The sequence below is a fragment of the Arvicanthis niloticus genome, chromosome 8 (assembly GCF_011762505.2).
Source record: "Arvicanthis niloticus isolate mArvNil1 chromosome 8, mArvNil1.pat.X, whole genome shotgun sequence".
Lineage (NCBI taxonomy): Eukaryota > Metazoa > Chordata > Mammalia > Rodentia > Muridae > Arvicanthis > Arvicanthis niloticus.
This window is the reverse complement of record NC_047665.1, coordinates 46,425,781-46,497,869: the sequence shown is the minus strand read 5'-3', so window position 1 is coordinate 46,497,869 and position 72,089 is coordinate 46,425,781. Positions and strand designations below refer to the sequence as shown.

At 39.5% G+C, this 72,089-nt stretch overlaps 3 protein-coding genes across 4 annotated transcripts; 2 read left to right on the top strand and 1 right to left on the bottom strand.

The window, feature by feature from the left end:
- Positions 1-31,875: 31,875 nt before the first annotated feature.
- Mrpl32 (mitochondrial ribosomal protein L32) lies at positions 31,876-34,971 on the bottom strand. The gene is made up of 3 exons (XM_034510367.2): positions 34,734-34,971; positions 33,199-33,380; positions 31,876-32,313 (listed from the first exon to the last, which is right to left on the bottom strand). Exons 1-3 carry the CDS (start codon positions 34,954-34,956, stop codon positions 32,059-32,061), a joined length of 660 nt encoding a protein of 219 aa, XP_034366258.2. The 5' UTR covers positions 34,957-34,971; the 3' UTR covers positions 31,876-32,058.
- A 41-nt stretch (positions 34,972-35,012) lies between these two features.
- Psma2 (proteasome 20S subunit alpha 2) lies at positions 35,013-43,996 on the top strand. The gene is made up of 8 exons (XM_034510742.2): positions 35,013-35,157; positions 37,108-37,184; positions 37,821-37,953; positions 38,227-38,349; positions 39,629-39,710; positions 42,032-42,105; positions 43,209-43,266; positions 43,356-43,996. Exons 1-8 carry the CDS (start codon positions 35,117-35,119, stop codon positions 43,470-43,472), a joined length of 705 nt encoding a protein of 234 aa, XP_034366633.1. The 5' UTR covers positions 35,013-35,116; the 3' UTR covers positions 43,473-43,996.
- A 4,205-nt stretch (positions 43,997-48,201) lies between these two features.
- Positions 48,202-55,171, top strand: C8H7orf25 (chromosome 8 C7orf25 homolog). Of its 2 annotated transcripts, none has more exons than XM_034511119.2 (2): positions 48,202-48,310; positions 53,278-55,171. In XM_034511119.2, exon 2 carries the CDS (start codon positions 53,532-53,534, stop codon positions 54,792-54,794), a length of 1,263 nt encoding a protein of 420 aa, XP_034367010.1. In that variant the 5' UTR covers positions 48,202-48,310; positions 53,278-53,531; the 3' UTR covers positions 54,795-55,171. The 2 variants fall into 2 exon arrangements, with proteins under 2 accessions (XP_034367010.1, XP_034367009.1); XM_034511118.2 differs by having other exon boundaries at positions 48,266-48,390.
- Positions 55,172-72,089: the final 16,918 nt, after the last annotated feature.

The window sequence follows — 72,089 nt, the reverse complement described above, 5'->3', positions numbered from 1 at the left end:
ACAGTTATTTTTTTATTCATTGTTTTATGTCCTATTGGCCAAAAATTAATTTCCAGATAATACTATAGAGGAAAATAAATGGCTTCACGTACATCAATTTTTAGTGTGAACACAAGTTCTCAAGAAGAAGCTTTACATACCTTCTACCGTGTCTCCTGCTGGGCTAATTAGCTAATCAGAACAAACATATTGTGCAATGTTTAGGATGTTACAGGTCCAGATCCAAGTTATCTTGTACTATCTTTAGCCATTTTAATACCCCTTTATTGTCCTCCCCTATTTGTGAGCTTACATCTTTGTGATCATCCTTTAAAAAAAAAAATCAGTGTAATGCCATGTGTGTTCAGATGCACTGAAGGGCCAGAAGAGGGTGTAGGATCCCTTGGAGCTGAATTTACAGGTGCTTGTGAGCCACCCAGCATGGATAGCAGGAATAAAGCTCACATCCTCCTGAAGAGGAGCAGGGTCAGAATACTCTTAGCTAGCATCTGAGGCATGTAGCAGAAGTTTTTCCACTTTACTTCTACTGAACTACTCGTTGTATCTAGCAATGTTTTTAAAGTGTCTTATTTTATAGTTTTCTTTGTTTGTTGATTCTATGAATGTGTAATCAAGTTGTTACCACTTTGGTACATGGAATTTACTGTAGCCCAGATCTTTCTTCCTAGACCATTATCAGCCATATTTGACTCCAGAATAAACTATCTCATCCTCTTTGTGGTGAGGGTTGTGGTTTTATGTCAACACTAGTTATTTAAAAATCTTGAAAGGTATTGGGATTTGGGTTTCTTATTCATACGTATATTTTAATGAGTCTGTTAAAAATACTCAGTAGTATTATGTCCTACTTACTACAAAAAGTTACTGATACTTATGTTTCTATCTGGTGAAATCCAGCCCATAGCTTGTTGCAACTATCAGATACATGGTTCACAACTAAATAAGTCAAGAAAGAGGAATGAAAAATGGAAAGGAATAAAAACTATTTGATCTCTGAGATTAGAAAAACCAAATATTTTGTCTCACCTGAAAGGCCAACTATTATATAAAGGGATTCATTCTTTCTTTCAATGTATAAATAATAGTAGTAAATGAAAAAATGACTCTAGAGAGAAATTCTTAGGGAAAAGAACTTGGTCTTCAACCAATTTTTATTTGGGAAAATCTAACTGAGGGGTTGTTTTTTTTTTTGTTTCAAAGGACAGGTTATAGATTTTCGAATTCTGCTTTTGGAACAGATGTGAAGACCAATAAACATAGCAAAAAGGCACTGGGTAGTGAGATCTCTAAGATTCATATAGCTTAGAGTTGAAGACCATGCTTGCAGTTATTGGGGATGGTTTGGGCCATGGATTCTCCTTGGGCTACCAGCAATGGTGAGCTAGAAATGTCTCTAACCAGTGATCTGTACATTTATGAAATAATCCCCCAACTAAATTATACTTATATTCTTTTTGCCAATGATATTAAAGTACCCAAGATTCTGGGATTCTACAAAAAGGCAGATGTCAGCATCCAGATAAAAACTGAAAGATCCTAATAGGTCTTCAAATGTAAATATTTAACTAAATATGTCATATAAGTCCAAAAGACTAATGAAAAAAATTAACTTTAATCTAGAGTGTTCATATAAAGGGAATATGAAAAAAACCAACAACAGCAGTAGCAACAACAATAACAAAACCAGATTCAGTCAAATTATAGTCATTCAAATTTGGCTCCAGAATAAACTATCTCTTATTCCCTTTGAGATGAGGGCTCTTGATTTGTTTTGTTTTGTTTTGTTTGCTTCAACCTTTACAACCTATACAGAGGCCAGTCATAATTTGGAGATTGGGGTTCTATTGTATGTTCTAGTCTCCTATATCTAGTAAGATAAATGAGTCTGTCAAGTAGAGTATGGTAGCTCAGTGAGTGTTTCTCAGGTTGGAACTGGATGTGCAAAACTAAAAGGAGGAAACGTCAGAGAATTGATGAGCAGCAAGATAAGCCACAGTACCCTAAAAGAAATTTGAGACCAGATACTAGTAGGAATAAAGAAGTGAGCTCAAAGTTGGAAACTGAAGTCTGAGTGTGAGTGATGAAAGAATGTAAGTGGATAGATGAGCAGCGTAACCTGAGTGGCTTCCTAGAGCACCGCTGCATTTGAAGCTCACTTCTATGTTATTAATGGATAACTGTATGTACCTGTTTTGAAGAACTAGATGTAAAAAGGACAGAACCCTACAACACCCCCAATAAGCCTTTCTGGCATTTTTAAAGCCTCATCTAATCAATCAAGTTTGAAATAAGACAGAGAATGGAAAATTAAGATTTTACCTTTGTTCTCCTTCCTGCTCCAAGACTTAGCACTGATCGAAATAGTCAGTCCTATGCTTTATGTACAAAACAGGGATAGACTCTTGCAAGGAGAAAAACATGAAAATGTAGACTTTACTGTTTGCATTACCTTAAATAACATTAATTACAAATCCAATTTTCAAGAAGGAATCCCAGCCTTCGGTCATTTGGTTTGTGGTTCTTCAAGATTCATGTCGATGTTGGTGCTCCAATTGCCTTCCATTTATACACATGTACCATCAAAACAAGGTAGATTGAGCTTCTAGACCATCCAATAATGGGCATTAATAAAATAAACTGAATTAGATAAAAATCTGGAGCTTTGGTTCTTTGCATTCTACAGTTAATGAAAAGTTATAGGCAAATCCTTTGTTTTCTTCCTCCTTTTCACGTGTTCTTCTCTGCATTGACTTCTTCCTCTTCTTTCTCTTTCTTTTGCTGCTGCTATTTTAATGTCCTTTTTAGACCTCAGATGTAATTAAGCAAATGAATACTTTTTTCTCTTTTTACACATGTTATTAATAGTACAGCTTTGATTATTTGTTTCCGTTCCACTCACCTCATACCTGTACTCCTATTTATCTCCACATAATACATATATGACCTAGGCTGATTTATCTTGTTGTGATAAAACACTGTGACCAAAAGCAGCTTGGGGAGAAAAGAGCATCTTGGTTTACATGGCCTCAGCATAGTCTATCATTAAGGGACGCCAAGGCCAGAACCCAAGCAGGAACTTCAGGCAGGAACTGAAGCAGAGACCATGGAAGGATGTCCCTGACTAGTTTGCTGCCTGTGGTTTACTCAGATTGTTTTTTTATATAACCCATCTACCCTGTGTTGGCTTCACCCATATATAGTAGGACTGGACTCTCTCACATACATTACTAATCAAGAAAATACCCCACAGATTTGCCTACAAGCCAGTTTGATGGGGGTATTTTCTCAATTGAGGTTCCTGCCTTCTAGATAACTCCAGCTTGTGTCAAGTTATTTTAAAAACTAAATAGCACCAAACACACACACACACACACACACACACACACACACACACACACACACACGTCTCTGTGTCAATAAAATACTATGTATCTTTTCTTTCTATTCAATTCCTGGTAATCCTAATTTAATTAAAACCCTTTTCATCTATCAGGCTATTAGAAAAATATACTTACAAGTCTCTTTCTTCTGAGCTCATTTCTGTACTCCCAATACTGGAAGAGTATATATGGTTATAATTGTCCAGGGTCTCCTTTGGTCTTGTAAAATATAGTTCAGATTCTTTCATATGAGATGAACTATCTATCTTCCTAGCCTTAGTATATCCCCAGAGGTATCTTTCCATTGCCTTGCTTAATGCCTTCATCCATCTTCCCTAAAATAGATATTTCTCATATTTCTATTTTGAGGTCAGCTGATATGCTTATACTCTTTTCCAAGCATCTGATGAAGGTACCCAGCCCCCCAGAGAGTTTCCTTGCCTGTCATACAGAACTGCCTATACTAGTTTTTCTTGCCATTGTCTATCCTTATTTCTAAATACACAACTTTAGTAATTTTTTTGCATTTGCAATTTATAGGTTTCAGTTATTTGGAGGTAGCAATCACAGCAAACAGTTAACTTTCTAATGATATTCATAAATGCTTGATAGATGTAAAGTCCTCATTAGATCTTTGTTAATTGAATGGTTATGTTGCAACTAGGCAAAATCATTGTGCTGGTATTTATGGCTGGCTTTTATTGGGACCTGGGAACAGTGTCAGGAACAATTGGGTTAGGAGTATCAGCCTTACTGAAAGCAATATGCCAGTCATGGGATTCTGGTAACTTCTTTTGTCAAAAATTTTGACAGAATTTTTTAAGATATGGAAACTATATTAGTTTTTCATGGCCAAAAAAAGTATCTAAGAGAATAATCAATGGAAGCTAGAATTATTTTAGCTATCTTCCATAAATTTCCATCCATAATCCTGTGGCTTTCTTAATTCTGTGTCCAAGGTAAAAGAGAACATCCTGTATGGAAAGCATGGGATAAACAGCAGGCTGAGAGCAATTAAGAGGCCCAGGCATGTCCCATAGGTTTAACTTTCTCCAGCCAGGCCTACTGTACAAAATTTTCACAATCTCTCCCAAGAGTGATGCCATCTAGGGAGCAAGGCACTTTATATTCAATTGTAATAAACAATGTAAAATGAAGCAAAACAACTCAACTCTTGTTCTAGGTTCTTAAGACTTCTTTCTCTCTTGATTGTTCCACACACCTGGTGAAATAATCTTTAATGCTCCTCTCAGCATCTCCTTTATCACTTCTTTGTCCTGTTAATGTCAACTCAGATCTCTCAGCTTGGGTGCTTCTAGGCTTTACTTGTATTCCAACATCTTCAAAGAAGGTTCTTGGATACCTCAAACATGTCCTTTAAAGGTACATTTTAGCTGGGCATACCTTTAATCCCAGAACCCAGAAGGTAGAGTCAGAGAAATCTCTATAAGCTTTGGGCAAGCCTGGCCTACATAGCAAGTTTCAGGCCAGCCAAAACTTCATAACTAGATCTCCCTCCTGCTCTGCATCTCTCAACACTGCACAGTCTGCAAGGTTCCCAGGAGATCTTCTATAGCTAGGGCAACAGGTTGGATAGCCACCCAAATAACCACAGCAGCTGGATCCCCCCACCAGATGCCCAGCAGATGCAAGACTCCTCCCCTATGCAAGAACGCTATCTCCCTTTCAGTCTGCACCTGTTTAGGGGCAGATCAGCCTGTCTCCTCCTTTCTAACAACACCGCACAGTCTGCAGGGCTCCCAGGAGATCTGCTGCAGCCAGGGCAATAGTATGCAAGTCTCTCAGGAGATCGGCTGCCACTAGGGCTATATATCCCTCAGAAGATCTGTGATAACCCAGGGACACAGGAGGCAGGCTCCATATAGAGTCACCCAGGTCAGCTAACACCAGAGATAAACAGATGGGGAGAGGCAAGCATAAAATCATAAGCAACGGGAGCCAAGATACTTTGACACCATCAGAGCCCATCTTTCCCACCACAGCAAGCCATAAATACCCCAATACATGCGAAAAGAATGATGCTGACCTGAAATACCACCCCATGAAGATAATAGAGTATCAATGCAAAGATACTCAATAAAATTCAAACCAAATCCAAGAACACATCAAAACCATCATTCACCCGAATCAAGTGGGCTTCATCTCAGGGATGCAGGGATGGTTCAATATATGAAAGAAAATCCGTGAATGTAATCCACTATGTAAACAAACTCAAAGAAAAAAATCACATGATCATCTCATAGATGCTGAAAAAGCATTTGACAAAACAAAACACCCCTTGGTGTTAAAAGTATTGGAGAGATCAGGAATCCAAGGCTCTTACCTAAACATAATAAAACCAATATACAGCAAACCCTCAGCCAATATCAAATTAAATGGAGAGATACTTGAAGCAATCCCACTAAAATCAGGGACAAGACAAGAATACCCATTTTCTTTGTTTCTATTCAATATAGTAGTCAAAGTTCTACCTGGAGCAATGAAACAACAAAAGGAGATTAAGGGGATACAAATTGGAAAAGAAGAAGTCAAGATCTCACTATTTGTGGATTATATAATAGCATACATAAGCAACCTCAAAAATCCTACCAGAGAGCTACAGCTGATCAGTAGCCTTCCTTTATACAAATGATAAACAGGCTGAGAAAGAAATTAGTAAGAAAGAAATTAGGAAAAAAAAACCCTTTTTTTTTTTTTTTTTTTTTTTTTTTTTTTTTGGTTTTTCGAGACAGGGTTTCTCTGTGTAGCCCTGGCTGTCCTGGAACTCACTCTGTAGACCAGGCTGGCCTCGAACTCAGAAATCTGCCTGCCTCTGCCTCCCAAGTGCTGGGATTAAAGGCGTGCGCCACCACCCCCCAGTGAACACCCTTCTTAATAGCCACAAATAGTATAAAATATCATGGTGTGTCTCTTACCAAGCAGTTGGAAGATCTGTATGACAAGAACTTCAAATCTCTGAAAAAAGAAATTAAAGGAGACCTTGGAAGATGGAAAGATCTCTCATGCTCATGGATTGCTAGGATTAACATAGTGAAAATGGCCATCTTACCAAAAGCAATCTACAGGTTCAATGCAATCAAGACTCCAACAAAGTTCTTCACAGACATGGAAAGAGCAATCTCAATATCATATGGAAAAATTAAAAAAACAGGATAGCAAAGATAATTCTTTAGAAAAAAAGACCTTCTGTGGGAATTAACATCCCTGACCTCAAACTGCACTACAGAGCAATAATGATAAAAACCGTGTGTTATTGGTACAGAGACAGACAGGTAAATCAATGGAATAGAATTGAAGACCCAGAAATTAAGCCCACTTGATCACTTATAGACACTTGATCTTTGACAAAGAAGCCAAAAATATATAACAAAAAAAGAAGGCATCTTTAATAAATGGTGCTGGTCCAACTGTCAGTCTGTATGTAGTGAGGGTAAGAGGAAAGGCATCTCTTACCTTCATAGTGAAGGTAGAAAGAAAGACAATTAGTGTCTATGTATAATAGGTAACAATTACCCTACTAAACATCACAGGCTAAAAAATAAAAAGCCTGATGCCAAAAAAGATTATCTCTTATGCAGTTGTTGGCTAGTATATTTCCATAGACCTCAAGACATTGTAGGCCATTGTAAATGCTTTTGGTTGCCCTCCAGCACTTGAGACCTTCCTGAGGACAACACATATCTGAGCTTCTGACTGAGACTACGTGGATGGTTTAAAAAGCAAAAGGAAGAAAGAGGAGGCAAAGCTGAGTGAGTAGGGAAGGGACTGCTGGATCTGGGAAGAGCTGGAGGGCTGTAAATAAGATCGAAAGAGATTGAATTAAAATCTCACTGAATCAATAAACTTTTTTTATAAAAGAAAGAAAATTTGTATTTCTACTGAGCACCAATTTCGCAGTAGGCACTGGTTAACGTATATTAGTAAATTTGTCTCCATTTGTAAGTTAAGAAGTGTACTTATATTGCTGTGCTCTTTTAACTAATAAGTGAGAAGCTGGGAGATGGATTCAAACTGCCTCTTCTGTTGCTATGGAGCTGCTTCTCATCACCATCAAAGCCTTCTGGTCAGCAAACCACGTGACTTTTGTCTGGAAAGTCTGTTTGCTGCTGCTTCTTAAACAGAAGGAAGACACCTGAATCCCAGCTGATGCCTGACACTTAGAAGCCAGTTTGTCTATTTTCTAGACTCTGCCTTTTTCCTTCTCCTGTTTCTGTACTTGGTTCAACCTATTTGTTCCTACATGTAACCTTTGCCTAGAAAAACAAGGACATTTTGAGACTGATATCATTCTTCATTAGAATGGCTTGAAGAGACGATGTGACAGAGAACACTTGTTTAAGTTTGCTTTATAGAACAGTTTCTGATTCACAGACCCTTGGAATTTCCATTATAAAAGGAGCTGAAAGATGATCTACAGAATTTATTTGTTCCTGTTTTCAATTAGAGACAAAAAGTGAGTATATTAGATATATTTTATTGGTTTCTAGGAAAAAGACCTCCTGTTGTATATCATGCCTTGTAATTACTTATGTCATTGCAATTCATAAAAGGAAAAAAGAGATGTAGTATCTATAATGTCTTCCCTTTTAGCAAAAAGTCTTCAAGAGGTACAAACTCCATTAATGCAAGGCCAATCCCTTTCAATATTGGTTAAAAATTATTATTCCTCCACCCAAACCTGCAAAGGCAGAGGAACTAGTAATACTGAATATTTAAGAGCTTGGAGCAGTGGAGAGCTGTGTAATGGACATAGGGCCTATGAAAACATTTACAGCCTTCTAACCATCTTTTAAAAATCTTACTAAACAGGGGGAAGAAAGGGGTTTGTGGTGAGGTTGTGTTTTCTAGAAATGACAGAAGTTACATTATGAAGTCTCACCAATGTGAGCTAAACAAGGAAACCAGCAATTGACATAGCAGTAGGGAAAGCTCAGGAGGCCTCAGTTCTATACGAAGAACTGTAGAAAGCTGTGAGCGGGAGAAATATTCTTCCCTGGAGAACACACCGATTGGTTATATGCTACTAAATAATCAGCCTTATAATAATACATACATAAAAGTAACATTATGCAGACTGAGCAGGTTATATTCATGTATTTTGGAATAATACATATACATTCACATACATATACACATATATATAAACAACTGAAGAAAAAATCATGAATCTGAATGAAAGCAATGGGGGGCGGTACATGAAAGCAGTGGGGGGCGGTACATGGGAGGCTTTGGAGGAAATAGATGAAAAGTGAAATGACATAATTATAATCTCAAAAAATAAGGAAAAATTTTTTTAAATCCTACTATAAAAAGTATTCTTCCTAGCTACCCCTAGGCTTGCATGCTATTATCTGACTCCATGCTCCATCTTCCTTTACAACCCTTAAGGCTATGTCAGAGAGAATTATTTTGATGCTGTTTTGTAAATATTTACTCTGATTGAATAGTCTCTTCTGGGTGGGAAAAGGAGATGCTTGTAATTCAAGAAGCTAAGGAAACCCAAGAATCTCAGAAAGCTTGAAATACTTACAAGACTTAGAAATGTTGGGAAACTTAAAAGACTCAGAAATCTCAGAAAGTCACAAGGTCACAAAACCACATCCAAGATAATAAGCAGTAAACCATTTCTGGGGGAAAGAAGATTATTGGGTGGAGATGCTGCTGAGTCAGGCAGGGAACTCCATGGATGCAGCTTTGACAGTCATCTTTGCTGAATGGGGTTTTCCATGATGCAGCTGCACTAAGTCACCCATGTACCTATAAGTAGGCCAAGAGTTTCCTTCATTCACCAAGCTAGACTTGGACAGAATCATTTCTTTGGTCCGTTATCTATGCCCAATCTGGGCTGAAAACACTTTAGTTCATATTTCTCCAGGAGTGGTTAGATAATACATGCTTTATTCCATTTACCATTTCTTCCCCTGGGGAGTAGACAAAGGTAATGCATCTACCTGCAAGCTTTGTTGGCAGATTCTATGAAGAGGAGGCGAGGTAAGAGGGAAGGATATGTCTAAGAATTGTGGAGACAGAGTTGGTTAAATGTAGTTGGTGCCATTGAATGAGAAGCCCAAAGAGTGAGAAACCAGAGCGGGTGAAGAAGAAACAAGAGTTTTTTTGATTCCTACCCACAACGATAATTAATCAGTATATTGTCATTCTTATAGACTTGCCTCCACGGAAACACAGATCTGGGGTTGAACGTGGCCCCTGGACTTGAAATCTTCCTTTATTAGATCTTTGATCAGAAGAAATGACTTCACTTCTCTGCGTTTGTTTTTATACTTTGTAAAGTAGTGATGAGAATTAAATAGCTTTATGTTTACAACATGATTATAAAAGTGCTGATCTTAGAATAGGTGCTTAGTGGTCCATCTGCACTGAGAATTTACTCATCTTTGAACTGGAAAGAATATATAGTCTAAGAGACTGAGATGCTCTTCAAAAGAACAGAACAAACAAAACAAAACAAAAAAACCCAAAACAAAACAAAACACTGGGACTCTTCTGGTAGGGCTCCTGTCAGCTCCCATCAGAAAAACAACTCCTTTTGGTGAAGTAGTCATGCATTATAAATTAGTCCAAATGTGAAGCTTTAAAATAATAAATATGTATTACCTCATACTATCGGTAAGCCTGGAATCTGGGAGCATTTACCTGTGAGGTTGTAGCTTATAGTCTCTCCACACGTTTCAGTAGAGATGGTGGCCAGGTGTGTGAAGACTTGGCTGGGACTGTATGAACTGCATCCAGAAACCTTCCTGTGGCAGGTGTTGTGTGAGAGATGCTTCCTGGGAAGATGCGACACACATGTCTACTCATTACAGAAACGGAGCCCACAGCAGACGAAAGTAATGATTTCACCAAAGTCCAACTTGGTCAAACAAAGAGCTTTTATTGTGGTTACTAACAGCAGTATGGTTAAAGGGTGGTTACAGGAGAGAGGGTAATTCAAAGGAACAGTTCTATCACACACACACACACACACACACACACACACACACACACACACACACACACACACACACAAATCCAACCCCACACAAGTGAACAAGTGATGACAGCTAAAAGCTGCGACCCTAGAGCTCCGCACAGCTTGCTGCAGCTCAGCATGCGGGAAAAGTCTCTTTTCTCTGTCACTCTGCTGGTGCACCTCCATGCCACCACAGCCCCAGTCCAAAGAAGTTGTTTATTCCTTCTATAAATCTGGTAAGAGGGCTTGGGGATTTTTGCAAGTTTCTGACTTGCCAGATATGTGACCTTTAATTTACCTCTTAAATCTCATAAGCTTCTTCTGCCTCATTGAGAGAATGTGTCAGTAAAAAGGAAACTATTGTACAAAAGCCTAAGAAGTCAGTTTCTCCCCACCCATCTTTTCCCAGGCCTCCTTGAGCCTCCTCATGGCATGATACCTGGTTCTCTCCAGACTGAACTGTTTGGGAGAATGAGCAAAAAAATCACAAAGCATTGTGTGAAGAGACAGTCACAAAACCCTTTGTAAGGAAAAAGCCACAGTGCACCATGGGATTGATCTCATAGTCCTTTAGTGTTCCATTTGTCACATGTGGCTTATTAGAAGTAACATCTAAGTCTCATCTCCAATTACTTGAAGAGGTTAAGGCAGGAATGTTAACTGAACTAGGGGGAGTCACAAGCTGTGGCAGCCACCTGTCCTTAATAAACCAAGAGAAAGAGTCAAATTGAAACAGCTTATCTATCTCCCATGCCCATTCTTCTAGGTCCCCCCTAGAGACACGTTACCCCCAATGTCAGCAGGAAGTAGCCAGATATCACAACGACCCTATTCCTGCTTCACCTCTCTCTAACTTTTCTTTTTAAGTTAACCAAAACGGGGAACTGTACCCTTCCCCCCACCATGGGCAGGCCTGAGAGACCTTGTTTACCACAACAAGACCAAGTGATAGGATCTAGGTGGAGTTACCCACCTTGGCTGCCCAGAACACAGAAGCAGAACTGCCCCTGGGCTTGCCTTGAGACATCTCTGGCCGTGACCTGGAACGGACTATGGATTATCCCACCCATCTGAAACCAGGAGGGGTTGTGGGTTGGGTCTTCCCCTTTAAATTGAGAGCTGAACATTAAAGCTTTGAGCCTTGATCAGAAGAAAAAAAAAAAAAGAAACAGCTTATCTAAAAAAACAATATACTTTCCTCATTCTGGCCCTAGTGAAATCCTGTCCTTCTCTATTTCCTACACATAGTATAAAAATCCTGACCCAACCCTGTACTGCAGGATCTCCTGGCTCCACTGGCCACAGTGCCACCAGGTCTTGAGATACTTCTCTGGTTATCAAAGTTGGGGATCACAACTTGTATGGGTGAAATTAAAAAGCAAAAACAAAACAAGAAATGGACGAATCAATAAACAAATCCATTGCTTTTTGCTGACATCATTAACAGGTCTCCCCAGCTTATGCCTGGGATAAAACTTGATGTTTGCTGGCAATTGATTTCTCATATTTTCTGCCCTTCTTGATCTGTCTCAGCAGCAGATATGATGGTAATACTTGAAGAGGTCATAGGACATTCTGTAGTTGCTAACAAACAGGAGTGGTTCCTTGTCATTCTTAAGGCAGTAGCTGAACTTAAGACTTTATAAAGACTTGATCGTATGAACAATCCCTGAGGGAAAGCCTAGCTGATGAAAAGCAGTGGGGTTTTCAGGCCTTCTAAATATCAGGGAAACTTGAAAGGGAAATGTCCCACATTAAAGCAAATAATTTCTTTCTATTCCCTAAAATAGCACATTCCAAAATCAGCATACGTTAGTTGTTGTTGGATTTTTTTAAAATGTCTGTTCTTTAATGATTATATATATATATATATATATATATATATATATATATATATATATATATATACCATTGCTGTCTTCAGACACACCAGAAGAGGGCATCAGACCCCATTGCAGATGGTTGTGAACCACCATGTGGTTTCTGGGAATTGAACTCAAGACCTCTAGGAAGATCTTAAGCATAGGACCTCAAAGCCCACTTCCACAGTGATACACTTCTTTTAACAAGGACACACTGCTTCCTAATAATGCCCTTTCCCATGGGCCAAAGAGATTCGAACCACCACAGTGGCCTAAACTTGTACTTTGAGAGAATTAAACTAACCAGTGTATACGTGTATGTCCCTGAGTATTTGTGAGTGTGTGTGTACCCTGTCTAAAATTATCTACTTTGGCCTACTTTCAGAACTCAACTTATATCACATTTCTGTAAAGAACATTTTTTTGGCATGGGTTTCTCATCATTTTTTTCATTAAATGTATTTCATCTCCCTTCATACCACTCATTACAATTTCTAACAATGGATATTTTTATGAGTGAATTTTTAATTTTGTGCTAGGCAACAGCCTCTGTGAAAATGTTCCTACACTAATCATAGAACATGACTCACAATGGAAAATTACACTTCTACAAAAGTTTGCAAATAAAAAAGTGGATGAATGAATGCATGCCTGATTCGGTGGCTAGCATTCCAGATTTATCAATGATTAATAGTAAAGCTTACAAGGACATGTGACATGATGTGGCACTCTTTGAAATAAAAAAGAAACCAGTCTGAAACAGCTCCCGGTGGATAAAAATGGAAAAGTATGATAGTATAATAAAATATCCAAACTAAACAAATATGTAAGAATCAATTCATATATAAAATATTCTAACAGACAAATAAATAAGAACAAAAGGCAAATATTATACCAAATAATTTCAAATGCCTTAAGTAGATACTCACCTAACTCTTCAAAGAGGTGAACTTACTGTTGCTCCTGTGCCTTAAGTAGATATCTACTTAATAAATATCAAGCAGATTGGCCTGCCACTGACCCATGCTTTAAGTAGATACTTAACCTTCAAGGAAGTGGACCTAGCACCTTCCTTTGGGTTATGCATTGCTTGGGGACTTTTTCCAGAATAGACAGAATAGAGACTGTAAGTAAGAGTCTTATGCTATACTGACTGAGCTAGCCATGTGGTCATGAGAATGTCAGTAAGTAAACACGTTAACTGTATATAAGCCTGGCATAACTGCTTCAGAGAGGTGATAGGCTAAGGTAGAAAACAACTCACTTACCCCACATACCCTTGACACGAAAGGTTCCAAAGCTCGTGATTCCAGTCAGACAGTGAGAAAAACAGTACACAGACCCAGATTGAGGAGCATCAGAAAAAGGGAAAATCTTGGAAACTGTCACAGCAAACAGGAGTTTCCACAGAAAAACCTGTGTTTGTGTGTGTGTTTATGTGTGCATTCATGTGTAAATATGAGTGCATGTGCATATTTGTATGTGTGTTTGTATGAGTATATGTGTGTATGTGTGTGCATGTGTTTCCAAATCTGTGTGCATGTATATGTGTGAGTGTATATATGTATGTGCATGAGTATTTGTGAGTGTGTGCATGTATGTGTATGTGCTAACTTATGTGGAAATATCTTTATGTGTGTGTGTGTGCAAGTTTATGTGTAAATGTCTCTGTATATGTGTGTGTACATGTAGGTGATATATGTATGTGTTCTCGTATATGTATGCATGTGAGCGCATGTGTTTGTGTACGGCTCTGTGTATGAACATTTGTATTTGCATATGTAGAGTATCTGTGTGTGTTTGTGCATGTGTGTGTATGTGAGTACATGTTATGATGGGGAATAAACCCAGGGCTTTATGTGTGCTAACTGAGTATTCTATCAACTAAGCTACTTCCCTACCCAAAGGGTTTTCTTGGTTTTATTTTTATTTGTTTTTATCACTATAAACCTAACTCATGGACTTGCAGTGATAGCAAGTTCTCTATCACTGTGCTAGTCTCATTCTTTGGGATATATTTTGTATGACCAAGAACTTCATAAATTACCCAAATCTTGTGGACATGTATCTCTAGCTAGAGACATCTTATGAAGTACTTTATGTGTATTTTTCAAGGCTTTCTGGGAGTCTTTTCAAAGAGTATGAGAAAAATGAATTATGTCTTATCTAAGTCAGAAAATAAACTATGCAGCAATGAATAATAAAAAACAGGAAATACTATTTAAAATGAAAATAACAAAGTATTTTGAGATTAAAATTAAACAATATACAAAGATTCATTACCAAAATATTAAGTGATTCATAGTCAACTTATTTATATTAGTATTTATCAATAATGGCATTAGTACAGAACAAACGCTAACAATTCAGAGTCCATCCTGTAGCCACAGGTTGTGCGTCATGGCCTAGCCACAACAGGGCAGTGCTTTCTGCTGTGCTGCTGCTGCTGCTGCTGCTGCTGCTGCTGCTGCTGCTGCTGCTGGGATGATGCTGTGACGATGCTGGGATGCTGCTGCTGCTGCTGGGATGATGCTGTGATGATACTATAATGCTGCTGCTGTGATGACGATGCTGTGATGATGCTGTGATATGCTGCTGCTGCTGCTGCAGCTGCTGCTGTGACGAGGCTGTGAGGATGCCGTGAGGATGCCTTCAGGACAGTCACTGTGATAGTGTGTATCTCATCACACGATGTGGAAGTGCAGTCCTCTGAAATAGGATAGGAGGAAAACAAAAGGTTTTGATGGACCCTTAGGCATTCAGCTCTCCACTTTTGACCCAAGAACATGAATAGCAAATAGTTCAGCACTCAAAGTAATTCTGCTGGTATCCTCTAATATAATTCAATCCTGACACTATCTGGAGACAACATCAGATGGTACAGGATAAGTTCCACACTTCTATTTTTTAATTCACTTCAGATGACAGTCAGGAACTGTCAGGTTCTTACATATAATTCTATGGACTGAAGTTCCAGGGGTCATGGAGGAGTTACAGCTACATTAAATATTTTACAGGGCTAACTGACTAACTGATATGTCAATAATTGTGGAGAGTTGGGATATTAAAGGGTGGGAAGCAGATTTGTCTTAGACTATCTTTAGCTTCTTTAATAGCCACTGATTTTCTGTCTCTGTGTTTGACCCAGTGACTATTCAGTAAATCCTTTTGGAATGTACAGATACCCACTTTCTATCAATGCAAAAGTTAAGGAAGATAAGACAGTATCTGAAGTCTACAGCAGAGACTTCACTGCTGTGATATAACTGGTTTACCTGACAGATCCACTAATATATTTGAAGAATGTCCTGATATATGACTTTATCTGTTCTATGACCACAAAAACTTCATGTTACCATATCAGAACCCAGTATTTGGGGCAACTGAGTCTGTGTTCCCAGTTCAGTCATAGCTGTTGAACTCAAAGAGACACCCCCCCCCCCCAAATTTTCTGTGTCCCTGCTATCCCATCCTTAGATTTATTAATTTGCTAGAGTGGCTTGCAGACCAAATGAATATAGATTTTTTTTTTATCATAAAGTGTATTAGAATGAATACATATACAGCTGGGCTGGGTGGCAAAGGCCTGTAATTCTAACTGCCTTTGAGGGAGAAGTAAGAAGATTACAAATGAGAAAAAATGAAAGGTATGCTTTTCTACAGAGTGAGTTCAAGGAAAGCCTGAACTATTTTGTAGTGTGCAATTATTTAAAAAACAATCCATGCTACGTCTGGCTATCACTCGCCCCCAAGGTTCCTGTGGCTAGCCTGCTGCTGGGCAGCCCCCGATATTCTCAGGCCAACCGCCCCATGTGGTTAGCTGGCAGAAAGCCAGCTCCTGAATCACAAATCCCCATAACCTTGTAAAATGAAAACTCCAGAGGCTTGTAATTTATCAGCCAGATTTATAACAGTAATTACTCAACCCCCAAAATGCCCACACAAAGAACTCAAAACTCAATTGATATAGATACAAACTGCACACCTAGACTGGACAAATGTGCCCTGCATTATTTAATCATCTATCTAAGAAATCCCCAGTTACTTATGGCTCCTAGGACCACGTGATTCCAGCTCATTCTCCTCTCCTTCAGGCACCATCTTGTCTCTCCCATCTTCTCATCTCCCTCTGTCTCTGTCTCTCTCTTTTTCTCTCTGCTTCTCTCTCTCTGCTTCTCTCTCTCTCTTTCTCTCTCTCCCTCCCTCCCTCTCTCTCTCTTTCTCTTTGTCTGTCTTTCTCTGTCTCTCTCTCCCTCTCCCTATCTCTCTTTCTCTCTCTCTCTCACCCTGTCTCCTCTCTAAAACTTTCAGCTCCATCTTCCCTTCCACTCTCCAATCATCACAGGGTCTAGCCCTATCTGACTAATTAAAATTTCACCTGACCTCACCTGAGTGCAGGGCAGAAAGGACAGACAGCAATTCACAACACAATTTAGTGGGACCCAGTCCCAAAACAAACAGTAAAAACAGGACTGTGGATATAACTCATTGGTAGAGTACTTGCCTAGGATCAACAAGGCTCTGAATTTGGTCCCCAGAACTGCCACCACCCCCACAATACACAGATGACTCTCCGAAGGCCTCTGTAGGATCAGCTACTCTGGAACTTGTTCCTGTCCTATTACTTTCTTTCCAGGTTTTCTTGGTGGCTTTGTAACATAAATAAGATTGATTAAGGGGAGGAGATAGCTCATTGAAGGAGTAATACAGAAGCTTAGAGGCGTTCAGACCTGGCCTGTGGCATGGCTTTAAAAGAGAAAGGTGCAGGCTTTCCGCAACCTTTTGTAGGCCACTTATGTAGTCTTCCCCTCTCCCAAGTTTAACTTGGATTGTTTTTGTTGTTATTGTTGTTTTTATTCAGTTTTGTTGAGATGGTGTTTCTATGTGTAGTTCTGGATATTCTGGAACTTGGTATGTAGAACAGGCTGGCCTTAAACTCACAGAGAATAACAAGATTAAAGGCTTGTGCATCCATGCCCTGGCTTTAACTTGGAATGTTTTGGGCATGCTCCTGTGGTTGGATAAAGCCCAGGTAGGTGAGAGTTTCCAGTTTTCCCCCCTGCTGATTCCTTTCAGATATTAATCTATGGACTCTTTTGCTTCAGCCTTTTCTTTACCCCACTGCTAGTCAGCTAGGAGCTGTTTTCTCCCTGACTTTGGGCTCCACTGAACAACCTCTGAAGAGAGAATAAAAAGAGGCTCACTCTGCCTCCTAACAACTCACGTTATATTGGTGAAAGCAACATTTAGCAAGGCAGATATGCATATACTCTGTCTTCTTCCATGTTTCCTGGGCTACAGATAGTCTCCTGAGTGAAAATGGCATGTTAGAGCAGCAATGTGGCTCAGGATACCGAGGTGGATTCAGGATTGAGGCTGATAACTAGAAAGACCTTCATCTCCACTTTCTACCCCGAAAGTAGGAAAGGAAGGGGGTCACTGTTCAAGATATAGAGCTTCCAGTCATCCTAGACCCAAGGTATAAACCCCACTGATGGTTCTGCTACTATTCCCAAGTCTACCTCCCACAGTGGCTTCATTCTACTTGGACCCTTAAATAATTCATCTGGGTCAGACACATAGTAAAGCAGCATTAATCCAGGTATCCACTTTTTTTTTTTTTAATCTGTCAATGTTTAAAAGTTTGGAGGGTCCTAGTGGGCAGATACAGGTTTTGGTGTTAGAGTAGAATTTAATAGACTAGAATAGACTCTGGCCAAGAGTCTCTGATCTGAGTGGAGATCTAACATTCAAGTTTGGCTGCTTCAGTCATTTTGGGCAATGGACCCTCCCCCCCCTCCCCCCTCCCCCCCTCCAACCCCCCCGGCCACGTGGGTTTAGTATAAACTAGACTTGGACTTTTAACTCTCAAAGTTCACCTCCTGTGACACATTTTCTCCAGCTTCCTGAACCTCTTGAATAGTGCCACAAACTGGGGACCGAGTATTTAAATGCCCAAGATTATGGGGGTGTATCTCATTTAAACCAACCCAAGCTTCTTCCAAGGGGAATGACTGGGGACTGGATGGGTTGTATGTAAATAACCTTAGTCTACTTCTGTTCAGCTAACAGTGTCCCTCATTCAGTGACACTGTTCAGTGCTTCTCCCTTCCTCTGGCCCAAAGGCCTATTTTACTTTTTCCTTGAGACAGGGAAGCCCATCTAATAAGTAAATTCATGGTTAGCTCAGTTTTCCAAAACCTTTTCTCCTAAAACAATTATTTTTCACCATTGATGCTCCATACTTTATATAATGAACTTTTTTGTTTATTCCCCATTCTTCTCTCTCATCCCCATCCCTCTCCCAAGTTCCCCCATCTCCCCACTCTTAGGTCTTTTGTGTGTGGCCTACTGAGGAGCTAAATTTTGGGGGAAAGTTTTTATTTCAACTTACTCCTGTTGCGCGATATTTGATTTATGAACCATGAGACTGTGTTATTTACTGAAAAAAAGCTGTTTCCTACTGTGGTGTGGCTTAGCCTTAGCACACACTTTTAGTCCTCTTGGCTGGAATATAAACATGCCCTTAGTGCACACCTTTAATCCTAAATAATGAAGGAAAAGTTAGTTTGTAGAAGGAAACATCTATGTTTGAAAGTGACTTCTAATTGTGTGGCACACAAAATAATGAATCAGAGAAAGATTTAACAGAACAGGATATGCCCAACTCTCATGAGAAAAGGGAGGGAAGTGAAGCTACTTAAGGGGGTAGTACAGAGGTAGGAGGAGAGGAAGGAGTCAGGTTTACTGGGACAGTTATAGAGGGACAGGTGACAGAGAGAGAGAACAAGCTAGACACAGTTAAAAACAGAATAAGCCAGAAAATGAGGCGGAGCCAGAGAGAAGCCAGACTGAATCAGTCAGCTTGGAGAAGAGTTTGAGCCAAAACAGTTGAATTAAAATAACCAACAGAGTTCAGAAAGAACAAGAAAGGGTGATCTTAGTTAGCAGCAAGACTTAGAGGCTGAAACATTTACAGAGGCTAGAAGCTTCCAGGACTAGCCTTTGTTTAGCACACTGAGGTAGTAAGCCATGGAGGCAACAGTTACTACAGGCAAATAAAAGTTACTTTTATACATTCTCCTCCTTTTCCTTCTCTTAGAAAATGAGAAGAATGCACTGACTTTCTGAATCAAATGAAAGATAAAAGACATAAGGAAATATCAAAGAAAATGCCAAGATGCTGTATTATGCTGCACAAGCTTAGTAAATAACCCATGTAAAATGCTTATCATTGTGCCTGAAATATACAAACACTAAATTGACAGCACAGTGATTTTTACTATCTTCCCCAACTGGTGTTATTTTAAGGATTAGTCATAATATATGTAAAATGCTTGACACATAATAGGTATTCAGGAAAAAAATTTATTTGGCTTAGTGTAAATTATATATATATATATATATATATATATATATATATATATATAATATATACATATTAAATTGTGACATGTAATAGGAAAATGGTATTTTAGATGAGAAAATTTACTACAAATACTAGTTTTTCAAAACTTTAAAAATGTGTCTTCTCTGTTGATCATTTTTATCCCCTGTAAAACACATTCTGTGCTAAGTTAAAGTATACTCTTGCTTGGTCAACAAAAATAACAATTTATGTCTTTGGGAGAAGACATGACATATGGCACTGGCCGTTAAGTCATTACTACATTACATTGGATAGAATTACTTGCTTTGTCTAAATATACTAGCAGTGGCAGGGGAGAAGAAGACAAAATTCTATCTGGGGCTGCAGTGAAGACAAATTCAGAGACCTGGGCTTTTAGACATGCTTCCCAAAAGGATGATAGTGAGTCAGACTTCTCGGAAGAGAAAATTTTCTTTCAGCTTCTTGCTGTTGGCCTAGATCTTTTAGTCTGACCTTCAGGTGTTACATTAGAGGACACAGTTCCTCTCGCAAGGAGAGCAAGTGTAGCTCCTTTCAGTGTGCTAGGGAGGATGGGGCTGTTCTTCTGTCTTTCTTCCACCTATCTCTGTCTCTTGCTCCCAATCATCATCACTACACCTATGTTTTTCTTGTTTACAGAAAAATCCCAACCAATAATAATACTTGTTGAGCTCTCTGGGACACACACGCTCTCTCTCTCTTCTTTGCCATCACTATCTTTGTACCTATGCTTTCCTTTTAGAAGATAATTGCCATCAATAATAAAATGCATTGATATCCCTCTCTGTCCCCCACCCTCATCTCCCATCTCCTTCTCTATTTTTTCTTTCCTCTAGATTCTATCTCATTTTTTCACTCCCTAGTAAAGAAAAATCCAGTGGAAGGTTCTCTCTAGGAATGCTGCCTCCAGCAACTGAGCAAGCATTCATTCTTCAGCCCACTCCAATCTGTCATCTGCCACCAACACTGAAATAAAATGCTTTTGTCAATGTCACAAATTAATTCCATTTGCTACAACCATTAGGTGCTTTTTAAAAATACAATTTTTTTTGATTTTGTGTTGGGGGAGGGGGTAGGGAGAGGATACATGCACATGAGTGGCCCCGGCCTTGGAGCACAGAGCCAATGGATCCTCCCGGAGCTGGAGTTACAAGCAATAGTGAGCTGTGTTGTGGGTTAAGAATTCAACTCAGAAATCCTCTGAAAGATCAGTAAGTGCTCTTAACTGCTGAGCCAAACTCCACTAGATGCTTTTCAAATCCTGTTACTCCTCTTGGTAGAAGCACCTGAACACGTGGCATTACTCCAGAAAAGTACTGTGGCAGTACAGGATGATACCCTCTCACTGAGCTCCTCTCCCAAGTCTGCCTGAAGAATTTTCTCTCCTTCTTAAGCTTCAGTTGTAGGTAATCTTATTCATTCCCATGAATTTAAGCTTCCCCTGTTAGCTCTTCCAAAGCCAGACACTCAGCTTAGTTGGATGGCTTGTTGAAAATGTGAATCTCCCCTCTCCTCCCATAACCTGCCTTCACCTCATCTAGGCTTCTTCATTATGTTCACTAAACTAAAAAGGCAGGACTAAAGCCATGTTTTCAAGACAGGGTAGAAAGATAGAGAAAACCAAGGAGGGAAAGCAAGGAGAAGAAAAAAAAAGAGAGAGAGACAGCCCTTCACCCTGGGATTTAATTGCCTTTCTGAGTTAAGAAACTTTCTAATTGCTGAGTTAAGAAACTTAAACACAACTGGTAAAGCTAAGATTGTCTGCAGAGGTAATATGTGTTTTTCTAAAGATATCTCCAACAAGGATGCTAAAAGCAATTGAATTATTTTTAATCAGGGCCAGATTGTTTATAGCCTTGCATTCTGAAAACACTCCTCACTTACCCTAAATCTAAACAGAGTGTGTCAAACAACCATTGGGCAGTTTTATTTATAAGAAGAAGTTTGAAAAATAAATTTACTTTATTCTTGATAATTTCACTTCTCTGTAACACACACACACACACACACACACACACACACACACACCTCCTATTTCTCTCATCAGACTCCAATATCTTCCCTGTCCTTGTTCCGGTTTGCTTCTCTATTATTGTAATAAACACCATCCAGAGACAGTCCTGGATGAAATAGGACAACAGGCTGAATGAGTCACATAGAGTAAGCCAGAAAGCAGCTTTCCCGCATGGTCTTTGTTTTGGTTCCTGCTTTCAGGTTCCTGCCCTGAGTACTGCATTAGCTACCCTCAACAATGGACCGGTGAGCTGAAATAAACCCTATCTTCTTCAAGTTGCCTTTGGCCATAGCAATCAAGAAGCCAAACAGGACAGAAATTGGTACCAGGATCATGGGATATTGGTGTGGTAGACTGGTCATATTGATTTGAGGAATGTTTAAAACTTTGGGCTAGAAAAAGCCTTTGGATACTTAAGAGTTTAGGCTGTTGTGGGAGCTTGGAAAGTAGGAATGTTGAAAGAGATGCAGACCGTTAAAACCTATTAAAGAGACCAGCCTTACTGTTCTAGCTTTAGCCTGATATACTCCATTTTGTACCTAGAGTTCATCTTAGGTGTAGCTTGCCCCTAGTTTGAATTCAGTTACTAGAAAAACTATAACTTGTTCCAAGAACCACTCCACCCTTAATCACCACCCTAGCAACAGCCACTCCACCCTAATAACAACCAATTAGTATCAAGCAGGACAGACTCTAACTTTCCACGTAAGATCATTCAAGCTGACCCCCATTGTTCATAGCCAATTAAAAGCATTACTGGCCAATAAAATTGCACCAAGCTTATAACTTTTAAATGCCAACCAATCATGTAACTGCCAAATTGGAAAGCCCCTTATCCTACTTATAGCCATGATTAAAAAAAAAAAAAAAAAGACTTGACTTTACTAGCTCAGGGCTTTCCCCACCCATCCACTTCGTTAGAGAGGTTTAGAGGTCTAAGTTCGAGCTTAAATACTCTGCTTTTGCATACAAGTTAGACTCTTGGTGGTCTTTTGTGGTCTTTGGGGAGCTCATGATCTGGGCACAACACCTATCAGAGCTGTTTATGTGATACTTTCAAGGATATGTGGTTTCTGGTAGGCAAGTCTGTAGGCTATTTTCTTGATTAATAATTGAGTATTGGTTAACACCTGACTCAAATTTGGGACAGTGGGACCGTGACTATTTATTTCTCCAGTCCCTAAATGTATAATTGAGATTTACTTAGAAGTTAAGAGAATTGCCACATTAGTTCCCTGAGACATAGAGCAGAGGCTGTTATGGTTGGAAAGACCAAATGAAAGCCATCAAAATTGCCTTTATCATGGAAAATAGTGAATCCAAAATAATATGGCATTTCTGGAGGGATTTTAGAGGTTAGTACCACCATTAAAAACATGAAAGATTCAGGAGCAGCGTTTTCCATCATACCTCCTTTAAGTCTACTTGACCTGTGCAGAAGACGGATGGATCACGGAAAATGGCAGTGGCTGTTGAAAACTAACCAAGTAATTACTCCAATTGTAGCTGTTAAACGTGTTATATGTGATTTATTCACTGGAACAGATTAACATATCAGTTGGTATGTAGCTATGGACCTGGCAAATACCTTTTTCTCTATATCCACCCGTAAAGACTATCAGAAACAACTTGCTTTTCACTGGCAAGGCCTGAAGTATATCTTTTCAGCTTTCCCCCAAGGGCATATCAGTTCTCAAGCCCTGTCATAGTTTAGTTCAAAGGGATATTGATTGCTTGTCTCTTCCACAAGGTATTATACTAAAGATATTGTGTTGATTGGACCAAGTGAGCAGAGGGTAGCAACCACTTTAGACTTGTTGATAAAAACATGTGCATTATGTGGTAAAATAATACAACCTAAAACCAAGAGCTTTCTACCCCAGTGAAATTTCTAGGAATCCAGTGGACATGTGGATATAATCTGTTATGGGAAAAGATAAGTTGTTGCAACTGGCCCTCCAAACACCAACAAAGAAGCCCAACAGTTAATGAGCATTTTCTGGACTTCAGAGACAGCATGTTCTTCTCTTGGATCTGTTACTTGGTCCATATATCAAGTGACTAGAAAAGCTGCTGTTTTCGAAGTGGTGAAGTAGGGAACAGATTTAGCTGGTAGGGGTGGGTGTGACTAGCAGGGGAAGATTCGTGTGACTAGCACAAGATGTGCGTCTGACTAGCAGTGCTTTAAATGTTCTAACCTCAAAATATTAGGCTACCAGAGAAGCAAACTTAAGGAGAGAGACTGGAAATGTTGAGACTATGATGTGTTGAACGTTTAAGTGATATTCTAATAGACAACTTATATTACTTGGATATTTGAACCTAGGGACAAAAGGAAAATTAGACTTGTAGGCACAGACATAAAAGTTATCACTGAGTTTAAAATATGGAAAAGATAGGATGGCACAGGGAGACCTGATGGAAAAAAAAAAACATTGTCACATTAAAAAATTCAAAATAGAATGAATTTTATTTAATATTAATTTTATTGATAAGGCAAAATGAGGAGTCTTGTCCCTGACTTCCCCACGACAGAATCCAGTAGCTCCTGACCTCAACAGCTCTCCCACTGTTTACAGATATTGTCAAATATCATGTGGGAGCAGAAAGGGGGTTGCTCCTGACTAGAACTATGGAATTCAAATAGTCTCAAGGGCAGTATTTCTTGTTAGCCACTAAAATCTTGGTATCAGAGAAACAGTATGTCTATCATCCTGAGCCCATTTATCCTGAAAAACAAAAAACAAAACAAAACAACAAAACAAAACAAAACAAAAACACTCAAGCCAAGAAACTTACAATTTAGCAGTCTGCAAGTACCCAAGAAAGTAGGAAGGAAAAGAGGTTGGGAGAGTATCACCTGACTCCCAGGTGGAATAAGAGAAGGGATGGATGTGAGACTCAGTTCTATTTGCTGCTGATGGTCTTCATTCTACACTACTGACTGTTTTCTTCCCCTGCAGTAACCTTGCTCTCTAGCCACAGGCTGGTGGCTTTAATAGGAGGCAAATGTCTATAGCATGGCTAGGCCTGATAGTTTATAATATATAAGAAGACTGCCCCCGAACATCCAAGAACCCAGAGGAAGCAGGGATCCCAGGCACTCGAACTCAGGCAGTATCTTAGGTAAGCAGACAGCAGGGCCCGCCTTTAACAGGGAGTAACTGGGAACCAAAGGACCCAGGAAGTCATTCCCGGCCTGGAACACTGGTTCCTTCCGGTCTGGGCCAGAGCACTGAGCAGATCTTGGGTGGCAGCTCTGTCCCCAACCTCCAAGAACCCAGAGGAAGCAGGGATCCCAGGCGCTCTAACTTGGACAGTGTCTTAGAAACTAGTTCTCAGATCTGAGGCCTAGATCACACCTCTGCCAGGTCTGCTGTTGTGTGGACCCCGGATTCCACCTGAGACATACTGGAAGGTCCACTCAATCCAGAGCCACAGAGGAACAAATGAACTCAGAGCTTCAGACAACATATCCTGAGATATTCTAGAGGAGACACTGCACCCAGAACAGCAGACACCTAGCTGGACTACTACCTTGGAGGCACCATATCCTGAGGCATCCTAGAGGTACCACTGTAATCAGTGCAGCTGGAAAAGATCACAGAGACATCTGGACCCCTAGGAGATCAGACACAAGCTAGATAACTAGAAAGACAGGCTTCAGTCAGAGACAGCAAGTACAGGCAGCACTAGAGTTAACCAGATGGCAAAAGGCAAGAGCAAGAATGTAAGCAACAGAAACCAAAGTTACATGGCATCATCAGAACCCAGCTCCCCCATCAGAGCAAGCCCTGAACACCCCATCACACCAGAAAAGCAGGAATCAGAATTAAAATCACTTCTCATGATGATGATAGAGGGCTTTAAGAAAGACATAAATAACACTCTCAAAGAACTTAAGGAGAGCACTGGTAGACAGATAGAAACCCTTAAAGAGGAAACACAAAAATCCCTTAAGGAATTGCAAGAAAATGCAACCAAAAGGGAAAAGGAATTAAACAGAACCATGCAGGATCTAAAAGTGGAAGTAGAAACAATAAAGAAATCACAAAGGGACAACACCCTGGAGATAGAAAACCTAAAAAAAAGATCAGGAGTCATAGACACAAACATCACCAACAGAATACAAGAGATGGAAGAGAGAATCTCATGTGCAGAAGATACCATGGAAAACATTGACACAACTGTCAAAGAAAATGCAAAATACAAAAAGCTACTAACCCAAAATATACAAGAAATCCAAGACACAATGAGAAGGCCAAACCTAAGGATAATAGGTATAGATGAGGGGAAAGACTCCCAACTTAAAGGACCAGTAAATAGCCTCAACAAAATTATAGAGGAAAACTTCCCTAACCTAAAGAAAGAGATGTCCATAAATATACAAGAAGCTTACAGAACTCCAAATAGTTTAGACCAGAAAAGAAATACTTCCCGCCATATAATAGTCAAAACATCAAATGTACAAAACAAAGAAAAAATACTAAAAGCAGTAAGGGAAAAAGGCAAAGTAACATATAAAGGCAGACCTATAAGAATTACACCAGACTTCTCACCAGAGATCATAAAAGCCAGAAGATCCTGGACCGATATCATACAGACCCTAAGAGAACACAAATGCCAGCCCAGACTACTATACCCAGCAAAACTGTCAATCATTATTGATGGAGAAACCAAAATATTCCATGACAAATCCAAATTCACACAGTATCTCAACACAAATCCAGCACTTCAAAGAATAATTGGTGGAAAACTCCAACACAAGGAGGGAAACTACAACCTAGAAAAAGCAAGAAAGTAATCTTCCAAAAACCCCAAAAGAAGATATTTACACAAACATATCTCCACGGATGTTAGCCCAAAAGCTTGGATTAGCGAAGACTCAACCCACAGACCACATGAAGCTCATGAAGAAGGAAAACCAAGAGGGGATGCCTCAGTTCTACTTAGAAGAGAAACAAAAATGCTCAAGGGAGCAAATAGGGAAACAAAACATGGAACAGAAACTGAAGGAGGGGCCATCAGGAGACCATTCCACCTGGGTATTCATCCCATGTACAGCCACCTAAGCTAAACACTGTTGTGGATGGCTGGAAGTGCATAATGTGAGGAACATGATATAGCTGTCTCCTTAGAGGTCAGCCAAAGACTAACACACTCAGAGGACAATGTTCACAATTAACCACTGATATGATCAGGGGTTTCCCAATGGAGAACTTAGTGAGAAGACTGAAGGAGCAGAAAGGGTTATTGACCCCAGGTGGAAAGCAACAATACCAAACATCCAGAGCCCCCCAGGGTCTAAACCACCAGCCTGGGAACACATAGGGAGGGACCCAAGACTCCAGAGGTATATGTAGGGGAGGATGGCCTTGTCGGACATAGGTGGGAGAGTTTCTTGGTCCCATAAAAAAAAATGAACATACAGTGGGGGGGGGGGGGGGGATGTGAGGGTGGGGAGGGGATAGTGAGGGGGGGGTAGGTGTGGTCACTGCCTCATAGAAGCATGAGGAGGGGGATGGGATAGGAGGTTTCTGGGTGGTGGGAGGAAGTAGGCTAAGGGGATAAAATCTGAAACGTAAATACTACAACAATTTTAACAATCGGAAAAAAAAAGTCTTCAGAACCAACATCTTTAAAAAAAAAATGTCAGCCCCCTGGGGGTGGGAAATTTTTTTTCTTGATACTAAAACTTGTTCTGAGAATTGTATATTGCAGAATTCACAGCCTTGGTGTATCTACTCATCAAGCATACTGAGCAGACCTGCCCTAACCTCTGATGTCCTGGAATTCCATCTGGATTCAGTGAAGACACAGCATCAGAGGCTTATCAACTTACTCTTCCCCCCACCCCTCTTCTAAAATCTCAACGCCCTTAATCAGCTTGAAGAAGTTAAAGAAGAGTCAGCGCCCCTATTCCCTGAGTTTGGGGACTAATGTGGTTAATAATGGTCTGTCTTTCTAGGGACAAGTAGTGGTTTTGTTGGAACAGAGGGGATTAGCTAGGACTTATTGCATAGCCATAACCTATTGGTAGAAATCTGTATAATTATTATCAAGATGAAGTTATAATTTCTTAAATGGTACAAAATTTACTTTGATCTCAAATTTAAGGTTTTCATTGGTACGAGCCTCTTATTAATATAAAAATGAGATGAATATTGATACGCTCATGGGCATTGTGCCTGTATAACACATTTAGGAATACAATGCCTAGACCCAGCCCTTTTTTAACTTTTTTAACTGATTTGGGACGGTTAACCTATGAGTTAAGGGACTATAGCAAATTCATATTTTTGAGTTTATTGTTAGGGTGTTTTCCATATTTTACTTAGAAATAGCTGAGAGGAGTTAACGGAAAACAGTCCAGGTTACCTTACATGGATAGTTGGTTTTCAAAACATCAGAAGTCCATAGAACTGATGCTACAAATATTTATATATTAATGTTCATATTGATTAGAGACCTGTCTGCTCCTGACAGCTTCCTGTCGTGGATTCTAAGAAGAAATTGAGCATCCTTGGAGTTACTCCAGTTGTGTGGTAACAGCCACTAGGCAAGAATTGCCTCTCTCCATCTACAGACAAATTACTGTCCAGAAAAGGACACACATGCAGAATAGTCGACTGATTATATCTGCCTAGACAGAGTAATCAGTCCTTAATAATCCTGCATCACCAAGGTCTGTCAGATGATTCTGGGCCAGAAGGCTGAAGATTTGATGCTCCAACGTTCGGTAGTATAGGGGCTTTTCAGGTGTTCAGAGGTCTCTATAAATTGGCTAAGTTTTAGAAGCTATGCTTTGTGCTTCCCACAATTATAGTTAACTCAGTCATTCTGGATTTCTGACGGGGTTGAAAACTTATAGCTATTTACCGTAAGAGAAAAGATTTGAGTGGATGGTCGTCAGCTGACATTCATCCTAAAGCCAGGTTCAGAACTAAATGTTTCAGTTAGGATAGATGACAGAGGTGCTAGTTAGTCAACAAAATGATGGACTGGGTATTAGGACTATCTTGTACCTCACTGGTACAAATTGGCATAATTATGCTCTAATTGTATTTTGAGAGAAAAGTTTCATTTTAACAGGAAGGGTGATGTGTAGGAGCTAAGGTAGGAGGAGTACTGAGAGCAAGAAAAGGAGTAAGAAGAGGAGGAGAAGAAGGATAGGAGAAGCTAGGTGATGAAAGAGAGAAAGAGGGGGGAGACAGGGAGGCAGAGGTTCAAGTATCTCCACCAGTCAAAGATAGTTGTTATATCTAGGTTGGTCAGTGGGTTACACCTCTGATTGAACAATTCCAAACTTATAACGCTTATGATTAACATTATTTTCTAAAAAATGTATAAATGCAAAAAGGAAAAGGGGGCATGGGATAGGGGTTTTCTAAGGGCGGGGGATGGGGAAAGGGGATGGCATCTGAAGTGTAAATAAAATATCTAATTAAAAAAAAAAAAAAAAGAAGACTGCAACTGTTACCCTATAGTTTGGCTGCATAGTGATGTTTACCTGAAGTATGGCAGTTCCTAATGTGGCTCAAAGGTAGAAACTGTAAAGCTAGCTCTGAGTTTGTCGACCTGGGTCCAGGAGACTCAAATATGTTGGCCCACTAGTTTTCTTCACATTCTCTTTTGAACTGCACCTTTAACTCTCACTAGTGACTTCATGAACTTGGATGAATGAATACACAGGTCAGTGGGGATACATGAGAAACATAGGCAGGTAACACAAAGCTATGAGCCTTCTAAGGAGTGTCTTAAACGAAGTGAAGAGATACTCCATGAAGGGTGGACTACGGCGTCCCATGGACACCAGGTTGACCTAGATGCCCTTTGCTGTGGAAATCAGTAAAGAAAAGCAGTTAGAAAAGACACTTCTGTCACAGAGATAGATGATGAAGTTATTATTCATAACACAGCCCCTAAAATGATACTGCTAAGTATTGTAGCTGAAGAACTGCTGCAGTCTATTCATATACCAAGAAATGATTATAGGCAGTAGATTAAAACCAGATTTAATCTACTTAGCACAGATTTAAAACCATTGAGAGACAAATCTTTTCCTTATAATGTTATCCAGAGGACCCCTGATGGCTACCCGCATTGTTGGCAGGTGGCAGACACCCAGAAGCATAGGCAGTATGTGAAAGCTGGCCCTGTCTGCTGCAGCACTGGGGAGAGTGACCAGTATCTGTACTGACAAGTGCAGCAGAACAGGGAGCTTGGTAGAAATGGCCCTGGTGACATGGGCACAGGAGAGCCAGCCCTAAGGCCATGAGAGCTGGCCCTGATAGTGTGGGTATGGGAGAGTTGGCCTCAATTGTATAAGGGCATGAGAGCTGGTGGGCTAACCAATTCAGCTATCATCCAGGCCCAGATTCAGGGCTTTGAGTTGGCCCACCCCAACATCTACTCCATCTATGAGCACATGAAGGGGCCAGTTCTGCAGACCCAATCTAAGAGAAATACCAGGAAGGATCCAGTACTGATAGGTTGCTAGGGTGGACAGATCTGAAGAAACAGGGAGATGAGTGGGATTTGGGTGCATGATTAAAATTCACACACACACACACACTCAATAAAAAGTGTAAAACCAAAAAACCAAAAAAGGTTACCAACTGCATATAGGACAGGGAGGTTGGGGGTGGACGTTGAAAATAAATCTGACAGGATGGAATCACATTTTCAACAACTAGTACTTTAAAGGCTCTACTCTGGGTATTTATTTAAAAGGTTTATTTTGGGGTTGTCACACAGAAACTATAAAAAAAAATTTGTGTTTTAAAAGGATCTTTTAAAAATTGAATACTCTTCCAAGGGGATTAATCCCATGTGTGAGGGCTTAACTCTTATGAACTCTCTAAATGAAAGATTTGCTTAGGATACGTTTTGCCGTCAATATCAGTCAACACAGGATACTAAGAAAATAACAGAATGAATATATATATTCATTGTGTGTGTGAATATATATATACATATATATATATTCCAGTGAACCTTGGCTTTCATGAACAAAGAATTTAACTTCACGTAAACCCAGCTAAAGTTGATGTCCGACTTGCCAAAATAAAAATACTCATTTGTGGAAGACTGCCTTCACTGCTCAAGAACCCATTACTATTTTTTCCCCTTCTTGGATTGAGTCAATCCCCTCAAAGAGCTGTTTACTGGAGTTCTATGCTTTCTAGGTTTAAAAGATTTGATTCCCCTAGATTAGTTTAATATATTCCATGAAATTGGTAATTTTGTCTGTAGAATGCCAACATGGATAACCTTATTATACCACCTTCATTTCAAAGAAGCATTCCCCTAGTCCTTATGATACAAGTGTACTTTCTATGTTATGCCTTACATGGAAAAAACTGAGTCACATGAATATTCCTTCTCTTTAAAAAAAAGGTTCAGAGTTGAAACTGTTTTCAATTAGTAAGTGCCAAAATTATCATGGTATGTATTTTGTTTTAAATACATTCCATGTTATTTATTGTGGTTTAAATTTTTTTTGTTAATTTAATTGTAATTTCTTTACTTCAATGAGCTATCTTAATTGTATTAGGACGACAAAATAGCTAACAAGGCTTGGCCTATAGGGGAACCTAAGAATTGAAATAGAATTGAAACAGACTGAAGAATGTTAAAGATGTTATTGCTGCAAGTTAATAAAAATACTAAAATATAAAGTAAACTAAAAAGATAAAGGGGAAGGAAACTAAACTCTATATCCATAGTCTATTTCTCTATATACAGAAATTTATTAATGTCATTAAAATAAAACCTTTCTCCAAACAATCTCACAAACATCTACAATGACACCGGAATGTGATTTTGATTAAAGTAAAATGGAAAAAACTATTTCTACTATTTAATTAAATTAGCATACTATGTTCCATAAAAAGTAAATTGTTATCAAGCATCATCAAAGAAAAAAAATTGGTTTTTTTTTGTTTTGTTTTTTGAGACACAATCTCTCTTTGTAGCCTGGCTGGCCTGAAATTTAAGACAGTCTCCTGCTTCTACTCCTGAATACAAGTGAGTGTATCACATACCTGTTCTAAATTCTTCTCACTGACACAACTGTCAGTTTAAAATTCATCAAGAATTCAAATATAGCTTATAAAATCTGCTATGAATTTTACTACCTTTTTGCTTTGGTCCAGAAATTTTAGGTTTAATTAAAACCCAACAGCATTATAGAAATACACAAATTAATCCACTGAGCCTTTACATAAAATGCTGAGTTTATTCATGATATGGTCTTCAAATTACCTCATTTAAAAGTAACAGCTAATAACAACCATTTTAAGATACATTGATGATTTGAAGACAGGCACAACATGAAAATGAAGACTCCTAATTTTAAATGACTGCCTTACTATGAAATTATCCTTTTAACATTTTTTAGTTCAATTCTGGGTGAACCAAGATGGCCTCTTTATGTTTCTTTCAACAATCCTCTTGCCCTGATCCTTTTCTGATGGTTTCTCTCCTGTGTACAGCACCACAGTCTCAACCGATGGAGCTTTGAAAGGACCCCCTTCTTGAGCCCATATTTGTTGTCTGATTTTTGTTGTTTCCTGGCGTACTTTCTCATAGCAATAGCCACATAGGACATGTTTCTGCTTCAGATGACCACATTCAGGGCAAATATCTATATTGTTCTTTAAAACAAAGAAAAACATATTAATCACAGGCAATGTAATACACAATCACCAGCAAGAACATGCTGACATTGTAGCTTTCTGAGAATGTTCATGCTATGTGAGACTATGTACTACCTAGTTCAACAATTATAACAGGAAAACTGAAAAAAAAAAAAAAAAAAAAAGCAACACTCAGTTCAAATTACTAAGAAAATCAGGAATAGAACTCAACTTTACCAATCCAGTATATTTTTATTCCTATGGGCTATGGCTAAATTATTCTCAAATTCTTTTGTCTAGCCTCTAGCTTGAGTAGAATATTTTCATTATATATGAGTCTAGTGAATTCCACATTCAATATTAAGAGCATAGTCAAGAAGTTTGGAGACTTCTCAGAAGAACTGTTTGTGAAGATCTCATTTAACTTTTGAATTAACAGCTCATCAGTCCTCCAAGTTCAAATACTAAATAACCAAGAAGGAGCCCATCAACACAATGGGATGATTCATTAAGAGTATCTTAAAACAGGCTAGAAAGGTGGCTTAGCAGATAAGAGTACTGACTGCTCTTCTAGAGGTCCTGAGTTCAATTCCCAGAAACCACATGGTGGCTCACAACCATCTGTAATGGCATCTGATGCCCTCTTCTGGAGTATCTGATGACAGCTACAGTGTACTCACATAAAAATAAATAACTAAATCTTTAAAAGAAAAAAAATAGAGTATCTTAAGATATTAAGGAAAAGTTAGATAACTTATCAATCCATGATGAGCCAAACAAGATGCTAAGACTGGTTTCCTCTGTTACAAAAATATAATACCAGGTTATTCAGTGTTAGACTTGAGGAAGAGAGTGTGTATGTGCACAAACATGCATATGCCTACAAACCAACCCCCCCATTACCTTAATTTTAATAAGCTTTCGAAAGTTTCTCCTCCTACATCGGTTAACTTCGATGGTGCGTCTGTTTTTGGGAGCTGCCATCCAAAAGATACTATCTAAAAAGCTGGAATTCTCTTTATTTTCACTGGTATCATGTGCTAGCTCTGTGAGGATGGATGGACTCTGGACTGCTAATGCTGGTGCTATAAAACAAAACAGATACTGAATCAATTTTGAGTTCCTAAATCAATATAGATACTATTTTCTTTAACAGTCAACATGTGTAGTGTCACTAGACATAGAAACCTATAAATTAGATGTGTTTGTGTATATATGTGCACATGTAAAGGTCAGAAGACAACTTTTAGAGTTAGTTCTTTTCCTTATATTGGTCGTGGTGCTAGAACCCAGGTCTTGAGACTTAGCAAAAAGGTCCTTTACTACTGAGCCATATGGCTAGCCTGACATAGTTTTGAATGTTAAACACAACAAACATTAATAATTCCCAGCTATTAGATATACTAAAGTTCATACAAAAGGCAATTTAAAATAATTCAAATGGAATGCTTTATTATTACAACCTACCAAAGCAGCCGGTCTATTATGTATGTAATATGGGATACTGTAGTGTACACGGAATCTAGAGATTCCCTACATTCACTTTGACCATCACTGAGATGACTACAAGGGCCATCATCTGTACCATACCATCTTGCTCCAGTTAGCTTCCTTATCTTTAAACCTGGTAGGTCCCTAAAGCCACTAAATTCCTCCTTAATGTTTAATCTTGACCTGTGTGCTACGAAAAAGAGATTTATTATTTATGAGATTATCAAGTGTTTCACTTTTGTTTTTCGAAATTGCTTAGACCACTTCTTTACCCTTTCTTTTGTTCGTCAGGCTTACAAATGTTCGTTCAATCTAAGGACTTCTTACCACTACATAAACTGTCCTAGCACACCCCTGAAATTCCAGAATCAGGTTGAGGGAGGCGATCAGCAGCTTAAGGGCAGACTAGACAGTGGATAGGAATGTTGTCTCACCTTCCTCCCCCATGCCAAAACCAAAAAACAGTAAAAGCTTTCTTTAGGCATTTGTTCTCAGCTGACCTGAAATACTGCTACACAAAACAGTCGTTTACAACAGCTCTGAACTGCTGGACTGACCTTGGAGCTTTCTCAGTCTATCAGACAATGAATGGATTGAACTGATTATCTCAGGTGGCACATGGAGACAATTATTTTATTATACTGCGCTTGAGCTATAAGAACATATATCTCTGTCCAAACTGTCTGGGCACTATCATTTCTGGGATACGTTTTAAATACAAAGCAATTTAAAATTTAACACCCAAGATACCAGGAGCTCGAAGCTAGCCTGGGTTATATAGTGAGTTCTAGACCACCCTGGCTACAGAGACAGTCTCAAAAAAAAAAAAAAAAAAAAAAAAAAAAAACAAAAAACCCAACCAGCCAACCAAAAAGCGTGCGCTGTTTCTGTCCTACAACCCGGAAGCCCTCACCAACCCTCTTTCCACGAACTCTCTCCTTACGGACCCCACTGAGGACTGGCAAAACCGCTCCAGCTCTGCTGCAGTTGCCGCTGTAGCAGCTCCCAGCACATCTGGATTGGTCCCGGACGCACCCGCCATGGGAATGACAGCAGGAGCAGCGAAGGAGCCATGTTCCTCACGAGAGCGGGACATGGGCTAAGAGCATGCGTAAGCCCGCCCACTTCTCCGCTTCCGCGCTCTGAGCATGCGCAGGCCACCTTGCGCATGCGTACGGGTCAAAAGCCGGCCGGGATCGAAAAACTTCAACTTCCAGCTGCCCCTGGGAGCTTCTGACTCTTCTCCAATCAGAGCAAAGAGAAAAAAAAAATTAAAGGAAACAGACTTATTGCGCATGTGCGTGGCTGTGTTCCGACTTTCCGGGTAAAGATGGCAGAGCGCGGTTACAGCTTCTCGCTGACTACGTTCAGGTACCCGGGGAACCCCAGGTTCCATGCGTCGCAGATCACAGGAGCGCCCCAGACATGGTCCCGTGTGTCGGATCTGGCTGGTGTTTGCGCGGGAGCGCGTGGTGATGGAGCTGGACTCGTAGCTTTGCAGAGTCATGCTCGGTGCCAGGCCTGGGCCCTAGCTCTGGCGGGCGGTGTTGAAGGCTGAGGGACTGGAGGCCCCAGGCCAAGCGCTGGCTCTCCCGGTCTAGAACAGAAAAAGGGTGCTTTGAGATAGTCTATTTTCAGCTGGTCTGTTTAGGCCCAGGATTTCTTTATTGACCCAACTAGGCCCGAGCGAGAGCTTCAGAAACCCTGACTGCTGGTGGGACTTGTGAGACGTCGTTTTTCTTTTGGAGAAATCCTTATTTACTTTTAAATTTGAATTTTAGTCTCGGTTTAACAACAGTGTGCTTTGAAGCTCGCACTACTTTCGGTTTCGTCTATGCTCCTGTAGAAGCTTAAGTACCAAATGAAGGACCTGATTTCCTGTCAAGTTTTCATGGCGCAGGCAAACTGATAAGCTGTGTTTTGCTTGACCCTTTAAAACATTGCTTTAAAACGATTTTTAGACCGTTATATTTTGGGAGAAAGAGTTAAATATGTTTTCTCAGAGTGCAGTTAAGGGGAACTATTGTTCCCTGTTTAAGAAAAATCATCACGTGTTTTGACCATTTTCTTAAGGACTGACAACTGAAGGCAGCCAGGATCTACTTGTTGAATATAATTGTAACTAGTAGTGGTTTTCCGTTACCATCTATGTATGATGAGTTTTAGAGGAGCCTAAACAATTGAACTTTTTCAAGGTTGTCCACAAGTAGCTAAGTCGATACTCAAACCATGTTGGCTTTGAAAACAATAATAAATATACTTTTTGTTACAATATATTGTCTTTCTTTTGAGAATTGCCCTCTACAGTTTCAAATAAGAAATTGAGTTTTGGAATCTTTGAATGAATTCCATGGAATCCCTTAGCTAATGATTTCATTATATAATTGACAGAGTCTAAATTATGCATGGTAGTCACTTAGATTTGTAAACAAAATAAATATGGTCCTAAGTGGTTTCATTATAGCTGAAACAAATGGACATAGATCGTGAGGGACTGATTTTTTAAATTAGATTATTATTTAATTTCTTTTTGTGAGAGAATTATTGGTAACCCAGGCTGGCTTAAAATGGCCACTAACTAAGGATGACTTTCAGCTTATCCTTCTGCCCCCACTTCCTCTGTGATGGGATTTTAGTAGTGCACTCCCATACCTTATTTATGCTGAGTCATGTGTTCTAGGCAAGCACTCTACCATAGGAGCTACATCCTCAGCCCTTAAATCTTTTATAACAAACATCTGAATGCTTTCACAAGCAGATTTCTTTATTATAACAGACTTTTTTTTAAAAAATGGTAAAGTTTAGCTATTTAGGAAGAAAACATTGTTTTTAGTCTTTAAACTATTAGTGGTGCCAGAGATATGAAAGTGAAGAGTTTTCTTGTAGCTTCCATTTGGCTAAGAATGGTAAATGAACAAAAGGAGTTGGTGTCTGTTGGTGTGAGTTCTACAAGTGTGTTCCCGGGATTTTATGAAAGAGGCAGTGGGGCTCTGGGATTCATGACTACAGAAGCCGCTTGATTACTCCCTATGCTTGCCTGAAGGCAAGGTCAGTGAGTGGTGAACTAAGGCAGTAGTGGGAATTCTTTGCCAATCAGAGATGGGGAAAACAATAGCAACAAAACACAGGAAAGAGAATTAGTGTCATTCACAGGGTACCCAAGTCTGGCAAGCTTAGTTTCCAAACACCTTCAGGGAAGATTTCAAAGGCTGGGAGGTTTGATTAGTGAGGCTTGGCCCATGTCTTTCTTCTGTCATGTGTGCCTGCAATATCTGAGAATGTATGAACAGAAAGAATGCCTTTTTTCTGTTTCTTTTCCAGCCCATCTGGTAAGCTTGTCCAGATTGAATATGCTTTGGCTGCTGTAGCTGGAGGGGCCCCTTCAGTGGGAATTAAAGGTAATTAAACGTTTCCTTCTCTTCAGATGCTTGCTAATAGTTACCTGAAATAGATGCATGTGCATAATCCTTAACAGTCTTTCTGTTAGAGAATTTTGAAATTAAAAAAAAATAGCATTCTATAGATGTTAAGTACATAATTCTTATTGATCTTTTTGTTAGATTAAAGAATTTTGAAGTTTCAAGAAAATAGCATTCAGCACAGTAATTTAAATTTTACAGCAAATATGGCATTTTAATCTATTTTGATAATTCATTAGTAGTCTTTTCTTCAGGAAACTAATATTATTTTATTTTTTCATTAATTCTGTTTTCTCTGGAGTTTTATCTTCTTTATAAAGGGCTAATTATAAAACATCTAAAGATAAAATTACTGTGTGTTCCAGTATCCTTATAGAGAAATTTATTATTTGTATTAGAAGGATTAACTAGGTTAAAACCAATAAACCTGAAAATATTGAGAGACTGGATACTACCTGCAGCTGTGGGGATTTTATTTTATTTTTTTGGTGTTGTGTAAGAATCTAGAAAAAGGTTTTACCATCTAGAGAAGGCAACAAATTTGAGTTTAATGCATCTATAAGTAGAATGCTAATGAAGAATACATTGCATTAATCTTTTTTTCTTCCTTTTAAGCTGCAAATGGTGTAGTATTAGCAACTGAGAAAAAACAGAAATCCATCCTGTATGATGAAAGGAGTGTACACAAGGTGGAGCCGATAACCAAACACATCGGTTTGGTGTACAGTGGCATGGGCCCAGATTACAGGTATGGTACACTGTTAGGATGTTCTCAGCATGCCCTCCTAATTCTTCTTTGGTTTTATAGAGTCATGGCAGCCTGGCAGTAGCTAAGTTTTGTTTTCCTATAAGGGTTACTTTATGGAGGTTGATCTTGTGATACATGGTTGTAAAACAGGTGATTAATCACATGCTAAAGAGAGACACGTGCTAAGTTTGTGTAGTGTGTTCTGTTAGAAGAAAGTCGTGGGGAACGTAGTAGAGTGTCAAAATTTTAATTATTTTCTTTCTATCGCCTTAGAGTGCTTGTACACAGAGCTCGGAAACTTGCTCAGCAATATTATCTTGTTTACCAAGAGCCCATCCCTACAGCCCAGCTGGTACAGAGAGTCGCCTCTGTGATGCAGGAGTATACCCAGTCAGGGTAAGTCACTTTCATTGCCTGAAGAAATGCATTAGGAATTTGAAGAAGAAGAAAAAGATAGTGTAAAAGGAAGCAGGTAAGTAGAAGTCTTATTCTTTCTGTATTTGTTGAACAAATGGAGAAAATCACTGTGATAGCAGTTGTTTCTGGTTTTGACTTGAAATAATTTCTTAAGGTAAAATTTGGCAATATGTGGTGATATACACCTATAAACCCGGTATTCAGAACACTGGGGAGGTAGATAGCAAATTCAAGTCAAATTTGGGTTGCATGGTTAGATACTATTTTAAAAGAAGAAAGGGGGAAAAATGTGTTCTTATCCAACAGCAGACATCAGCATTTGAATTTAAGAAAGCTCTTTGCAGGTGTTCTTTGTAATTTTTAGTGCTCAGTAATTAGCTTTTTAATCTGAAGTGACTGAAATATGAAGACAGCAATAACATTTTAATTCCAATATTCTTTTGTTGTTTAAGATTTATTTATGAATGTATTTTATGTATATGAGTATTTTGTCTTCATGTATGTCTCTGTACAGAAGAGGACATCAATTCCATGATGATCATAGACTGCAGTTAGAGATGGTTGTGAGCTATCATGTGGGTGCTGGGATTTGAACTCAGGACCTCAGGAGAGCAGCCAGGGCTTTTAACTCTAAGCATCTCTCCAGCTCCCCCAATATTCTTAAATCATACTGTTAATGAAATAGTGGAAAGGTAATTGCTGATAGGGAAGAGGCAGTTAGTAAATGTTAGTATATGCTTCTCTAGTTATACCATTCTTTATAAAGGTGCGCTTAGTCACTTTGTGTTGCTCTAACTAAATACCCGAGCCAGGTTTATTTAGTCCAGAGGTTTGCAGGTCCAAGGACATGGTTCATAGTTATTACACGGCTGAAGCTCACACAGTAAGAGGACCACAGTAGGGTAGCCCACTCCATAGAAACTAATCCACTTCTACAAGACCAAAGCTACTCTGAGAAAAAAGCACTAACCCTTTTCTAAGATGGAATCTGTGACCTAGTGTCTTCCACTGTATATCGCATCTTGAAGATGAATTTTGTAATTATGCTGCACAGAGAATTAATTTCTGGTGAACTTTTAGGAACTAAACCCTTTGATTTGGGTTTATTGCTGTCCTAAGAGTAATAAAGATAATTCATTTTATATTGGTTCATTTAGAAGTTAAAGAAGTCTAACTCAGTTTACTTGGTAATTACTTTTCTTGTGAGTATATATAAATTCTTACTTTATTCCAAATCATTTTTGTTTCGTTTCTATAGTGGTGTTCGTCCATTTGGTGTTTCTTTACTCATTTGTGGGTGGAATGAGGGACGACCATATTTATTTCAGTCAGATCCATCTGTAAGTATCATTACATATATTTGAAATACTTATTATAATTGTTTTTATACATGTAATAAAGTGGCAACCATAATACTTTAAGCAGTATTTCCCTTCTTTTTCTCTTGTTTTTAAAGATTTTTTTTTTACCTTGAGTTATGTGTATTCATATGTGTCTGTGGTTGTATGCATGTGACTGACTGTGGAGGACAGAGGAGTCAGATCCCACTGAGGCTGGGGTTAAGGTGCTGGGGCTAGCATTCAGATCCTCTCCCAGAGTAGGATGTGCTCCTAGCCCTAAGCCAGTTCTTAAGCTCCTTGCTTTTTTTTTTTTTTTTTTTTTTTTTTTTTTTTTTTTTTTTTGACAGTATAAAGTATAGTAGTATACATTTGTTTGCTCATTCATCATTTTTATAGTGCTATCTTGGATAAGCTATATGACATATTGGTTTTACCCTTTTTTGGTCATGCTCATTAGCATGTACTAGAATCTGCATGTACTAGTTGTTGTAGTTATCAAATTTCATTAGGTCTCTTGAACTCTGTTACTTTGTGACTCTGTTACCACTTCAGTCAGATGTGTAACAGGAGGCCAGTGTTAAAATGTTTGTAATCAGTTTGGTGACAACTGTGACTGCCCTGAGTATGCCTCCTACAACAATGTACAAGGTGATTGTGTAATAACTGTGTCTTGTGAGCTGTTTTTTCTAAAGCAGAAAGTTTATATTCCACATTGTTCCATTTGCTGTGAGGAGAGGCCCAAGAAAAAGTCCAAGGTTAAGGAGTGAAGTTTTGTTTATGATTTACTAGATAATTACAGGTTCTCTTGATGCAAGCCTTATAATCTTATCTTACAAATTAAAAATGGCAAAACAAAAGTAATCAAATTTTGAGGCCATCTGTCAGCTTCTGAAACGAAATGGTTGGTCTGCAGTCTTGCTGTCCCAGCCAGTTGAGGAAGGCAGTCCCCGGGGCTGTGTTCACCCTTTACTGTCCTTTTCTATGCTGACACTGAGAGGATATACTCACGTGATTAGCTTTCCTCTGCATGCACGTTTGGTTTTCCCAGATGGTACATGGGGCTTCTTAAACATTGCACTTGCCACCCTTTTCACCTGGGAAGTAGTTGTAGCCATGGTAAATAGAAAATGGGTACGCAAGTCAGACACGGACTGACAGTAAGTCACAGAACTATCTGAGAACAGTTCTTTGATGTACATATACTGTTACCTTTTATGTAAAGCAGAAGTGAGTTTGCATAGGAATGAGGTAGATGGGCTTGTTGATCTTTACAGAAAGAATCAGTCTTTATAGAATACTTGAATCTGCAGGATCTTGGAGCGCCTGTGTTTTTCAAGAGTTGTTCAGATTTTATGTTTGTCAATGCTAAGGATAGATACCACTTCACATAAATACTTGAAGAAATGTTAGGAAAATGCTTGGGGTCATTCTAACCCCAAATCCAGAACTCATTTAATAATTCTTTTTATCAAACTCAAGTCAACAACCCAAATAACAATTTGAAAATTAAAAAAAAAAATCTAACAGTGACATGTAGGCTGAGGAACAATGACAGGACAACATTGTCCTTTATTTCTTGTAGTAAAGTCCGTGTGTTTCTATAGAAGCACTGCTCCCTGCCCCATAGTAGTCTCAAATCAGTGTTGACTGGTGCGTGTAGCATGACGTCATAAACCCTGCAGAGTGCGCATGCACATTCTGAGGCAAAGCTGTGGGGATGTCACTTGGGTAGCGTGGGAGAGGGCTACCCCAGAACACCTTGGGTTCTTTACACATTGATTTTGAGCTAATTTTTGATTGTTAAATATTTAGAAACCTTTTACCATTGCCAAATTTTTCATGACCCCATTAAAATATTCAAAGATTCTGATACTTTCAATAAAAATCTATCTATATTCAATAAAGATGATGAGAGGTCCTTAGGTTTCAGGATAATGTGATACAGTTTAGTGCATTCATTTCATTAAGCGAAGATACTACTTTTGATATTTTACTTTAATTCCTACTTCCATATATCTTGCTTTAAAAGTATATAGTAATTTTGCTAACCCATTGTTATTTGTTTGATGAGTTTTGATATGTACATGTATATGTGTAAATACCAAAGTAAACCATTACCACAGTCATTAACCTAAGTTTATTCATGACTCTTGTTTTTTGTTTTACAGCCTTTAAACAAAAAACTTATTCTGTCAAATTGGCATTCCATTTCAATAAGTAATCATGACTTTAGAGGTTAGAGACCAGTTAGAGTTAAACAGAGATACCAAAGTAATACAGTTGTATGAATGTTTTAAAATGTCTTTGTCTCTCCTGGTTAGGGAGCTTACTTTGCCTGGAAGGCCACAGCCATGGGAAAGAACTATGTGAATGGGAAAACATTCCTTGAGAAAAGGTAGGCTTCCCAGGATCAGGTTCCAGGGCACACTGATTATATGAATTCCAGAATTCTTTGGATGATGAATCTCCCTGATCTAACACGTTCATTGTGTCACTGCGTATTTGAGTTTTGTTAGAGACAAAAGGGAAAACATCCTAATACCTTGTTTTCTTAGTCTTCAGTGAAGTTAGTGGTAATATTTATTTGTTAAGGGTATTGTCCAGCCTTGTTTCATGTTTTTAAATGTTTATTGGGGTTGTGGGAATGTAGTTGGCAGACTTCATCCATGTACCCCTGGCTCTTAAGCTTGCCATGTAGACCATGTTGGCGTCTGACTCACAAGGTTCCATCTGCTTCTGTTTGCTCGTGCTTGCAACCCCAGCAGTTGTGAGGATAAGGCCAACCTGGGCTACAGAGTGGACTCTGGTCCCGGCTATGCTACAAAATTAGGGCCTGTTTCAAACAAAACAAAAATTGTGGGATCAGTAGTTGATATTGAGCAGATCACATGATATGTGTATTTGCTAAAGCAAGAATGAAGCGCTGTGTAACATTTGCTGTCAGTGCGGAACACAAGCCACTCTTACGTATTTGTGGTGATATTCTGAATTCAGTGTGCTCACTGTCCTCCAGAAGTCTTTGATGTTTTGGACAGAGTATTTTATAGCTGAGGTGTAACACATGATGCTTCTCTATATGATTTTCATGTAATATTCATGTTCAGGTTATTAAAGATTTTAGACTTAATCAATGTGTAACCTCAATCTTGATAAAGCACATTAACTTACCTATTAATGAGTCTTCAGCATGCTGTGTTCTAACTTACAATATCAAGATGTTAGCAACAGTTTGACTTTTATTATAGTATTGCTAAAACAAAGTGCATTTTTATAATGAACTTTTTCTTAGTGTTAGAAATTCAGTAGCAAGTGTCACTCACTTTATTATTTGGGGTTGGCTGTCTCATTGAGATGGTTAGGGGATGCTTTTACAACTTACGGTTTTTAGGAAAGTTAGATTTTTTTAAAAGATTTTATGTTTTTTTTTCCTGCCCTTTTATTTAAAATAACCATGAAGAATCTAAACAGTGCTATAATGTTTTTCAATTTTTTCTTTAGATATAATGAAGACTTGGAACTGGAAGATGCCATTCATACAGCCATCTTAACCCTAAAGGTTAGCTCAGTATCCACCACCTAGATTTCAAATGGTTTTTCTAATGAACTGCTTGTGAAATTGACCATTTTCCTTTCCTTGTAAATTAGGAAAGCTTTGAAGGGCAAATGACAGAAGATAACATAGAAGTTGGGATCTGCAATGAAGCTGGCTTTAGGAGGCTCACCCCAACGGAAGTGAGGGACTACTTGGCTGCTATAGCGTAATGAAGAGATGGCGAACAATCAAGATCTCACACACTCTACTTGTTCATGTTTAAAGTATGTTTTGTCTGTGCAGACTTATTTCTACATGGTTTAATGGATTCACATTTTTAAAATAATCATAATAAATACTGTTAAAACCAATTTCTAGTTTTTAAGACTAAAGTTTGCACATACTTCTTTCTTTATCACAGTTGACTTTTGGAAATTACACTGCAACATAAATGGTAAAATTACCTTGATTTTCATATATTTTCCTTATTAGATCTCATTGCCCCTTTTACTACCAAATATACCCATGTTTCCATAAAAGACAATTTTGGTTTTTAATACAGATCATGACTTTTGGGACTGGAAGAATCTGTACTTTGATAAATTTGTGAAACAGCTAGGAATGTGTTGAGGTCCTTTGGGGTGTGGGTCAGCAAGCCTTGGAGCATTCTGCAGTTGTACTATAGTAATGGAGTGTCAAACAAAATTGGTCTCCTCTAGGAGACATGTGAGTGAATAAATGATGGTGTGCTGGATCCTGTTTGTTTCTGCATCTCATGTAGGTAAACTGTTGAAAAGGATTCCCTAGATTATGGTAGAACTTTTCTTAATTTAAGTGTAAATATAAATAGTGATAATATAACTAAGGTCAGAGCTGCATCTCCCTCAACCTTCACTGTAAGTAGGTCCTTAGAAGCACACAAGTAGTTGGGGCATTTAAACCCATTTCTTTGGTGGAAGTATGATGCGTGATTTTAATTGTATTTCCCCGAGGCACCTTAGGATAAAAGACACTTGTACACGATAGACTGTTTATGAATATCATGAGCAATATGAATAAGTAGGCAGTTCTATGGTTTAAATATAATTGAAAAGATTTTGACCAACATTACATAAAATTTAGAAATAGCGTTATTTTAGAATATTGTTGACCAGCTGTGCTGTTCTACTTACTATTACAGCACATCCATATCGGACTATGAGGAGGCAGTAACATTTTAAGAGGTGGGAAGGGGGCACCTGGAGTCATTTGTGTATTTATTGTATGTCTGGTGTGTGTATGAGCACGTGTCTTCATGTGGGTACCAGTGATGTGGAGATTGATGTTGGGTGCCTTCTGTACCTTATGTACTGAGACAGGGTCTATCACTTGAACCCAGAGCTTGCCTGATGACTAAACTAGTCTAGTTAGTTTGCTCTGGAGATCTCGTCTCTACCTTCTGAGTGCTGAGACTAAAGGCTGCCACACTTGCCCCGCATTTGGGTGGGGTTACATATCCGTGCTCCAGTTCTCACGTTTGCACTACAGGTGCCTCAGCTGATGAGCCTCACCCTCTGCAGTGCCCTCTGTTTTAAGATGTGTGTTGAGGTCCTAGAGAGATGGCCATTGGGTGAGAGCAGTCGTTGCTCTTGCAGAGAATTTGGGTTTAGTTCCCAAATACCCACATGGTGGCTGGTAATCCTCTATAGGTCCAATTTCAGAGGAACTGAAACCCTCTTAACCTCTGTGGGCATCAGGTGAGCACATATGCACAGACATATATGCAGATAAAACACAAAATAGTATAAAAATAATAAAAGGTGTCTTGAGAGTATCATTAATCTCTCTAGATAAGCATTGGTGTGAGTCCAGCACAGTAGTAATCATGAGGTCTTTTTTTAAAATTATCTGACCGCAAAGAAATTATAATAGTGGTTCTCAATCTATAGTTTGCAACCCCCTTGTGGGTTTAAATGACCCTTTCTTAGGGGTCTTCTAAGACTAGGAAAACATTCACATGATTCATAACAGTAGCAAAATTATAGCTAAGTAGCAACAAAAATAATTAGGAAGCCACAAAAAAAATTTAATTCAGCCACTGAATTAAAAGGTTTTTCCCCCACTCTGTGTGTGTGTGTGTAAATTTGATATTGAAAAGACAGATTTCTGTTAGCTGCTATAAATAAATTTGTTCAACCTCTGATGTCCAATATTAAACAACACAACAGAGGATGCTGAGTGGTGGTTGCACAGGCCTTTGATTTCAGCACTTGAGAAGCAGAGGTAGGTGGATCTGAGTTCAATGCCAGCCTGGTCTGCAGAGTTCCAGGACAAGGGCTACGTAGAGGAAACCCTGGCTCTCAAAACAAGAAACCCAGAAGAATGTCAACATTTATAAACAAGGAAAGAGGAAAGTAAAGGTATATAAATTTAAGACTCGGAAAGTGCAGATAGTGCAGCAGAAACATTAGAGTCAGCTATATCCTGCCTCCCTTAAATGGAAAGCTGCCTACAACTCCATTCCCTTTGTTGACAAGACTGAACAAAATAATTCTTTTCATTGACTTTGACACTAATCTGTTCCCTTTTTGTCTTAGTTCAGAAACTCATTCTTTGATGTAGGAACTCATTGTAAACATTCTTAAATCATTTTAGGTTTGTGGATTTGAGTTTCTTTTTATCTTGTGTATTACAATGTTCCCAGTGTTCATAGCTTCTCCCAACATTAGGTTCAGTTTGTATCTGGAAGGCTTATCTTAAATTCCTTACCATAAATTTTGCTTTGCAAAGTTAATAGCCAACATGAATTACATATATTGGGGGACAGGAAGTAGAAGGGAAGAGTGAGGAGGACTTTTATAATGGAGCACTGGACTCTTTAAGGAATTTTTGTTTTCAGTTGATTATCATAGATGGAAATTACTGACTCTTGGTACTTAAGCTCACCCACTTTCCTGTCAGTGTTTGCATGCTTTTCAACTCCTCGGTCCTAACTTGTCTCACTGTAAAGAAGAATAAAAACTGATGCTCAGTGGGAGGGTTGTTACTTTTCTTGTATTAGGATTTTAATTTTCTGGCACCCGGTCCAATGGCCCTTAGTTATGGTTCTTGTCTGTGACACAATACTTTCCTCTGTGGCCTTTGGAACTGTCTTTTGTTTCACGGTGATTTTATTTGCCTTTTGGTGAGTTTTTACTTCCCAAATTTGTGTGTCATCCTCTTGTAGGGGCCATGCTAATGCTCTCTGGATCACTTGGGTTTTAGTTTAAAATGTGCTGCCAAAAGGAGCATGTTTGATAAGTTTCTGAGTGGTTATTGGACTGAATGCCCAAGTAGGTCATTATTAAAAATTTTTTTAAATTTCGTTTCTAAGATTTATTCATTATATATGAGCACACTGTAGCTGTCTTCAGACACACCAGAAGAGGGCATCGGATCCCATTACAGATGGTTGTGAGCCACCATGTGGTTGCTGGGATTTGAACACAGGACCTCTGGAAGTGCAGTCAGTGCTCTTAACCACTGAGCCATCTCTCCAGCCCATTAAAATTTTTTATAAGTTTTTTAGTATATTTAAATTTTTCCTTTTACTTTTCTTAATTATGAACCTAAAATTTGGTTTTTGCTGTTTTTCAATCCCTTACTATACTTGCTAGTCCACCGATGTTTAGAATATGAGGTGCTGCCTTACTTCAGAGAACTGTTTCCTATTTGTGCCTTCAGCCCTTAAATGAACAAGCTTCTTATTTGAGGGCCAAAGTAATCAGTTATTTGAAGGTTCCAGTTACAAGGTACTTCTTAAGAAGGCATGCTGTTGTATGTGCCTTCTCCGTCCTCCAAATGCAAACGGAAGGTTTGGAAGTGTTGAGTTTGTGTATGAGTCTGGTATCTCCTACCTATCTTCTTGTAGATTGTGAATGTCATATTTCTTTGGAATTTCTTAGTTATTTACTGTTTGAAGGGAAAAGGTGGAGAGGAAGGGAAATGGAAGACGGGAGCATTGGAGGAGCAAGGAGGCTAGGGACAGCATTTCAGTCTAAACCTTCACACTTGCTGATGGTGCCTATCTTTTGCTGGGCTCCTATCTGGCACCCGTTTACCTACATCACCATAAACTTATTTCTGGGGAAGGATGAGGAACCGGCTGGCTATACTGGATGGTAGAGAAGACTCTAGTATGTTATTAACGAAATCTTTTAAGTAATGTTTTTAATTCTGCCCCTCATCTAGACTCCTGAAGTTCCAAAGCACAAATTTCTGGAATTTGTGCTTGATAAACCCTGGCAGAAGTTTTAGGTTTTGCTGGAGGCATTTACAGGGGTTATTTGTGTGTAAATAAGTTGTCTGTGCCTCAGGTGCAAAATACATCTTCCGTTTAGAACTAAATTAGCTTGTAATGTATTTGGAATAGCACTGGCTACAGCGCTATTTTTTTTTATATTTATTTATTTATTTATTTATTTATTTTTAGTATATTTAAAGCACCGAATGAGATATTGCTCCTGTCTTAAGATTTTGGTAGTGTATGTGATCTGAGTTACTTCAATCCTTAAAGCAGTGCTTGGGACAAGGAGCAGGATACAAGAAAAACACAATTGAAGTCTAATATTTACAATTAGTTTTGCTTTCTCAAACTTTTCTTTTCTGGGTAACTTTGGACACTCGGCAAAATATCCACAGACCCAGAAGCTATGGATATTAGCTGCTATGGATAGGGCAGTTCTATGCCCTATTCAGAAGGACAGCACATTTAAAGGTTCCTTCTATGTAAAGGCCTGGATGATGCAACTAAAAATGCTTCCGAGTGGCGTTTGGAACCTGATGGCTCTCGACTTTTATTTTGCTAAAAATACCCAAACCTGAGACACAAATATGTTTTAGCATCTAGGACTCAGTGCAATTGAGACCCAGCCCTAGACCCGCCCCTGCTGGCTGGGAGCTTAGGTTTCCGTCGTTCTGGTAGCAGAAGCCGGTTGCCCTCAACAAATATGGTCGCTGCGGTGCCGCCTGGGACTCAAGCTCACCGGGCCGGAACCACGTAATGCCGGAGGCGGGACTCAGCCGGCGGAGTGCCTCTCAGCAGAACAAGGTGAGGGCTGGCTGCTGAACTGTCCCTGCATACTGCCTCTGTGTTCCCTCGCCATGTGCGCGTGGGGTCTGGCGCTGCTGGTGAGGATCCGGGGACTGAGGGAGTGAGTGGGGAATAGAGGGAGGCGGAGAGGGAGGGCATGGGCCGGGTGTCGGGGCAGGAAGGGTCAGGTCTGTGTCTTCCCTACTCTGGCCTCCAAACACTAGGCCAGCTGGAGCCTATTTGATCAGGACTTGTTGGATCAGGCCCAGCTATGCAGGTGGACAGACCGGGATGGGAACCATACTCAACGGAGAAGCACTTCGCCCCTGGCTCTTGCACCTTGTCATAGTCCAGCAACCAGGCTAGCCATCTGCTCTGTTCTTCTGAGTCTTTACAGCTTTTCCTTCAGAATGGGAACAGGAGGCCAGTTGGTTGTCCCCTTTGTTCTGTAAAAACATTGCTAAATTGACATCACATGCAGAAATCAGACAGTCTTGATTGCTTGACATCTAAACTCTGGAAATCAAGAGGCAACTCCTTAAAAGATTGTCAGTCCGGGCACGGTAGTGCACACTATTAATCCCAGTATTTGGGAGGCAGAAGAAGGTGGATTTCTGTGAGCTCAAGGCCAAGCTGGTCTACATAGTAAGTTCCAGGACAGCCAGGGTTATATGGAGAAACACTGTCTCAAAACAAAAACAAACAAGCCCCCCCCCCCCCCAAAAAAAAAACCCCAAGCAAGAAAACAAAAACCATCTACTGAAGGAGTGAGAGATCCTAGTATGGCTAGTTTAGGAGAGATTCTTGTTTGGACAGTTTGTGGATTTTTAATGTTAAGCTGTTGTTTTTACATTTAAAATCAGTTCTTTGAGAACTTCATATCATGTGTTTGGTTCATAGTCACCGTGGATGCCCCAACTAGTCCCATATCCACCCCTCCTTCAAGACTGCTTTGTACTACCCAGATAGTCTCAGATGTGTGGTCTTCCACTGAAGAGTGGGAGACATAATAGAGGCTACACTCCTAGAGAAAACTGTCTTTTTCCTCCCCCAGCAGCTCAGAATTGTCAATAGTTGCCTGGGGGATTGTGGGTCCAGTTCCCCTTTCCATGCTGACTTGGGCTTGCACAGGTTTGGTGCATGCTGTGTCCAGAAGAGGTCTCATTGTAGTCTACCTCCACCTTTCTTTACACGATGATCCCCGAGCCTTTTGAGAGTAACATATGTGTGTTACATATGTCCCTTTTGGGACTAAGAGTTATTTGTAGTCTTTTAGTCTCTGCACCTAGGCCAGTTGTGGGTATTAATAACTGTGTTAATAACCATCTACTGTAATAGAAACCTCTCCGATGAGGGTTGAGAAATACATTCATCCATGGGTATAGTAATAGGTCAATTTTACACTGTCTGTCTAGCAGCAGAAAGTGGTAAGCTTTCCCCTAGGGCCTATGACTTCCCTAACATAGGTTCTTAGCCTAATAACGATGCCAAGTATGGGTTTCATCCTGTGGAGTGTCACTTAAATCCAAATGTTGTGTTTATAAAAAGATAAAGGAGGAGGGATATGTTTGGTGGATGTGTAGTCAGGTATGGGGGAAGGAGTTGCCTCCGTGAGCCCATGCTGAGGCATCCCTTCCTCCTGAGGGTATAGTATAGGAGGAGCTGGCTGGCATGAGCACATGGAAAGAGGGGGACAAGAGGACAGAGGGAGAGCAGGAAGGCAAGAGCAAAAGTGAGTGGAAGGGGCGAGCAGCCCCTTTTATAGTGAGTCAGGCATACTTGGCCGTTGCCAGGTAACTGGAGTGGAGCTTAGACAAAATGCTAGCACCAACCATAAAGCAGCCTGTTTCTCCCATATTTATGCTGCTCGTGTACTGATGGGCATGTTTTGCCAGGCCAGTCATAATTGGAACTCCAAGGATTCATAGCTAGATATTATTGAAGATTGCTTTTCTTCTCTGTTAGCCTGCACAATACCTTGTAGAACTATGAGAATTAGCTAGTAGGGATGAAGCTTCTAGGTCTGTACGAGCTCTGTTTCTCCATGTTTCGCCTATTACTCAAATTGCAATGGGGTCTTAATCATCAAGTTCTAGATGGATTGGCAATACCCCGTTATGTTTGGATATCTATGGAGCCTCACTGCCCAGCAGCTCCAAAAGATAACTCATTTCTATGACACTGGGAATTTTATTTGTTAGCCTCATATCTAGCAGGGACATTGTTTTGCTCTGTTATAAGGTAGTTCCATTTTAATTCTTGGGGTGTGTGTGTGTGTGTGTGTGTGTGTGTGTGTGTGTTGAGAGGTCCTTTGTGTTACTTTTCCTTCCTACACTTCCTCCTCTACCATACTCTTCACACTCACCCCAGTTTAACCATTCCTGTTCTATTTTCCATTTAATCCTTTTCATCAGTGTGTTCTCTTTCTTCCCTTAAAAACCCCTCTCTGTGGCCCCTTAATAATGTTCTGATCTCTATGGATATGTTTTCAGTTCTTTATACATTCTAGACACTAACTCTCTGTCAGGTGTATAGATGGTAGATGTTTTTCCTAGTCTGTGGGTTGCCTCTTTACTCAAGTAATGGCATTTTTTGCTGTCTAGAAACTTTTCTAGTTTCAGGTTTCACTTATTGATTGTTGTTCTTAACCTCAGTGCTGTAAAGATCTTGTTCAGAAAGTCCTTTTCTATGACAATGACTTCTCATATGTTTTATACTTTTTTCACCTCTATCAGAGTTAGGCTATCAGGTCTTAGGTTGAGGTCCTTGATCCACTTGGAGTTATGTGTAAGGTGAGAAATGAGGATCCGGTTTCTTTCTCCTACATTAGCTGTTCAATTTGACTAGCACCGTTTGGTGAAGCTGCTTTATTTTCTCCAGTGTGTATTGTTGACTTCTTTGTCAAAAATCAAATGGCTTGAGTTCATTTATGGGTCTTTATTTTTCATTGATCAATGAGGTTTTTGTTGTTGTTTATTTTATTTTGTTTTAAATAATACTACGATGTTGTTGTTACTATAGGTCTTGTCCTAGTTAGGGTTTTACTGCTATGAATAGGTACCATGACCAAAGCAACTCTTATAAGGACAACATTTAATTGGGGCTGCTTACAGGTTCAGAGGTTCAGTCCATTATCAAGGCAGGAAAATGGCAGCATCCAGGCAGGCACAGTGCAGGAAGAGCTGAGATTTCTGTATTTTCATCTGCAGGCTGCTAGCAGAATACTGGCTTCCAGGCAGCTAGAATGAGAGTCTTATAACCCATACCCATAGTGAAACATCTATGTTCAACAGGCCATACCTTCTAATCGTGCCACTCCCTGGGCCAAGCATATACAAACCGTCACAGGTCTTTAGTATAACTTATTGAAATCTGAGATGTTACCTTCAGCCATTCTTTGTTGTTCAGGATTGTTTTTCTATCCTGGGTTTTTTGCAGTTCCATATGAAATTTAAGATTGTTTTATCAACTTCTGTAAAGAATTGTTTTGGCAAGCTGATGGGGAGTGTGATGAATATAGGTAGTTTGCTATTGGTAGGATAGTCGTTTTCACAATAGTAATCCCACCAACCCTTGATGGTCTTTCCAACTTCTGGTATCTCCAATATCTTTTTTCATTGTTGAAACTTTTGTTTTGTTTATTTAATTGAAAATTTTTCTCATACAGTTTATTTTCATCACAGTCTTTCCCCTCGCAGACATGCCCTCCCTTCACTCCTATCTAACTTCATGGTCTTGCCTTGGAGTTCGAATGTTATACAAAGTGTCACTCCATTGAAGAAGATGGATATTCCCTCCCCCAGCAGAAATGAATTGCAAATAGCTTCTTGCTAAGGGGTGGAACTTTGTCCCCATTTCCCCTTCTCCATGTCAGGGTTTTTTTTTTTTCCTGGTTTGATTTTATGTACGTCTTGTGCATGTTGTCACAGTCTGTGTACTGATAAGGGATAGGATTAGAGATACAGTCAACCTTCTGTGGGAGGTGATCAGTATTTTTCCTCAGGCAGTAAGTACTGGTGGAATTGGTGACATGAGTCTTGGATCCCTGCCCCGAGAGGGGTCCAGAAGACAGGAATTCATGATCGTTAGATGAGTCTCGGGAGTAGGTAGAGTTTTTTTGTTTTGTTTTGTTTTTTAAGATTTATTTATTTTATGCATATAAGTACACTGCAGCTGTCTTCAGACACACCAGATGAGGGCATCAGATCCCATTATATATGGTTGTGAGCCACCATGTGGTTGCTGGGAATATGAACTCAGGACCTCTGGAAGAGCAGTCAGTACTCTTAACCGCTGAGCCATCTCTCCAGCCCAGGAGTAGGTAGAGTTATTAGTTTGGGTCTAATGCCCCTCTCTAGAGAGAGGTGGTCATGTTTTGGGGATGGGTGTAGTTGGCACATGAGTCTGGTGTCTGCCTTGAGGAGAGACCAGGTGTGTACATTAGCGAGGTGTAGAGCTGGCTAGGGTGGGCAGAGTTGAGCTAGTAGGGGAAGTGTAGCCAATCCATGGAGTGATGGAAGTGAGTGCTTTCAGGGGGAATGGATGGGGTTAGTGGCAGGAGTTGCTGGCTCCCTACGTGGAAGAGGTATATGGGTCAAGGTGCTGGAAGGCTGGCAGGACACTTGCTCCTTAGGCAAGTTGCAGGAGTGGATGGAGTCGTTGGTGTGGGTCCTTGGGTAGGGGGTCACTTGTGGTTGGAGGTCCCATCTGATGCCTGCCTGCTGAAGAGACCAGAGGTAGGCAGTAGTGTGAGTGGAGTTGGCTGCAGTGGGTGGAATTGAGTTGGGGATGGGGACTTTTGGCAGGGATGGATGTTGGGGCTCCCCAGTTGAAGGAGTGTATGAGCAGCTATTTTAAACTTTTAATCTTGATGTTTGGAATCTTAAAATTTTCAGTAGTTGAATAGTAAGACTAACTATTGATAGAGGTACAAAACACATTGCCAAACTCCTGTTTTGTTTCATTTTGTTTATTTCCTGACACAGGACATGGTGTGTATGCCATAGTCTAAAGAAGTGAACGTCTAAACAATCCAGCACACTTCAGAAAGAGCTCAAACGTACAGCTTTGTTTATCTGTCAAAAGGAAAGAGGCTCTCCCCAAATCCCATACACTGAAGCCCAGGTTCATATTCTCAATCTTCATAAACATTGTTGCTAGACTGGACTTTCTAATCATCCTAACAGTAGCAGACATTGAACTTTGCCTCATTTTTTATGAAAGGAATAATGCTGTCAGCATGTCTGCACACTCCATGCTCTCTGAAAGAATTGCCATGGCCAAGGAACTGATCAAAAGAGCAGAATCACTTTCTCGGTCAAGAAAAAATGGCATAGAAGGCGGTGCAAAGCTGTGCAGCAAACTGAAGGCAGAACTAAAATTCTTACAGAAAATAGAGGCTGGGAAGGTAGCTATTAAAGAATCTCATTTACAAAGCACAAATCTAACACACTTGAAAGCCATTGTGGAATCTGCAGAGAACCTGGAAGAAGTTGTTAGTGTTCTTCGTGTTTTCGGCTACACAGATACCTTGGGAGAAAAGCAGACTCTTGTGGTGGATGTCGTAGCAAATGGAGGTCATACTTGGGTCAAAGCCATTGGTCGAAAGGCTGAAGCACTGCATAACATCTGGCTGGGCAGGGGCCAGTACGGCGACAAAAGCATCATTGAACAGGCTGAAGACTTCCTCCAGGCCAGTCGACAGCAACCAGTGCAGTACAGTAACCCTCACATTGTCTTTGCATTTTACAACAGTGTCTCCAGCCCCATGGCAGACAAGCTGAAAGATATGGGCATATCTGTCAGAGGAGACATTGTAGCGGTCAACTCTCTGTTAAATCACCCTGAAGAGTTCCAGCTGAGCGAGAGTGAGTCAGATGATGAGGGCCAAGAACTGCAAGTGACAAGAGTAGACCGAGACAATGTACTGGCACATGTTGCCTTTCCAACAGAGATCAAGGTTGATGTGTGCAAAAGAGTAAATCTGGACATTACCACTTTAATCACATACGTCTCTGCCATGAGTTACGGAGGCTGCCACTTTGTCTTCAAAGAAAAAGTACTCACAGAGCAAGCAGAGCAAGAGAGGAAAGAACGGGTTCTACCTCAGCTGGAAGCATTTATGAAGGACAAGGAGTTGTTTGCCTGTGAATCTGCTGTCAAGGATTTTCAGTCTATTCTCGATACCCTAGGGGGACCGGGGGAGAGAGAGAGGGCCTCTGTACTAATTAAACGAATCAGCGTGGTGCCAGACCAGCCTTCTGAGCGTGCCTTGAGACTAGTGGCGAGTTCCAAAATTAATAGCCGTTCCTTAACAATTTTTGGGACAGGAGATACCCTGAAAGCCATCACAATGACTGCCAATAGTGGTTTTGTCAGAGCTGCCAACAACCAGGGTGTTAAATTCAGTGTGTTCATTCATCAGCCTAGAGCACTTACTGAGAGTAAAGAGGCCTTAGCGGTGCCCTTACCAAAAGACCGCACCGATGATAGTGCACACTAATGCTATCCTTTAAGTGTTGTCATGGAAATACATTATTTATATACCAAAGGCTGGCCTTCCCATCTATATTGGAAGAAGAAAGTTTATAGTAAACATAATATTTAGAACTGTTTAAGAGTTTTTTCTGTGTTTCATCTATTTAAGATCTATAAATTAGAAAAAAAAAAAAACCCAAGAGACAGTCTTATTTATCTCTGCATTACATCGCAGACTACGTTGTAGCAGGTAAGAACAGAAGTACATCTGCGCAAGGCTTTTAGCTATCTTGTGATGCATTTGTTTGCCTCAGTAGGGCTGCATCCTCCACTACAGGTAATCACATTTTATGGAATATGGCTACATGATTCTTGAATTCATTAAATACCTGGAGAAAACTCTGAGGCCTGTTTTTATTGTCTTATATTTGTCAGTCGATTAAAGGTGGGAGATAATAGTTATTCTGTACACTGCTTGTTATTAGTGGAAAGAAAATCCTAAGAAAATTAAAACTAAAGCTAATGCTATTAAAAATTTTAGAAATTAAACTAAAACTAAAATTCTTACAGAAAATAGAGAATATTTTTAAATTTCAAAATTTTAAAAACAATAGACACAATCTGGTGGGTATGTTTGTAGAGTTTAGAATGCATATGGAATGAAAGTGAACTTTGATCAGTTGAGTCTCATTTATTTATTGAGATCCCACTTGTCTTAGCTGGGATTACAATTGCAGCAAGTTGGAGAGGGAAGGAGGGTCTCTTTGTCTTACATATCCTGAGTCACAGTTGATTGAGGGAAGCCAGGGTAGGAACTCAAGTTGAGTGGGACCTGGAGTCAGGAGTTGATGCAGAAGCCATGACTAGCCAGCACACCACTGTAAAAACAAAATAGTGTTCCTAAGCTCAGCCTACAACTCTGAAGGTATACATTAATATGAACAAGTTGAAAATGTATTTTTTAAGACTCAGATTTTATTGTTTAAGTCCAACAACCCATTATTACAAGCATTTGAATTATTAAAAAAACTACCTTTCCTAGTCTGTTAGCCTCTAGCAAGTGATAATTGCATCACTCATGAATTGAAGATGGAGATAGTGAATGAGAGAGAGCTACATGCAACTAAAGGTAAGGTCTACGACTACAGTGCACTCCGTACTTTATCATTTGCAGGAAAACAAATTCACAAAGTGAGTATATATTTTCCTAAAAACTGAGAATTTGAGAGTAGCATCGTTTTTCCTAAGGAGTTAGTATTGGGATTTGGGTATTAGCAGCCGATACTGTGCCAGCTTTGCTTGAGTTACAAGAAGGGAAACTCAGTTTCAAGCAATGCCTTTGAGATGAAGTTTGGTTGTCAGGATCTAAGAACACTAAAATGAATGCAATTCACTTAGTGAGTCTAAATGAATGCACTAAACGTAGTGGCACTTCTCTGGGAAGAGACAACTAAACAGATTTCCCTCAGGAAGAGCTGAATTAGGTTTCAAGTTTAGTGTGGGGAGGTATTGTCTAGTTGTAGAAACCAAGTTTACAAATTTAAGTACCCATTTAAGGGTACGGATCTCAACCTTTGGGTTGTGACTTTTTTGAGGTGGGGGTTGAATCACCCTTTCATACAGGTCGCCTAAGAAGATTGGAAACTGATAGTCATAAAAGTGGCAAAATTATACTTATGAAGTAGCGGTGAAAATAATCTTATGTTTGGGAGTCACCACAACATGCACTGTCTTAAGAGGTTGTAGCATTAGGAGGATTGAGAACTATTGATTAAAGGCGTTAAAGTATTTAGTGCTATTTAGTACCAAACATGATTAGAATATTTTGCTGTGCAGCATCGGGTAATTATGAGGAACACTTAGTCTAAATAGAGGATAAAATGTAAATATAATGTATTAAATTATATTGAAAATACTCTGAGTACATAGTGAGGAAGTAATTTTTGATCTGGGGGTCAGAGGTCAAAAGGGATTGATGCTTGATGCTTTCATGGGTGAAACCTTATAAAGTGTGTAAATGAGGAAATGTGTGGTCAGAGAGTGTGAGTATGAGGGCCTGGTAGCAGACTAGGCCAGAGAAATGGAAGTTTTTAAAAGGTAGTCAAGATTTGTTTAAGGTCATATTCGATCTCTTAAGAAAACAACAAAAAAGCCATGGTATGAAGAAATATATTTCAAGGAAGATGTGGCAATAACTGTGGCCAGTGTAAGAGTGTTGGGACATATAGATGCATGCTTTGTTAATAGTGTCACTCACATGCTATTAAGATCATTTAGTATTTTATTGAGGGTCTGCCATCTGCTACCTGGCAGACAGGAGGGCTAGAATATAAAAAAGACTTGTATTCCTGAAGGGAGCCTGCTGTTGCTGTCTTCTGGGGATCAGTTCCTAGGAACTTGGAATCCCTGCCAACTAGAAAGTTAACAGCCATGGCATTCTGAAGAAACTGCTGTCTGAAGTGGCCGTATCGGTGGTCCTACCAAACACCACTGTCTCCAGGCATCCAGAATTACAGTTTTAACAAAGTAATAAATGCAAGAGATAAATGTGGTCCATTAGTGAGGCACTAAGGCCCTGGAATGTAACAAATTGTTCTCTCTGGAACTGTTCTCTGCAGCCTGCCCCATACACCAAAGGTTTAAGTTGACTGAAGAGATCAATTCAAAGGTAAAAAAAAAAAAAAATGGTGGGGATTACAACAGGAATGTCCAGTTAAATAGCCAGTTAAAACCATATTAGAAAGTAAAGCAAATGTCTACAACATTGCTTTACTTTCTAATATGAAAGTGAAGATAAACAAAAATAACCCACGGTTGTACTAGGAGAAGTGGTAGTGTTGCCCAGGTCCAGCAATAAGCCGTGAGCATGGAAAGAAATGGCAGTGGTAAACTGAAGCCACAAGAGCTCCTGGAAGGCTTTGATGCTGGATGCAGGTTGTATTCTCATTTTATACTCTAAGCCAGTGGTGCCCACCCTTCCTAATGCTGTCACCCTTTAATACATTTTCTTGTGGTGACCCCCAACCATAAATTATCTTCATTGCTACTTTATAACTGTAATTTATGTGATTTACCAGTTATGAATTGTAATATAAATATCTGATATGCAGGATGTCAGATATATAACCCCTGTAAAAAGGTTTTGTTCAACCCTCAAAGGAGTCATGACCCAGAGGTTGAGAACTGCTACTCTAAAACCGCAGGACACAGGAGCCGTCAGCAACCTGTGAAGAACAGTTACCCATTGATTCAGCTGTTTTTCCAGGTCATTCTGTTGTAGGTTACAAGTAAAGTCATGCTTGGCAAATAGGCAGTGTTTTAAGTAAATCACTAAATAAATAAATAAACTGCTATCCAATAATGGGTCTTTTCTACCTCTGACTTCAGTAGGCATAAGTAAACTTATGTTTAAAAAAATCACATTTCTAAAATGATAACCTAAAATGTTATTAAAAGTATTAAGAACTGTAACTTGAGGCTGAGGAGTGGGGGTTGGGGGGTCAGCAGGTAAAAGTGCTAGCTGTGCATTCCTGATAGAGTTTGATCTAAGAACCTACATAAGCCAGATGTTGCTGTACACACCTATAATCCCAACCCTTCTACAGAAAGATGAGAGGGAGAGACAGAAAAATTACAGAAGCTCACAGGCTTCTCATCTTGGAGAACAGCTCTGTAGCAGAGGCAACAGAAAACCCAACAAGGTAGGAGGCGATAACTCATTCCCAGAAGTTACCTTATGACCACAACACTTGCACAATGACATGTTTTTACACACACACACACACACACACACACACACACACACACACACACACACACACACACACCAACCATACACGCACAATTAAAAAACAAAAACAAAGTGTAACTCCTATAGTAAATGCAGAAGAAATCATTTCCAAATGAGGTGTGAGGAAAGAGAATAATGCAGTCCATATAGGAAAAAGTTAAGTCAAAAGAATTCCTGAAGAAGCCTACAGATCAAAGAGCAGGAAGAAAGAGAACCTCACTGTGAGAACTTTGGAGAAGATTAATGATGGGTGAATACACTATTTTGGTAAGTTTAGAAATGCCATTTTATTGAACAAGACTATACTCCAAGCTAAATCACTGCCATCAAGAGTTCTCGTTCCAGTTAGGCTTGGTGACTGTTGATGTTTTCCCATAGAAGGAAGGAGCAAGGTGGGTCATGGAATCCTCACCTGAGTATCCATCCCACCCTCCCAGCCAGTTGTGTGCAATTCATGCTCTGACTGCATCTAGCCTGGGAGTCTCAGAGAAGCTGGGGGAGGGGACTTTGTCTATACAGCCATGAGGAAGGCATCATTCTTGCTGGGTGCAGGCCTTCTAAGGTCGCTGTTCTAAGATCATCTGATGCCACTGCCTCACTCATTGCTCTGTGAGTAAACCTAATGACCTCATTGCTTTTCCAAGGTCAACTGTGTTTGAATCTAAGTTAAGTTTGTCATTGGAACCGTGTGTGTGTGTGTGTGTGTGTGTGTGTAAGGGATGGGGCATTTTTTTTTTTTTTTTAGTCCTCAAAGTGAAAATTCTCGAAACACATTAAAACATGATTTTCTTAGGAAATATGAATTAGAATCAAGGAAGAAATATAAAACCAAAAGAAATAACTGAAATCATTTTTAAAGTAGGTAAGCAATTTTCTCCCCAAATTACCTGGTTTAGTTAGCTTCATCAAGTAAGTTTTTAGTTTTAAATATCAAGTGACTCCTGCTTTAAAAGCAATATGGAGCACATCTTAAATGAGGCTACAGTAGCTAGCAGAGAGAAGACAGGATCTTGAGAGGCACCTGTGCTGTTTGTCTGAGCGTCACTGTAGTGGGAATGTTTTCAAATTTATTTTCTAGAATATGAACATAGGTCTGATACCTAACCCTGGCAACATAGCATAAAACAGAAAATGTAACACACTATCCTTTGAGAATATAAATCTCAGATAAAAACAAAAACTTCACCAGTGGGAATCTTGTTCCCAGGAGAAAAACAGGGCAGAGGATCCATCCTTAACAACTGGCTAATGCTACCACTCAGGATTGGCCTCCATTATGAGATAGAATAAGGGTAGGGTTGTTTATGCCTCAAATGCCATATAGGGAACAGAGGAGTTCTGAGTATATGGAGTCCTGAGTAACTGTGTTGTTGACTTGGCCACAACCTTGTCAGGACCTTGGCTTCAGCCCTCCCCACTTAGATGCACAAGTGTGGATGCTGATAGTGTGATCAGAAAATGTCTGACGTGGCTCCCCTTTCCCAGTGTTTACATCCTGAAGACTGTTCCCCTACAGAGTCTGCTCCTATGGATAGTAGCTAAACCTGTCCCTTGTTCCAGATGACCACTGTAAACCCTGCCTCCTTGTTGATCTGAGTGCAGTAGCCCCTTCTCCTGGCTCAGATTAATGCAGTTACTCTGCTCGTCTGTTCAACACAAAGCTTCCGAGCTTTGCCTTTACCATCATAGAGCCTAGCTTCTCTGTGTGTCTGTGTGTTTGTGTTTTCTCCATTCCCTCAACACTGCAGTCAGGTCCAAGGCCCTGAGAATGTGCAGGGATATTGATACTCCAAGGATGTGACTTTTGTTCTTAAAACTAGAACCATAGGAATCCTGCAGCCTCCATGAAAGAGGATACTGTATACTTTGTCCAGTTACACAGCATGTAAATTTGATTATAGTAGTTTAGAGTGATAGAAAAACAAGCCGGAGAGAAACCCAAAGTTCCAGCTGGTTATGTAGAGTCCCAATCTTAAAAGCATCATGGTAGATTCCTAGGTAAATAAAATTTATATAAAAATTGGACTCAACCACTACCAGTCACATGACATAGACATGAATAATTTGAGAAGACTTGTTTCCAAATACAGATTCCAGTAAGATTCTGTTTTGATTGGCTAAATTTACAGTGAGAACTTGTAGAAGCATATAGAAGGAAACTTGCCATCACAGATAGAGTGGGAACATATGTAGTATGCAGACATGCATGTGTGTATGTGTGGGAGATGGCACAAGACTATACATATACACATAGAATTTATAAGTGTCTTTATATAAAATATAGCAGAAGATGGGTTTATAGTCTTTGAAGTGTTCCCCATTTAGAGTTTGGGGGAAAAAAACACAAATATTCAAAGTGGCTACCATACTTCTTACAACCAAACATTGCATGCAGTCGAGAAGGATCGTGTGGTTCCTATGTTCAGCTAGTGTTTCCTGATTCTTGACTCCAGATTGAGGCAGACATTATGTCGAGGTTGAGTTGAGGCTTCTGATGGGAAGAACTTTTCTTAAGGAGATGTAGAGAATGCTGCCCCAGGAAAACTGGAGAAAACACAGAGGTGAACCAAGCAAGCTCGGCATTCCTCTCAAATTGACAGTCCAACCATTTTCTCTGTTGTGTGAGAATGGGAGAAGGCCTGAGAGTATGCTACTGGGAAGGAAACTCTCCCCTGACCCCTCCTTCGTGAAAGTCACTGAGGGAAAAGCATTTCCTGTGTATACAAATAAACTATTAGAGAAAAGAGAAGACATAGAAACAGTAATGGGAAATGCTATCTATCAGGACTCCTGGGAATAGACTACTTCTCCCTAAAGTGGAAGGCTCTGAAATAAATGCCTGACAAGAAATCTACTTGGAGGAAAGATTTCTTTTGGCTCCTCATTTGCAAGCTTTAGTGTGATTGTTAACTTTATTGCCTTAGGACTGAGGTCGTGCAGGACATTGTAGCTGCTGGGTTGTATAACAGATGGAGCTGCTTACCTTAGAGTAGTCAAAAGTGAGGAGGAGGAGGGAGAGGAGGAGGGAGGGAGATGGAGAGAAGGATTATATATATATGTATATATACACATATATACATATATATGTGTATATATACATATATATATTCCTGTTATTTATTGAACACATTATTTAGTCAACACGTATGACTAAAATGTCATTTATAAACTACAACTTGCAGGTTTTTGACTGTGCTTCATGTTTTTTCTTTATATTTTACCATGGATGATTATAAGTAAAGGAAAATATTAAGTAGGATTTGTATCGAGGAAGAGTCATCTTGATGCATATAATTCTTGGTATTATTCTCAAACCTGGAGTCTTCATCATTCATTACTTGGTCTCCTTCCTCCCCCTAAATAGTCACCCTTGAGTTTGCATCACACACACACGCACACGCACACACATACGCACGCACACACACACACTTTCACAGAGTTTATGTTGTATCAGCTCTGCTGTATCTGGAAAATACTGTTTCTCTGTGGGAGTAATCCACCACCTTTGGCTCTTAATATCTTTTACTCTCTCCTTCTACATAGACCTGGGGCCCGAGGAGAGGGGTGTAATAACAATATTAAGGTTGGAGTATTCCAAAGTCTCATTCTCTACACATTGTCCATCCATGGGTCTCCACATTAATGACCATTTATTGCAAGTGATTTATATATATATATATATGATACATGTATATGCACACATATATATCTATGTGTATCACAGACACAAAAGGAGGTCATACAAATGAAAAAAAAACATGAAATGTTTTGTCTTTCTCCATTACCCTCTTTTGTATCATCTTCTCCTTTCTCTATACAACCTGTCCTCTCTGTTATTTTTAATTATTCTTTTAATGTTTTTATATAATATATTCTGATCATATTCTTTCCCCTCCCCATACTCCTCCAATACCCTTTCTCCCTTCTTGTCCAACTTCTTATTCTATCTCTCTTTTTTAAAAAGCCCCAAACAACAACAACAAAACCACAGAGTCCGTTTTGTGTTGGTCAGCTACTCCTGAGCATGAGACCTGTCCTGAACTTTTCTCTTTCCCAGGAGCTATGGATGGCAGATAGCTTTTTGTTTAGGGTAGGATCTGTACCTGTGTGTCTTCTCTATTCTGGGGTTTTGTCAGACATGCACTTATACACCACTCAACTTTTATCAGAGAAGCTTTCTGTAATAAATGATAACTAACACAGAGACTTTAGTCTTAATCACTGAGCCATCTCTCCAGCCCGGCAATGAACGTTACTTGTGGAAACAGATGGACTTGGAGATGCCATGTTAAGCAAACTAAGGCATCTTAGTTTCCCAGAAGCCACATGGTGGCTTACAGACATCTATATTGGGATCTGATGTCCTCTTCTGGCGTGCAGGTGTACATGCAGATAGAACACTCATATACATAAAATAAGTAAATCTTTAAAATCTTTTAAAAAGAAAGTTCATTGTCTTTAAATGTACAGGTTTACTAAAAAAGACTAAAACAGCCCCAAGTAAAGAATGCTGCTCCTCTCCCCAGTCTTAGCAGCACATTGTCCACTAACGATACAGCACTTTATTTTAACCTCATTTGTTTTCTTCACTATTGCCATTCGGACTAGGCTGAGATTGATTCTCAATATAGTGTTCAGTTCCTCCAATGGTTAAGGATATTGAACATTTTTTAAACATTTGTTGTCTATATTTCTTTTGAGAGCTGTCTATTTGACTAATTTGCTCAATTACCAATTCATTTCTTTAGTGTTTAGTATTTTAAATTCTTTATAAATTCTAAATATTAAGCTTATGTTAAAGATGTGCCATTGGCAGATTTTCTCCCCTTATCCCGATAGCTTCCTTCACATTCAGAAGCCTTTAAGTTTTATTTGTTTGGCTTTATAGTTATTGGCTGCAATTAGAGTGGTTTTCAGAAAGTATTTGTTATGCCCATGCCCTGGGGTGTTTTACCTGTGTTCTGTGACAGAGTGTCAGAACTTTCATTAAGGCATATGTTTCATTCGGAATTATTATTTTTATTTCTTCTTATTACTTGTGTGTATGTTCGTAAGTATATGTGAATGAGCCTCTCATGGAACTTGTGAGATCATAGAACAACTTTGTGTAATTGGCTGTCTTCTTCCATGTTCACATGGGTTCTCATGTAAACCTAGTCACATGTATGTGACTAGGCTTTCACAGCAAGTACCAATATCACATGAGCTGGCTCAATATCCCTTAATGGACTTTTGTACAGAATGAGAAGGGGCAATCTAGTATTGCTCTACATATGGAAATCGAATTTTCCAGAACTGTTTGTCAGAGCCACTGTCTTTTCTAATGTAAGTTTTTGTAACCTCTGTTCAGAATTAGGTTGCTGGAGCTATGTAGCCTTTAATCTAGACCCTCACTCATTTCCAGTGGGTGACATGTTTGCCTCTGTGCTAATAACATGTCATCACTGTATTACCATGAGATTGGGCATGGTAACATCCTACCCCCAGCATTCTTCTCTCTGTTTTGATTACTTTAGTTACTCAAGGTCTTTTTGCACTTCCATGTCAACTTATGGTTGTGTTCTTTTTTATTCTGTAAAGCATCTTATTAAAATTTTGATACAGATTGTGTTGTATCTGTCTTCAGAAATTATTCTTTTTGACATTAATTTCAACACTCATGAGCCTGAGAAGTTTTTCAATCTTCTGATAGTTTCATTATTATTATTATTATTATTATTATTATTATTATTATTATTATTATTGTATATATGTATGCATTCATGTGGAGGCCATAGGAAAAATTTGTTGGGTAAATTCATTCCTTGCACTTTTATGTGGTTTCTAAGGATTGAAGTCAGATTGTTAAGCTTAAGAGGTAAGAAGGAATCTTTACTATTGTGTCATGCCGCCATCTGCCTTCTTTAGGGGTTTAAAGTTTTCATTGTAGAAGTCTTTCACCTTCTTATTTTTATTCCAAAGTATTTTAATGTATTTTTAAAATTATTGTGAATTGTTGGGGACTACTCTGCCAAATGTTGGAACCCTCACTGCCAAAAGCTTGGGGGCCAAAATTGTTAGAGCCTGCACTGCCTCAAGCTTTGGGGGTTAAATTGTTAGAGCCTGCACTGCCCCAAGCTTTGGGGGCTAAATTGTCCCAGTTCCAGTCTGCGGGTCAGTGTTCAGCAAGAGAGAGTGAGGGCAGACGTGAAGAATGGAGACCAGACAGAGTGTGATTCAGTTCTGTTTATTCTCAAGTCTCTCTTCTTCTCTTTCCAAGTCCCTTGTTCCTAGTCCAAGTCCCAAGTGTCGAGTTCCTAGTCCCTAGTTCCTAGTCACTAGTGCCTCCAAGTTCCAAGTTTCCAGTTCCAAGTTTCTAGTTCCTTCTGTCTTCCTCTTGCCTTTTATAAGTCTCACACCTTTAAGTCACGCCTTTACGTCACACACACCCAAGGGAAAATCCTGGATATATAAAACAAGATGTTATCAGAGTGTGCTCAGCTGTTGTAGGCTGTTGAAAACAAGTCTCTTGTCAGGATATATGGCTCAAGATGGCTGCAAGGATGATAACCACCTTCTGTTGGCTCCCCACAGTGAATGATGTTTTTTTTTTTTCGTGATTTCCTCAGCAAGTTTATTACTAGTATATATAAAGCAAAACAAACAATAGCAGCAACAACAACAAAACATGAAGTTCCATTAATAATGCTGACCATATACTCTTATCCCTGTGGTGTGTGTGTGTGTGTGTGTGTGTGTGTGTGTGTGTGTGTGTGTATGTGTGTGTTAGATCTTCCAGGGACCACACTCCTAAAGAAAACTAACTCTCCCTCTCTAGGCATCTATTAGTTACCATCCCCTTTCAATGTGGAATTTTATCTCTTTAGTTTACACAGGTCTTATACATGCTGCCATAAATACTGTGAATTCATATGAGCAAATGCTCTCTTGTATCTGGAAAATACTGTGTCCTAGTTAGGGTTTCTTTTGCTATGATGAAGCACTATGAGCAAAAGCAACCTGGGAGTGCAGGGTGGGGTGAAGAAGGAGTTATTTGGTTTTACTTCTGTATCACTGTTCATTACTGAAAGAAGTTAGGACAGGAACTGAAACAGGACAGTAACCTAGATGCATGAGCAGATGTAGAGGCCACTTATTGGCTTGCTTCCCTGGTTTCCTCAGTCTGTCTTCTTATAGAACCTAGGACTACAGCCCAGGGGTGTCCCCACCTACAATGGGCTGTGCCCTTTCCACATTAAACACTACCTACAGCCAGATTTTTTTCATTTTTATTGGATATTTTATTTATAATACAGATGTCATCCCCTTTCCCCATTTCCCCTCCCTAAAACCCCCTTTCCTACACCCCCTTCTCCTTTATGCTTTTATACCATTTTGATTACATGCATGTATTAAGGTCAGCTCTAAGTTGAGGGTCTAGCAATACAATAGATGCAATAGTCGAGGAACAAGCAATACAAGAGATCTTATGGAGGCATTTTCTCAGTTGAGGTTCTCTCTTTTCTGACGACTCTAGCTTGTGTTGACAAAACTAGTCCACTCACACTGTTTTCTTGTAATCAGATAGCATTTCTGCTTTTATAGTTTTTCCATCCCCCAAAAGAGGGTATGATAGAGCAAATTAACTTCCCATTCATGCCCATGCTCATGAAAGCAAGTTTAATTAAACCCAACAGCACAGAAGAGTAGTGACTTAAAAAATTCCTAAGTGCTTATATTTTTATTATTTTATTTTTGAGATTCTAGTATCTTTCCCCCTTCCCTTGCCTCTCTTCTAGTCCTTCAACACAACACTTCTAGCTCTCTTCCAAATTCATGGCCTCTTTTTTCATTAGTTGTTTTCATATACATATTGCTATATGTATATACACATATAGTCCTAAATATAACATACTCAGTCTGTATCATGTTCTGTGTGTATGTTTCCAGAACTTACCATTTAGTATTGGGTAACTAATTAAGGTGCTTTTACTTGAGGAAAACTATTTCTTCAGCTCTTAGCATTATTTGCTTGCCTGTAGTTCTTTGTGTAGGATTGAGGCCTCTTAGGCCTTTCCCTGCCCAGGTTGTGATATCTATTATTACTGTCCTTGTTCAACTATCTGCAGTCATGTTGGTGAGGCTATGGTTGTAGCTTCTAGCATTCTTAGGAGACACAATCTCATAGTAAACTCTGTTTCTCTCTATATTATAATTGTGCAACACTCCTCTTTCTCAATGTTTCCAAGCTTTAGGTACAGGAGTTATTTTGTGGATGTTCCCATTGGGACTGGGCTCCCCAAGTCTGAAGTTTGATTGGTTGTTTGTTTGATCAGGGGTGAGAACTATACTTATCTGAGGGTATAAGGACAGATGTTTATAATGTATTTGGGGGTTGTGCTGGTTTACTAAAGTGGTGGTTGTAGGTTCTACTCCAAGATCCATGATGTCATCAGCCCTGGGTAGTTGGCTAGGTTTCCAGTATGAAGCATGATTTCTAACCTCTTGTTGAAGAAGATCTTAAAACCAGTTGGAGAGTTGCTGGTTACCATCAAGGTATTAGTGCCACTTCTGCACTTGGTGTTAATGTGCTATTCTGGTCATTGTTGTTCATAGGCATCATAGCAGGGTAGGACTGTTATTTGTTTACCACCTAAGGAAGCCTGCATAGGACCTTCTGGTACCATGGAAGCCACTCCTCAGGGAGTTCTAGCTCAGAGCCTTTGGGTTCCGTGTCTGAAGTGAATAGTATCTTCAGCAATAGGGACTTGCCTTCTTCTGGAAGGCAATCAAAGGCAATAGCAATAATCTTTAATGTTTTAGGAGTGTCTCAGACAACTCTTACAAACAAATCAGAAATGGGGTCTCATGCCTAGCATTAGGGTTATGGTTAGGGAGTCTTTGGTTCTTGGAGGGAGTGTTGTCACCCTAGATGAGAAAGTTTCATTTAAACTATATATGTATAATTGTATGACGACTTATCATGTATAACAGGGTTTATTTATTAGGTAAGTAGATAACAGTGTGATTGCTTATGACCTTTTCAGACATCCTTACTGCTATTTTATACTCCTTTCTCCTGTCTTTATCTCCCACTCCCTAATTAGCCTTCTGCTTTCCTGGTTCCTATCACTTTATACACTGCCACTGCTGCCTCATCCTCTACCCAGACAATGGTCCCATCTTACGTCACTGGTTTTTATAGTTAGTCTAGGGTATGTACTCACTTCTGAAAATTTGGAGCTTGGAGACTCTGATGAGAGGGAACATGTGACATTTGTCTTCCTGAGTCTGGTTTACCTTGCTCAATATGATAGTTTTTAGTTCTATCCATTTACCAGCAAAGATTATAACTTAATTTTTTTAACAGCCGACTAGTATTATATAGTGTATATTCACCCATTTTCATCAATTGAAAGATACTTAGGTTGTTTGCGTTTCCTAGCTCTTGTGAGTAGAGCAGCAATGAACGGTTGAGCAAATATCTGTCAGGTAGGATGCTGAGACTTTTGGGCATATGCCAAGGAGTGTATAGCTGGATCATACAGTTTATTTCTAGCTTTTTGAGAATTCTCTACAGTGATCTCCATAATGGCTGCACCAGTTTGGCGTGCCACCAAAAGAACGTTCTCTCTTTCTCTATATCATTGCCAGTATTTGTTGGTGGTTGTTTCATTGATCCTTACCTTTCTGACTGGGGTAAGATCAGATTTCCCTAACTGTGGTATTTTAATCTGGACACAGTTCTTAGAGTTAGCTGAAAGTTGTTATTTTAAAAGCACATTCATAGAAAAAACCCTAGTATCATGTCATTCTAGAGCTTCCCCTTCTCATCTTCCAACATTGGGTCTCAAAGTATATTGTACAGTTCGAATACAGCTAAGCAGAAGAAAACAGTGGAACTACAGGGGAACTACAGGGGAAGTTCCACCATTCACACACCCGCTACCTGCAGGAATGGAAGTTGTCTCAGAACTACTGGGAAAATATTCACAACCCCCTTCTTCCCACACGTCAGAAAGTCAAGGACATTGAGGCTGTGGAGAACAGCTTTCTTGCCCAGTACCACATGGGACTTACTAAGCTGGAGGGAAGGGATGGGAGCACTTTGCACCTAGGGCAGCTAGCTGTGCTGGCAGTCACCCCACCAGTGTCCTCTTTACTTCTTATTTTGTATTATTCAATCATCATTTCTGTATGTATGTCTTACAATGTTTTGGTTCTTGTTTACAAGTTACTCAGTTATACTTTGGGGCTCTTGTTTCACTCACTACTCCCCAGCCCAGCCACCCCCTCCCACAATCCTTTCCCCTTTCTCTCTCCCCTTCTTCTCCCAGGGGACCCAACCCTGCTTTTATTCCCTTCCTTCAACATCACCCACTGTAATGGTTGCGTTGTGTGTCACTGAGTCTATGTCTATCCTCATGAATTCTGCTATCAGCCAAATAAAATGTATAAAACCATAAACATAAGTTATTCATTCATTCATTCTAGGAACACTGTTATTGAAGATTATTTGGTTGTGTGTTATTCTTTTTTAAAAATGGTGTCTTGGGAATTTTATCTTTTATTGTGATTGAGGAAGGAGGATTTCATGAACCTATACAAATGTGAGATTCAGCCGTGAATGGTCTTGAAAAACGCCAGACGTAACTGCCATTTGGAATAAGGAGGGAAGTAAGCCACATTTGCAGTTAGAAGCCTTGACTTTGTCTTAACATATACTGACCACATGGGGGTGCTCTAAGCCTTTTCTATATAGTAGTAGCATGCCTACATGTTTCTGCTAACATGTGTTATAGCATTTATGCCAGTCATCGCTTCATTTTAGCCAATAGCCTTGTTTTGACAGCATCACCAAAGCTGGTTGTGTGAGGTAGACCTTCTCACTAAAATCTCTGTCAATTTAGAGTAGGGAAACATTACAAGATTATCTTGTGGAGACTAAAGAAAAGACCAAATTTGCAAAAATTAAAAGCTGTGAGTGTTGTATGTTCTATTTTACAACATCAGTTAATATAGTTTCCTAATTAGGGCAATCTATTGTTCTAGGTCCCCTTCTTGCCCAGGATCTAAGGTGCTGCTGCATAGTTTTTTTTTTTTTTTTTTGAACATTCTCTGTTCTTTATGTATACATGTGTTTTGTCTGCACGTATGTCTGTGTGTATCATTGGTGCCTGATGCCCTTGGAGATCAGAAGATTTCCGATATCCAGTAAATGGAGTTACAGATGGTTATGAGCCGCCATATGAGCGCTGGAAATGGAACCTGGGTCCTCTGAAAGAATAGCTTGTGCTCTTAACCACTGATCCATCTCTCCACCCTCAACTTTTAGGGGGCTTTGAGTACTTTGATTTTTTTCAGTTGATGAGAATTTCAACTGTATACAGAGAAAATACTACAATGAATCTGCTTATTCATGTATACCATCAACAATATGACTCAAATATATGATATGTTCAAGATTAGGTCTTATTGACAAGTTCTGGAGAGTAAGTAACAGTATTGTTAATACCCTGAATGTCTGGGGGGAAGGGCTCTATGGGACTCTATTGGACAACAATTCAGAAATAGTTAACCCTTTTCAAGTACTAGGCTTTTTATTTAGGAGTGTGCGATGTCTAATTGTGCTTTATTTATTTATTTTTATTGGTTAATTCATTTATTTACATTTCAAATGTTATCCCACTTCCCAGTTTCCCTTCCACAAACCCTGTCCCATCTCCCCTCCCCCTTGCTTCTATGAAGGTGCTCCCCTACCCGCCCATCCACTCCCACATCACTGGCCTAGCATTCCCCTACACTGGAGTACCAAGCCTCCACAGGACCAAGGGCTTCCCTTGGATAAGGCAATACTCTGCTACATATGCAGCTGGAGCTATGGGTCCTTTTATGTGTACTCTTTGGTTGGTGGTTTAGTCCCTGGGAGCTCTGGGGGTGGGGGTGTCTGGTTGGCTGATATTGTTGTTCTTCCTATGGGGTTGGAAAAGCCCCATTGGAGGAGCAATTCTGGGTTAATATTTTTGAGATGGGTGGGTGGCTCCATCCCTCAACCAGGGGCATGCCTAACCTCTGGATATGGTCTCTACAGGTTCTCTCTTCCCTTTGTTGGGTATTTCAGCTAATGTGTTTTCTGTTGCATTTTGGGAGCCTCTTGCTTTCCTGGTATCTGGAACTTTCTAGTGGGTACACTCAGTTCCCCATCCACCACTGCTACACACCTCCACTCAAATTCCTAACCATCTGTATTTCTCCTCCATCTCCTCCCATATCTGATCCTGCCTCCATTTGATTCTTCCTTCTGTTTTCCTCCTAGGTCCCTCCCTCCCTCTACCTCCAACGATTATTTTGTTCCTCCTTCTAAGTAGGACTGAAGCATCCACACTTTGATCTTCCTTCTTTTTAAGTTTCATGTGTTCTGTGAGTTGTATCTTGGGCATTTTGAGCTTATTTTCTAATATCCACTCATCAGTGAGTACATACTGTGTGTGTTCTTTTGTTACCTCACTTAGGATAATATTTTCAAATGTTACCCATTTGCCTGCAAATTTCATGAAGTCATTGTTTTTAATAGCTGAGTAGTGTTCCATTGTGTAAATGTGCCACATTTTCTGTATCCATTCATCTGTTGAGTGACATCTGGATTGTTTCCAGCTTCTAGGTATTATAAATAAGACTGACATGAACATAGTAGAGCATGTGTTCTTGTTATATGTTGGAGCATCTTTTGGGTGTATGCCCAGGAATGGTATAGCTGGATCCTCAGATAGTACTATATCCAATTTTCTGAGGAACTGCCAGACTGATTTGCAGAGTGGTTGTACCAGCTTGCAATACCACCAGCAATGAAGGAGCGTTCCTCTTTCTCCACATCCTTACCAGCATCTACTGTCACCTGAATTTTTGATCTTAGCCATTCTGACTGATGTGAGGTGGAATTTTAGGGACCTTTTGATTTACATTTTCCTGATGACTAAGGATGTTGAACATTTTTTTTAGGTGCTTCTTAGCCATTCCAGTTTCCCCAGTTGAGAATTCTCTGTTTAGCTCTGTTTCCCGTTTTTTAATAGGGTTATTTAATTTTCTGGAGTCTAACTTCTTGAGTTCTTTGTATATATTGGATATTAGCCTTCTATTGGATGTAGTATTAGTAAAGATTTTTTTCCCAATCATAGGTTGCCATTTTGTCCTATTGACAGCATCCTTTGCCTTACAGAAGCTTTCTAATTTTATGAGGTCCCATTTGTCTATACTTGATCTTAGAGCCTGAGCCATTGGTTTTCTTTTCAGGAAATGTTCTCCTGTACCTATGTGTTTGAGGCTCTTTCCCACTTTATCTTCTATTAGATTCAGTGCATCTGGTTTTATGTGGAGGTCTTTGATCCACTTGGACTTGAGCTTTGTACAAGGATATAAGAATGGCTCGATTTACATTCTTCTAAATGCTGATCACCAGTCAAACCAGCACCATTTGTTGAAGATGCTGTCTTTTTTCCACTGGATGGTTTTAGATTCTTTGTTGAAGATCAGGTGACTATAAACGTGTGGGTT

Coding starts and splice junctions, on each gene's coding strand:
- Psma2 (XM_034510742.2), top strand. CDS start 35,117: ATGGCAGAGCGCGGTTACAGCTTCTCGCTGACTACGTTCAG. Junction 38,350..39,628: donor CAGGAGTATACCCAGTCAGG/GTAAGTCACTTT, acceptor TCGTTTCTATAG/TGGTGTTCGTCCATTTGGTG. Junction 42,106..43,208: donor AAAACATTCCTTGAGAAAAG/GTAGGCTTCCCA, acceptor TTTTTTCTTTAG/ATATAATGAAGACTTGGAAC.
- C8H7orf25 (XM_034511119.2), top strand. CDS start 53,532: ATGTCTGCACACTCCATGCTCTCTGAAAGAATTGCCATGGCCAAGGAA.
- Mrpl32 (XM_034510367.2), bottom strand. CDS start 34,956: ATGCGCAAGGTGGCCTGCGCATGCTCAGAGCGCGGAAGCGGAGAAGTG. Junction 33,381..34,733: donor TTTTGCCAGTCCTCAGTGGG/GTCCGTAAGGAG, acceptor TTTGTTTTATAG/CACCAGCATTAGCAGTCCAG. Junction 32,314..33,198: donor GAAAGCTTATTAAAATTAAG/GTAATGGGGGGG, acceptor TTTGTTTTAAAG/AACAATATAGATATTTGCCC.